The sequence below is a fragment of the Panicum hallii genome, chromosome 6, assembly GCF_002211085.1.
Source record: "Panicum hallii strain FIL2 chromosome 6, PHallii_v3.1, whole genome shotgun sequence".
Taxonomy (NCBI): domain Eukaryota; kingdom Viridiplantae; phylum Streptophyta; class Magnoliopsida; order Poales; family Poaceae; genus Panicum; species Panicum hallii.
Window position 1 is genome coordinate 35,411,037 of NC_038047.1, and position 59,251 is coordinate 35,470,287.

General features: G+C 46.2%; 5 protein-coding genes across 6 annotated transcripts; 4 read left to right on the forward strand and 1 right to left on the reverse strand.

Moving 5' to 3' along the window:
• The first annotated feature begins 4,393 nt into the window (after positions 1-4,393).
• LOC112897408 (aminopeptidase M1-B) lies at positions 4,394-13,703 on the forward strand. The gene is made up of 19 exons (XM_025965699.1): positions 4,394-4,690; positions 4,806-4,951; positions 6,469-6,571; positions 6,773-6,959; positions 7,070-7,163; positions 7,284-7,437; positions 7,528-7,632; positions 7,729-7,845; positions 9,455-9,568; positions 10,046-10,228; positions 10,901-11,189; positions 11,270-11,391; positions 11,478-11,575; positions 11,753-11,930; positions 12,004-12,118; positions 12,216-12,283; positions 12,671-12,748; positions 13,107-13,184; positions 13,284-13,703. The coding sequence occupies exons 1-19, from the start codon at positions 4,481-4,483 to the stop codon at positions 13,467-13,469; spliced, it is 2,625 nt and encodes an 874-aa protein (XP_025821484.1). The 5' UTR covers positions 4,394-4,480; the 3' UTR covers positions 13,470-13,703.
• Positions 13,704-29,745: 16,042 nt separating this feature from the next.
• On the forward strand, positions 29,746-32,766 carry LOC112896178. The gene is made up of 2 exons (XM_025964097.1): positions 29,746-32,319; positions 32,634-32,766. The coding sequence occupies exon 1, from the start codon at positions 29,964-29,966 to the stop codon at positions 31,761-31,763; it is 1,800 nt and encodes a 599-aa protein (XP_025819882.1). The 5' UTR covers positions 29,746-29,963; the 3' UTR covers positions 31,764-32,319; positions 32,634-32,766.
• Positions 32,767-32,952: 186 nt separating this feature from the next.
• Positions 32,953-34,802, reverse strand: LOC112896180 (pre-mRNA cleavage factor Im 25 kDa subunit 1-like). Of its 2 annotated transcripts, none has more exons than XM_025964099.1 (7): positions 34,425-34,802; positions 34,273-34,318; positions 34,032-34,086; positions 33,812-33,903; positions 33,561-33,647; positions 33,358-33,468; positions 32,953-33,275 (listed from the first exon to the last, which is right to left on the reverse strand). In XM_025964099.1, exons 1-7 carry the CDS (start codon positions 34,589-34,591, stop codon positions 33,204-33,206), a joined length of 630 nt encoding a protein of 209 aa, XP_025819884.1. In that variant the 5' UTR covers positions 34,592-34,802; the 3' UTR covers positions 32,953-33,203. The 2 variants fall into 2 exon arrangements, with proteins under 2 accessions (XP_025819884.1, XP_025819883.1); XM_025964098.1 differs by having other exon boundaries at positions 34,032-34,125; positions 34,425-34,800.
• A 5,259-nt stretch (positions 34,803-40,061) lies between these two features.
• On the forward strand, positions 40,062-43,720 carry LOC112898248 (histone-lysine N-methyltransferase, H3 lysine-9 specific SUVH6-like). The gene is made up of 2 exons (XM_025966610.1): positions 40,062-40,079; positions 40,130-43,720. The coding sequence occupies exons 1-2, from the start codon at positions 40,062-40,064 to the stop codon at positions 43,514-43,516; spliced, it is 3,405 nt and encodes a 1,134-aa protein (XP_025822395.1). The 3' UTR covers positions 43,517-43,720.
• An 815-nt stretch (positions 43,721-44,535) lies between these two features.
• Positions 44,536-46,788, forward strand: LOC112897785 (polyubiquitin 11-like). The gene is given in 3 exon segments (XM_025966181.1): positions 44,536-44,753; positions 45,743-46,039; positions 46,041-46,788. Coding segments are annotated over 2 exon segments (696 nt in total). The 5' UTR covers positions 44,536-44,753; the 3' UTR covers positions 46,440-46,788.
• Positions 46,789-59,251: the final 12,463 nt, after the last annotated feature.

The window sequence follows — 59,251 nt, forward strand, 5'->3', positions numbered from 1 at the left end:
GTTCCTGACAAATATCAAACCAAGTGAAAAAATAAAGAAAATTGCCATCCCCAATAATAGATGGTTGTGTCTGGGTTGTTGTGTCAGCTTCAGGACTCGGATTGGTTAATCCTTTTAAATAGAATGTGAGCACAATTGAGAGATAATAAAGTTATATTATACTTATCAAAAGGACTATTAATTAAAAAAGCAACTAAATTACCATGATCAATAACTGATAGTTGTGTTTGCCTTGGTATGTCCACCCGAGGGCTTGGATCGATACTTCCTACCAAATAGAACAAGCGTGCAGTTGAGGCATGTTAACAATATATTAGACTTGTTGAAAAGATGGATAATAAATAATTAAAGAAACTACCATTATCAATATCGGCATCTTCAGTCATGCCATGAATTTCATCAGCTGAAACATTGGCCCTTCCTGCAATGGTTGATTCAAATTTTTCATTTTGACGAGCTAATAGTGAATATCTTTCTCCATGTGTGACATGATGCTTACGAGTTTTGTGTACATGCATATTTGTAAACATGTGTTCCATTCACCTCCGGAATAGTCCAGTCATGGGTCAATATGGATCCACGAGGACCACATCCATCCACATTAAAGGATGTAGAGTCTGGAAGGTAATTTGGATTTTCCATGGCGATAGATTCTTGGTTGAGAGCAATTTTTTTCAACTCTCTATTTCTTTTCTTAGATTCTCTATAGGCCACCTTCCGCCCCCACGTCTTATTATGCAACCTCTGCTGTTCATTTCGAGCTTTCTTCACCGTTGGTGTCATTCTTTTGTACCAGTTACTCTTATCAACAGGGGTAGGAGATACACCATCATTTTGGCCTATGGTATTGATAGGATGATACACACTTAGTGGCCAATTCCTTTTCCACTATGTTCAACTGTTTGTTACAAACAGAATTTAGTTTTCTTGAACGATGATACCTGTGCTGAGATCCATGTAGATATTACTGGATGGCTCTAAAATGCCTCCATTATCTACATAGGGATGCGCTATTTAAGATTACAAGGTGGCTTCATACTAACAATCAACTTAATGACAATACCTGGTAATTGCACGGGCTTGTTTTCATTGTCAACATTACGTGGTTGTGGCTGGTATGATTCGTTCCTATGCAACCAATTATTATTTTTATCGAGATCCACATTCTCACTGTTTAATGCGGCATTTCCCTCTACGGATCATTTTACAACGTATAAGAAACAAAGGGCCATGAAAGGGTATCTCCAAAAACTTTAAACATCACCTTTCTTTTTTTCAGGCTCATGATGTTTCTTATTTATTTCCATCTTTTTCTCGTTTGACATCATTGCGTATGGGGCTCTTTCTCTTTCCCGCTTACGTTCATTAGCATCTTGGATTTGTGGCTGAAACTTATCATGTGATTCCTCAATGCCCTCACTGTCTACACAACGTGTTGTGGACATATCTGTATTATATAAAAACAAGCAACATATTTGTATCATATTGTCGTTCTAAATTCAACACTATAGTACCCATATAAAAATAATTGGATGAATCACCTTATTGTCTTTGCCGGGATTCATGACGTTTCTATTTTTTTATCATTCCTTTGATCGAAAGACATTGACGCATATCGGGCTCGTTCCCTTGCTTGTTTACATTCTTTAGGATCAATGAGTTGCAGCCTTGTATTAGATGCATTCTGGCAACCACTGATGATATTTGTCAGATCTCCTAACAGAGTGCGATCACCACTCGTTTCAAATGTATCCATTTGTGATAGTCAACCTGATCAGTGGAAAAAGGATGAATTAAGCTGCATGAGAGATTTAGCAGCAACCAATCGATAAATATCAATGGAAAAAAATGTTACAAAAAAAAACTATCTTCTCCCTAGGCCAAGAAGCTCATTTGACTCCCATAAGGTTAGCACTGAAGACATGACCGCTTCCATGGGAGCTTGCCGCATTACCTTACTAACTACCAAAATGGTTTTCAATCTTACTAAACAAGCAATAAGCCACTATCATAAGAACCGCCAAGAAAATTTATATGCCACTATTGGGAGGTGGTGTAGATGGATCACCTTCACTGTCAGCTAATGATTTCTGTTTGCTAGGTATAGGGGTATATATTTTTCTACCTATGGCTGTTACGGACACTTAAGTGCTATGGATGCTTTTATAAGCCAGACCTATCAGCAGCAGCGATGCAAGATGAAGGCCAAGGAGGCTTCGAGCAGAAGCCAGCAGGTTTAGGAGATAGAAGTGGTTATTTGTGATCAGGGGTTTTGTCAGCATTAATTGAGGGCAAGTTGTTGGCAAGCCGAAGGAAGTCCATGTAATATATCAGTAAGAAGAAATCAAGTAGTAGAGTTTATCCTATAAGTGAGGGTGAGCTAGGCTCCATCTGCCATTTGACTCCCCATTTTCCATTGATTAAAATGGCAATTCACTGCCACAACATGTCTGTATTGCATTGTAAAAGGGTCATATCAACACAAGTTTTCATTGTAAAAGGGCCATACAAAATCAGTCGGCCCAGAAACCCACTCCCTGTCCGGCTCGTTAGCCTATCCCGCAAAGGCCCATTTTGACCCAAAAACTACACCCCCTCAGTCCCGTTTCCAGGCGGCCACCGTATCCCCCCATCCGCCTCCAAGTGGCAACCGCATCCCCCATACCCGCCGCGTGGGCGCACAGTGGGACGGCGACTGCGCTTCGGCATCCTCCCCTACCACACCCTACCCCTACCCTCCCGCCACCTAACTCGGCCACTCCAAGCCGCGCAGACACGCGGCACAGCGACGGCGCATTAGCGCCGCCGCGTGCCCCCACAAACCCTATCCCTACCGCCCGCCACCATGTCCGAACACATCGGCCTCAAGAACTCCTCCGACCCACCCACAGGGCGCTGCCACGGCAAAAGGGAGGCCATCGGGCCTGTTGCAGAACAGATGGTGGCGGCTCGCTCGCGGCTCCGTGCGTGGCTGGCGGGTGGCGGCAGCGCTGGACTCAGCTGGCGGCCGCGGTCTTCGACACCGGCTGGCGGTGGCGGCGTTCGTGCGATTTGTGGTTTTTGTAATTTTGGGATTTGGGGATTTTGGGACTTTAGGATTTTGTTGCTACCGATACCGAGTTGATTCCCCTCCTTGTTGCTACCGAGTTGATTTTGTTGCTAAGGATGTTGAGGTTAATGCTCACACACTTACTGATTCCCCTCCTCGCGTACGGTGACGACGGCACCCCATGCGGTGGAGGTCCTCATGCCCAGTGCGGTGATGCTGCACACGTGGTGCCGGGGAACACGAGGGAGTGGGGAAGAGGGGAAAATATTGCGCGCTGGTTGAAAGGAGTTCGCCGTGTTTTGTAGGGAATGGCGGAGGGATTTGAATTTCGAAGTGTGCACGTAGATTGGGCAGATGTGGTAGAGATGTCAGTGGATGGGGGCTCGCCCCCCCCCCTCCACCCATTCTGCCGGGAGAGCCACGGGGTGAGTAGGAGCGGGTATCGCATCCGCCCCCGCTCCTAAAACTAAATATTCTTTTTAGTAATACGAGGCGCTGACCACATGAGTACGAGCCGTGATAGGGCGGAGGCGACATAGTGGAGAGCAGCCACTATGTCTTCCTAGGCAAGTCCAATCTTCCTGTCAAGTAGAGCAGCATGCGCCCGGGAGAGACAACGGCTCATTTATGCCTTCATTGCCCATTTGCTAAAGAGGTTTGGGAAAAGATCAGAGTGTGGACTATTGACATGGGAGACCTGTCCAAGATCCAGCGAACACATCGAAGCATGGTGGAATAGCTCACTGAGAGGACTGCCAATTAAGTTGAGAAGACTAAAAGCTGCAGTCCAAATGTACGCCACTTGAAACATTTGGAAGAAGAGAAAGAGAAGAATCTTTGAGCATAGATCTTGTCAACACAGATGTTTGGACTGATCAAGGAAGTTTTTTTAGGAGGGGATAACTTAGTTTCCTAAGCTTATTGTTCGTCGTTTTACTGTTCCTCTTAGTATTTATGATGTAGAACTCTTGTAAGAATTCACATGCTTCTTCTTCCAATCTTTTATTTTTTTTAAAAAAAGCATGCACCCGGGACGAGGGTGAGCGCTGCTGGGGTGGGGGTACATCTGATCAATTGATTGATCGGAGTCAATTTTCGACAAACCACCGGGCGCCACAATTCCTTGTTCAAAAACCTTGATCGCGCGCTCCATGAATCTGAAATTGTATTAAATTCTTCATATTGAAAGGTCCAAATGGCGTTTGATTAGACAATGGGCCCAGCTGTCGGCGGCCGTAATTCCGGGCCCAAGTCAAGCCCAGCACGGCCCGCAGAATATTCTAAGCCTGGCCCGGAAGAAACCCAACTCGCCTCTGCTCGACAAAACTGACACCGTGGTCCCCGCCGCCACCACACCACTGCCCCGCTCATCCCTCGTTCGCCCCGCCGCCGCCGACAAAACCCCCCGACGTACCCTCGCCGCCGCTGGGAATGGCGGACTCGCCGGCGCAGTTCCGGGGCCAGGCGCGCCTCCCGCGCTTCGCCGCCCCGCTCCGCTACGACCTCCGCATCCGCCCCGACCTCGCCGCCTGCAACTTCTCCGGCGCCGCGGCCGTCGCCGTCGCGGTGTCCGCGCCCACCCGCTTCCTCGTCCTCAACGCAGCCGAGCTCGACGTCGACCGCGCCTCCATCCGATTCCAGGCAAGTTACTAGGCCCGCCCGAGCCCGGGTTCCCCTTCTCATCTGCTTCTGCGCTAGGCCGATCGATCGAGTCTCGTCTTGCTGCTATAATCGGGAATGGTTTGGGATGTTGCAGGACTTGGCACCGACAGATGTGACACAGTTCGAGGAGGATGAGATCCTGGTCATCGGATTCGACCGGGAGCTGCCCGTCGGCGAGGGCGTGCTCACCATGGACTTCACCGGGACTCTCAACGATCAGATGAGGGGATTCTACAGGAGGTACGCTGCTTTTTACTAGTTCCTTGTGTATGTGAGGTCGAGATGGACTCCAATTATTGGTAGTTGGCTATGTAGGTTGTTAGTTTGAGCTGCGAAAAACGTGTGTCTGGGCCCAGTCAATACAGGTTCTTCACCAGCACGCCAATTGCATACAGAGCAAGGCATTTGGATGGGTTCAACACGTATTATGTGGATGGTAGTACGGAGCGGAGACCTGTATCTTGGAATCTATAGTATCACCATCATTATGTGGCAATTCGATCATGATTCTACTAACTACCACCTGTTATTTGTTTACCTGAAAATGGTCTTTATTATCCACAAAATGGTCACCAGGATTTAGCCAGGATGCTGATCATGATAACCCTGCCCAACATGTCACCTGTACCATCTGGTAGTCACCAGCACTCTAGGACCTATGCTCCGCCTAGCTTGCTGGCTGGGGTATGCAGCCAGGGATACTTGTTGCCCCTCCTCTCTGGTTACATTCCACTGTCGATAAATGCCGCAAGTATTGTTGACCCAGATCCACAGTCTACTGGATTCGCAGCCAGTGCTGGTTCTTCCAGCGTATATGTATTGTCCGCTCGCTATCTGTGGGTCACCTCCTCCTTGCATGCTTCAAACGTGGGGTAAGGTAAGGCAGATCGCTGTCTAATCCCAGGCTTTTCCTGTAAGCAAGATGCTCTGATCGATGCCAAGGGCAAATCACCCTCTAATCATCGGGCTTCTCCTGCTAAGAAGAGTCTCTGATCTAAACATCTGGGCAAAATTGGCTATCCTGAGTTCTTGCTTGATTTACTTCTAACATGGACTAGGCTACCTTTGTATAAGAGGTGTTATCTTGCTAGCTTGGACACTAGGAAATAAATCATATAGGACTCTCTGACCTTACCTAATACTAACCGACCAGATAACTTGCCTAAATTAACTTGTCTCTTTCCATGGACCATAGCATCGCTGACTGAGTGATTATGATATTGCTGATATATGTAACAAGTCAAATATAAGTAGCCCAAATAGGATGCAGTTAATTTGTGCGTGTTAATCATGCTACCAAGATTTATGATTGTTAAAGTTAGGAGAGAGAACATAACTATCTCCAGAACCTTTATCCATGGCTTATTTTAACCTTTTAAGCAGCATTGTATAAAAAAAACTTGATCAGGGGGAGAGACATTCCCCGTGAGGTAGCTCTTAAAGAGGGGCCCACTAACACTGGAGTGGCCTGGGGCAGCCAAGAAGCACGCTGAAACTGCCTTCACTGACACCATTTTACTCAGTGAGGTGGACCGTGGACACACAACATGTAGCAACCTGGGTTCAAACCAGGGTTGATGGCACCTCCCCTGGGCGCTCAACCACTGTCCTGTTAACACGTCCACTAGACTACACTGTATAATTATTGATATGTCCGGTGCTTGGAGAATACTGTAATGCCAAATGCACATGATCTTACTATTTTTCTGTATAAAATGGCCCCTCCTTTTATTTCTTTCTGGTTGCATTTTTTTTAGCAAATATGTGTGCAATGGGGAGTCAAGAAACATGGCAGTTACACAGTTTGAAGCTGCTGATGCGCGGCGATGCTTTCCATGTTGGGATGACCCTGCATTTAAGGTGATTAACATGCTATTTATATTTCATGAAAAATGTTTTGATATATTCCCAAACGTGAGAATAAACAAGTGAATTCAGTTTATATTGAGTCTTCATACAGGTCAAAACACCCTCCAATGCTACTTCTTTTTAGAGTTTTTAAAATATATGATTTGCTATGTAAAATTACTTATTAATTGTTTTTGCATATGTGATTTTCAGGCTAAGTTCAAGCTAACACTAGAAGTTCCATCTGACCTGGTAGCATTGTCCAACATGCCAGTGGTTAAGGAGACAGTCAGTGGACCTATAAAGACTGTTTATTATGAGGAATCTCCACTTATGTCAACTTACCTTGTGGCTATAGTTGTTGGCTTATTTGATTACATAGAGAGCTCAACATCAGAGGGTAGAAGATTAGTTTTCATTATTCATTTTTTTGAAATATTTTTGAAACTGCTGTCTTAATGTTGTTCTTTCCCTACTTTTACATTTCTTTCAATTTATTATTTTATTTAGGGACCAAAGTTCGTGTGTATACTCAAGTTGGCAAGACTAATCAAGGAAAGTTTGCCCTAGATGTTGCTGTGAAGTCACTGGATCTATATAAAGAGTAAGCTTCAAATTTATATTTCTAAGTATTGCAACCAAATGGGCTGAAGGCTTTTTCTGTATTCTAATTGTAAATGGATGGGCACTGGGATCAGAATCACTAATGGCATTTTCTTCCCAGTTATTTTGCCACTCCTTATCCACTACCTAAGTTGGATATGATTGCTATTCCGGATTTTGCTGCTGGGGCCATGGAGAACTATGGGCTAGTCACTTACCGTGAAACAGCTTTGCTGTATGATGAGCTGCTATCATCAGCATCCAACAAACAACAGGTTGGGGATACATTCAGATCAAATTCATTTATTTTATTGGCTGTTGCACATAGTATATTTTTTTGTGCCCTTAATATTTTCTTTATTTAGGTAGCAATAACTGTTGCACATGAGTTGGCTCACCAATGGTTCGGCAATCTTGTGACCATGGAATGGTGGACTCACTTGTGGCTAAATGAGGGTTTTGCTTCCTGGGTAATAAATTCTGCACCATTGTTGAGCAATTATAATAATACATCCCATTACTTTGTGACCTTAAATTCCTTATTAGTATGTCTTATGTTTCAACAGGTAAGCTATTTAGCAGTAGATTCTTTGTTTCCTGAGTGGAATAACTGGACGCAATTCCTTGATGAGACGACCTCTGGCCTTCGACTGGATGCACTTGCCGAGTCTCATCCTATCGAGGTATTCTTCTTTATAGGCCCAGTTCCAGTTGATAAAAATGATCGCTTTCCATTTACTATTATTTTGTGTAAGGCTAGTTTGCTAGTTGCACAACAGTTGCTTCATGATATTTGTGCTGGAGATATGGAAATACAACAACAACAACAACAACAACTTAGCCTTTTGTCCCAAGCAAGTTGGGGTAGGCTAGAGATGAGACCCACAGAAAACAAGAATAAGAAACACAAAAATACACAAGCCAAAGGAAGGGTTAGGGGTTAAAGAGATATGGAAATACAGACAAGATAAATTTAATGTTACATAGTAGATTGATCAGAAGCACTTATGTTGACATATCCAGCGAGAATCATTACTGCCCTTTGATATTATTAAGGTTCAATAATTCTTGCATTTAGAATATTTTTTGTTTGACCAATCCATTTTAAACGCAGTATACACGTGTGTAACTTGGGCTGTATAGCATATGTAGAACTAGCCAAATAGGGTTGGCCCAACAGGCATGACTTTTGTGCACATGCCTAATAGCAGTGTTCAAAAAGGCGAAGCTAGGAGGTCGCCTAGGTGCGACTATGCGCTAGGCGAGGGGGTCCCGCCTGGCCTAGGGCATAGGCGGACCCCTAGGCGGTGCCAGCTCGTTGGCGCCGGCAGGGGAGGAGGGGTACCGGGGTACCATGTCGCCTTGGGGTGTAGGCGGGCCCTAGGTGGCGATCCGGTGTCCCTACTTGCAGATCCGGCGACCCGGGGGCGAGGCAGAGCAGAGAGGAAGCAGGGGCGGGCGGGCGGAGGAGGAAGAGGAGGCAGGGGCTGGCGGGCGGAGGAGGAAGAGGCCCCTGCAAGCGGGCGGAGGAGGAGGCAGGGGAGACGGGGGCGGGCGGAGGAGGATGAAGAGGAGACGGGCGGGCGGGCGGAGGAGGAAGAGGAGACGGTAGATTAGATCCTAGGGTGAGTGGATAAGGGGGAGGCTGGGAGGTGGGTTGGGCTGTTTTAATGGGCTTTTTCCAAAGTTAGGCCCATCAGCTTCTTATTTTTCTTTTTCTTTTAGAGATACTTGTATGTGTATAACAAAATATATATATGTATATGTGTGTATGTGCTAACGCCTAGAAAAACGCCTTGAAACGCCTAGGCTCGCCTAGGTTCGCTTAGGCTCTAGGCGGTGGGTCTCCGCCCAGATACCGCCTAGCGCTTTTTTGAACATTGCCTAATAGCAATGGAATAGTGCGTCCAGATCTAGGTAACATCTGAGAGTATACCCCAGCTGTTTTTCTCATCTCTCCACTACTGCCGTCTTCTTCAGTGGCGCCGTTTTCATCTCTGGCAGTACCACCACAATATCCTGTGCTATCTTCTTCCCAGACCACCTTCTGTCCCATCTACCATTTTGGATTTGTTTCTGCCTGCTAGATTTGGTGCCCCCCAGTCTTGGAAGAGCTGCCAGCTCCGATGCGAGCTGCTTATTAACTCATTATTTAGAGGAATTGAGCAATGTTCATATATATTGTCCATCATTCCTTATTGTTTTTTACTTCACAGCATTACCATGTCCACATTTGTCTGAGTTGTTGGTGACTTGTATTTACTTAAACCAATTGTTTTCTTGTTTGTTCAGGTTGAAATAAATCATGCCAGTGAAATTGATGCAATTTTTGATTCCATAAGCTATGACAAGGGAGCTTCTGTTATTCGTATGCTACAGAGTTACCTTGGTGCAGAGCGTTTTCAGGTTTGATGCTCTTTCTTTCTTTCTCCTACGAGTTCTATCCTATTCTTGTATCTTTGCTAGTTCCAACATTGGATCTTATCCTTTGCTATATATTTCCTTTTATTATTAACCTGATAACTACAAGACTACTTATCACCATCTATTCTGTGTTGTGCATCTTAACTAATGGTATCCTGACAAATCTGAAAACCAAATTTCTCAAGGGAATCATAATTATCACTCTGATGCTAATGATGAACATGTTAAAATTCTTCCTGGTGCACCTGCTGACCAATAGCTGTGCTAGTTCTATCCTATTTTTGTATCTTTGCTAACATTGGATCTTTATCCTTTGTTATATATTCCTTTTATTTATTAACCGGTGAATTACAAGGCTACTTGTCACTATCTATTCTGTGAAATCTTAACAAATCTGTGTTCCTACTTTTATTCTGCTGGTACTGGTACCAACTTTTTTGCAAATGTTTACTGTTTCAGAAAGCTTTGGCTTCATATATAAAGAAGTATGCTTACTCAAATGCTAAGACTGAAGACTTATGGGCTGTTCTTGAGAAGGAATCTGGGGAGCCCGTTAAGGATTTGATGACCACATGGACTAAGCAACAAGGATATCCTGTTATTTATGCAAAACTTAATGGACATGATTTGGAACTTGAACAGGTTTGTTGACAGATCTTTCACTTTCACATGTCTTCAGTAATATACATGGAGAGATCAATACATGTTATGGATATAGCTTGTTAGTTTTTTTTTTCTATTTTGTTTACTGTGCCTTAGTTGTTGGTGTCCTTTTGTTTTTGGGACCTCTGTTTTCTTGGTTGTAGTTTTTGGGCCATCAAATAGTTTCTTAAGGAGAGAGCATTCAACCTACCCCTAAGCTGAAATTCAGAACAATATTGGCTTCAAACAACTGTATTATGATAAAAAAAAAAAAAACTGGATCAACCTAGGAGGAACTATGCAGTTTTATAATAAAGAATAAATATGCACCCAAGTTTGCCTTATTGTCAATCTCGATGTCTTGGTGTACATCTACACCACAACCGAGCTAGGCTGAGTTGATAATATTGTATGAGGCTAATCTAAGTGTTTGCTTCTCTTTCCCTTATTTTTCAATCGTAAGTATGTAGAGCACACTGTGAAGCCATTAAGGTACATCAGTATTTTCAGTCATTTGACCTTGCAACATTTTTGTTATCTTGGCTGTGATGTAATGTCTCAGAAGGAAGCCAATCTTTATGACATCAGCTAGCGAAATACATCTACTTGTCCACCTTGATATTTTCATTATACTGGAAGGTTGTTGCTAAATTATTTTTTTTTTCCTGACAGGCACAGTTTCTGTCTGACGGATCCTCTGGTACTGGCATGTGGATTGTTCCTATAACATCTTGCTGTGGCTCGTATGATGCACAGAAGAAGTTCTTATTGAAAGGCAAAACTGATAAGATTCATATTAAAGAATTCACTGCCTCTCAAAGTTCTGATGGAGACAAAAACATTTGGATCAAATTGAACATTGATCAAACTGGATTCTACAGAGTGAAGTATGATGATGAACTTGCAGCTGGACTTGTAAATGCCATCAAAGCCAAGAAGCTCTCGTTAATGGATAAGATTGGTATAGATCCCACAAATTTTAGCACTATTGTGTACTTTTTAAGGTTTTTATGCTGACAAGGAGGCGTGTTATTCTTGCAGGTATTGTGGAAGATTCATATGCCCTTTCTGTTGCTCGCAAGCAAACACTGACATCATTGCTGCGACTGCTGAATGCTTATCATGATGAGTCTGATTACACTGTACTTTCACATGTAACCTCTGTAAGTAAATCTTGCACCTCCGGTGGATTATTCTTAAACCTTGTATCTCTAATCGAGTTAGCTACATGTATTGTCTTTGTTTCCAGGTATGCTTAAGCATTTCCAAAATATCAGTTGACTCTACTCCTGACTTGAACAAAGATATCAAGCAGCTTTTGATCAACCTTCTTCAGCCAGCTGCCATGTATGCCAACAATTTCATATTTTACTTGTTTTCACCATCTTTATTTAAGAGTATCCTACTCATGTTTATCCTTGTGGATGTGAAAAGTACTAGCATTGTGTTAATTTCTGTTAATACAAAAATTATTTCTGTTCCCTTGTGACAGTATTAAAAGGCTTCGTATACCTAACATTTCAGAAAATTAGGCTGGGACCCCAAGGATGGAGAGAGCCATCTTGATGTCATGCTTAGATCACTGCTCTTGATTGCCCTGGTCAGACTCGGTCATAATGAAACTATAAATGAAGGAGTTCGGCGTTTCCATATCTTCTTGGAAGACCGCAAAACTTACCTTCTTCCACCAGATACTAGAAAGGTCATAGGCTTTACTGTTTTTCCTTACATACCTTTGCAGAACCCTTTGATGTCTAATATGTTATATTCTTCAGGCTGCATACCTTGCTGTGATGAGGACTGTTAGTACCTCAAACAGATCCGGTTATGATGCTCTCCTCAAAATCTACAGAGAAGCAGCTGAACCACAGGAGAAATCACGTGTCTTAGGTTTGCATACATTTCTTTGACTTTCTAGCTTGTACAGCAACATAGATCTTTATTTATGATATAAGCTATCCTGAAAATGTTGTCTCTTTTTTTCCAGGCTCCCTGTCTTCATCACCAGATAAGGATATTGTTTTGGAGGCATTGAACTTTATGTTTACTGATGAGGTTGACCTCTAAACCATTTCTATTTACCATATCAATATCTTGCAAAATTATTCGAGATAGTTACTGGTTGAAGTAGCTTTTTTACAGAACCAATTGATTAACTGAACCAGGCAGTAATGCTTTGTTTTCCCATGCACTGTAGTATGCTATTATCGTCAGATTAATGGACCCAGTTTGTAGCAATTTTTTTTCTAAAAGTCTTTTCATCAGGCCTAACTAGGCCAGCACTGGTTCGAGTTATTTTTTTTTCTTTGACTTCCAGCTTTTATAGTTGAGCCGTTGGTCCAGTTGTTTTCATGTACAGCTGAATTTTTTTTGGCAAATACACAGGAGAGTGGCACAATTTTATGTATATAACCCGAATCTAATGTGTTGCTTGCTTATTAGGTACGGAATCAAGATTCGTACTATATCCTTGGTGGCATTAGCTTAGAAGGACGTGAAGTTGCATGGACCTGGCTGAAGGTATGTTATAGTTGTAGAACTTCCAAACCACGTTTTTTATGATAATATCTGATAAGGTATGCACATATTTCGGATACATTTAAAGCTTTGCATATGCTCTCTTGAGAAATTGGTGTGGCCTATCATAGATTGTGTGATGCATGTATCAAAGTTCAGTGCTGATTCATGATTAATGAATTAAAGAGACAGGGCCTATTAGAAATCCACTGCATTAGTGAAATTGTTGCGGTTTTGTTCATCTGGCATTTGGCAACGCAATACTGGTTGCATTAGATGGCACTGTAGAAGGTTTTTTTTCAAAGTCTTATTATCTTTGGCCACTCTAATTGAAAACATGCTGGTATGTGCCCAATTACAGACAAACTGGGATCATGTATTGAAGACGTGGAAATCGAGCTCGCTCATATCTGATTTCATCAACTATATTGTTTCACCGGTATAAACTGGAGAACATTTGTCTTTGCTATTCTTCCCACTGTATCATCCAGTTAGTAACGTTACCCATTTTGTTAACGTGTCTGTTGTGCATGGTCAGTTCACCTCTGAGGAGAAAGCTGCTGAGGTTTCCGAGTTCTTTGCCTGCCGCATCAAGCCGTCGTTCCAGAGAGCGCTGAATCAGAGCCTCGAGAGGGTGCGGATCAGCGCGAGGTGGATCGAGAGCATCAGGAGCGAGCCCAGCCTTGGTCAGGCTGTGCAGGAGCTGCTGCAGGGCACAGCGTAAACATGCGCTCCGAATAGCTGTTCCTTAGTGTGATCATCTCATGGGAGTCCGCATGACAGTTCTCTTGGAAATGTTCTTCCGGGCGTGGTTCTGACGGTGGATGGTCGGTTGCTTGTATATGATCTGTTGCGGAAAATTGAAGTGATGGCGTTTGTTGCGAGGAGTGGTTTGCTAAGTCGAGGACTAACAACAGTAATAAAGAAACTGAGCTCGTACAGAACTGATTTATTTTCACATGGCAAAAGGTCACATAAGCACTTTCAACAGATCATACCACGTGATTGGTTTTCACCTCGCACTGAGAAAAAAAAAGGCTTTAAATATGACCATACGTGCTAAGTTGGAGACTAAACCAAATGGAGTAGTTTCATCACAAGGAACATAATTCAGCTGAGCGGCAGGTACCCATGTACGAGTGCATGGAGCATGTGGACTCCGACTAATTGGCCCATACGTGCATATCGAGCTGCATTTGCATTGGCCGTGCAAGGCCACCTTAAACACTTTTACTGCTTCGATCACTGTTTGGTAGGTGCACGCACTTGTTTTCCATGTACCGTGAACCCGTCCGTCCTCCAAACATTTCGTTCAACCCGTCCGTCCTCCATCTCTACGTGCTTGGCGTGTTTGTTCAGAGCAGACAGCCAGTAGCTCGGAACTGGAAAAATTGGGGCAACCATCGTTACCGCGAAAGATCACCATGGCAACAATTGGCAAGGCAAGTAGAGATGGAACAGTGGCAGTCGGATCTCACGCCGTTGCTCGGACCGGACCTGGCTCCATCGTCGGGTGGAGTCGCACCGCCAGGCGCCACGTGCCAACCAGGCACGCCGCTGCTGCCACCGGGGGTAGCCGTAGCATAGCAGCGAGCCAGCGACTAGTGGGAGTTCCTGCAATGTTGGTGCTGAATCTTTGGCTCAAGATCTTCCCAAAGAGCATCTAAGGGAAGAGAGGGTGTCTGAAGCTGAATGTGCTACTACGGCGGACACGGCGTGTTCGGGTGTTGCAGCTGGAATTTCTGACGAAGGTGCCATGACGAGGAAGAAAGTCATGTTTACACCTCGGAAATCAGTGAAGCCTCCCAAATTGATTCAGAAATCTACTCCCTTCTCCAATGAAACAGAGGAGGAGAGTGAACTTGGAAGACACACTACGAATGGCATTGAGGACACTGATGAGTTCAAGAAAGATCCAGCTATGCAGGATCCCATGTCTTCAGACAAGAGCCCCTGGATAAAGGGAAAGGAGGCCGCCACAGTTAGCGACTACTTCGGTCCCAAGAAGAAGGTGAATGTAAAAGGTCAAGCTCATCTTCTGGCCAGTATCGCCGCTGCGTGCGTATTGGTTACCATGGAGAAACCAGATGCCAACAAGGAGGACTCCAACTTGGAAGATGATGCCATTTTCAAGGCACTAGCTGCTCGAGAAGGAAACTTTGAACATGGACCCCAAGATGCAGATGGGGTAATCAGCCAGCGCGCGCTAGGAGCGCTTCCGGCGCGCGATGTCCCGACAGCTGATATATTTCCTTTTTTTGGAAAAAAATTTCTCCGCAACTTTTTGTTTTGAAAAGTTATATAACTTCTAAGTATAAATTTTACGCATAGCTTTTTACACATCTTCTCAGAAATAAATTTGCATCATAACTTTTACGATACACACAACTTTTACATATAATTCTTTTTTAACAACTCTTTGAAAAATAATTTTTAGCACAACTTTTAAGATACGTACAATTTTAATGCATAGTTTTTTCAAATAATTTGTAGAGGATATCTTTTTTTAGCTTTATCGGAAAGATTTCTCGCACAATCTTTTTACGCACAAGTTCATCGTATAACTCCTGAATACAAATCGTCCTCGATATACTTTTTTAGTACGATTTCTATAAAAAGATTGTCAAGAGAACTTCAGCATAATAGAACGTGAAAAGGGAAACCTGAAAAGGAAAAGAAATGATAGCACTTGTAGAACGTGATGGAAAAAAATGACAAAGAGAAGACAACTAAATACCTGGGCGGTCACGTGGTGGCTGGAGACAGCTCGCGGCTGTCGCGTCGCACGCTTCGTGGCGCGTGATAGATTAGCGAATGGTGCGGGTCCGACCGCTCGCTCGTTTTGAAACAAGCGAGCGAGTGCGGAATTGGAATTGCGGATGCGGATGCGGATGCAGATGCCAGGAGCAAAGTCAAGATGGTGTGCAGTAGGTTCTAGTCTATCTGCAGGGCCATTGTGCAAGCCGTGGGGCAGCGTTCGCTGAAGGTCAGGAGGATCGACCTCGCAGCCGATAAACTGATCAGGAAACTGCCAGGATTCACTAAGCTCGGGCCCGTCGTCGGAGACGTTCCCGGAGTTGAGGTCGGCGACGAGTTTCTGTACAGGGTTGAGCTGGCCCTCGTCGGCCTCCACCGCCCGTAGCAGGGAGGCATCGACACCACCAGAGATGAAACCGGCGTGCTGATCGCGATAAGCGTGGTCGCCTCCGGAGGATACCCTGACGAACTGTCTTGCACAGGTGGGCTGATCTACACAGGCTCCGGCGGCAAGGGTGGCGGAGACCAGAATCTTGGGCATGGGAACCTTTGCCTTGTGGAACTGCATCGAGAGGAAGACCCCTGTCCGGGTGATCCATGGCTTCAAGGGTCAGAACAGAGAGGAAGGCAGCCATTCGAGGGCCAAGGAGATCTCGACGTTGACGTACGATGGGCTGTATCGTGTGGTGGACTGCTGGAGAGAAGGCCGGCCAGGTTCGAAGGTGTTCAAGTACAGGCTACAGAGGATTCCTGGGCAACCAGGACTTCCCCTGCGCAGGGCTAAATTCGTGAGGAAGAAGAACAATTTTTTTAAAAGCTCCTGTGCGTCTTAATATTTCAGACAGAAAATTGGGTTGGGCTTGCAAGGACGTTGGCGCCATTGGAATGTAGTATGCTTAGATCACTGCTCTTGTTTGCCCTGCTGAGGCTACGTGATCAAGCTTTATACAGGTTCATGGCATGGCATATCTTATACTCAACTTGGTAAGAATGGTTCTAACAGGTAGAGTAAATGGTTACAATTGGTCGGGCTTGTTTTCTCTTGGTAGATTTTCGGTACATCTCATCCAATCCAAGAAGCATGAAACTTATAGTTTGCATAGAATAAAATTAAAATAATGCTCACGTAGTATAAGATATCCAGAGAACTTGAAGGTTGAACCAAATACATTCTGACTTTGAGTTCAAAAGAAAGGATCTGTTCTATTTATTTGTGGCCAGATTTCATGGAGGAAATTTGCTGAATTTCACACCTTATGACTTGGGAATGAGATTTTTATATATTTTATATATTCGATGAACTAACAAGTGCTCTCTTTGTATGTCCTTTTTTTGTGTACATTTAAGTTTTATATTTTGTTGGCCAAAAAGACGGGCTGCCATATGGGCGACAGCTGCCATGGAAAATTGTCAAACGATATCGCTGTGCTAGCGGCACATCAAATTCCTATCCATGCGGCGCCACCACAAACATTAATTTATAATAAATTAGTATATTTTGCTATCATCATAAAATTGACTAAACTCCGTCGTCATAAACCTGGCTACAATGAAAAACTTTACTTGATCTTGAATGCCTTTAGAAACGCACTATGGTGTGTTTTTTCGTCCAAGAAGAGCAGGATGATGTATACTAGATCAAAAATAGTTAAAAATATTTCTCAACTATATCAGATCTGTCGTACCTGTTACATTGAAGGAAGAATAGATCCGTAAAAACTGCGAGTTAGAGAAGTTTTCTACCAGAAAGTAGCCTTTTTTCTCACCGGGAGAGCCCCACTCACCTGCGCACCTCCTCGATTGGCACGGCACGGCGGCGGACAGAAGATAGGGGCAACAGCGACCGGCGGCGGTAGTGGGCGGCTCGCCTCGGGAAGGGCTCAAACGGATCGCTGATGGTGTGGTCAGGCTGTGTGCGCGAGGAATTGAGCACGGATTAAGCGAGGACGACGAATTCTAGCGAGAAGATGAACTCGGCGCGTGGGGGATGAACTGACACGAAAGTGAACGGATTGACCCAGGGAAATTCTTACCGCCATCCTTGAGCCACCTCCTGGTTGCTTGCTTGGACGTGGACAAGCTGCGAAATTGACGCGTGGAGTACCTTAAATTTGCCCGCGAATTCACCTGGCTGCTCGAGGAAGAAGATATGGACGCGGTGAACTGTAGCATTCTGAATTTACTGAATCTGCGTTTACACCCTCTGAAATAAAAACTTGCGGCCCTCGGTTCTCCAGATTTCATTACCAAAAAATGAAATATCCCAAAATAAAAGTTGTAGTTTTGACAAATGTCTACAACTTTTGTTTCAGGCACATCTTCAAATTCTGCCTCTAACTTGATTAAAAATCACTCTGAACATGTCGGGTTAATCTGAAATTGAGAGTTTCAGTTACTGATCAAACCTGCCATGTTTAGGTCCAAAGATAAACCTCCTGCTAACCTCCGAAGTATAGAGCTAATAACATTTAAACCCCTATTCCTATCTCTCTAAATTTCAAATGCTTAATTATTTTAGCTCCGTTCCTGTTGCAATAGGTTCGTATCGGCCTAAGCTACGAGATAGTGGTGACATCTATTATCATGGTACATATTTTTGAGATTTAATTTAAATATTAATTGAATTAATATATACTTCAATGCATTTTTAAATTTAAATCTAATTATATTTTTTAAATCACATGCGTGTCGTACGTGCATCTATGCTAGTAGTAACAAATATTCTATGGTCTCTATGATAAAAATGCATCGTCACATAATGCCAATTTAGCCGTAAATCATTTTGTTTATTTATTGACCAAGATCATTCAATCTGTATTGTAAACTTTTCAAATCAACTTCCTTAACATCCTTGTTCGAACTAAAACATTTTTCTCATGAAGTCATAATATTTCTTCTTCTTAAGTGGAATATTCAAGAATTCAACTGCCGAAAATTTTTTCTTGAGTGGAACATTTTTTGTCTTCTGCGCAGCATTCTGATGTATTCTTTTTCTTGAGCATAACATTTTTTTTTTACTCGAGCAGGCGTTTTGTATTTGAGTAGAGCATTCACAAATTTGACTGATGAATATATAAAATAAGCCGCTTGGCGTCGAGTAAATCTGAAATTCGAAAGCCATGGAGGACGTAACCCAAGATACCATCACCGGTGCCGTCAACAACCTTACAAAGTTATCAAGAGATGCAATCAATGGAAACAGATTGGCATGGTGGTAAATATACTAATCCATGCATGCATGCACACTCTAGGGTGAAAAATCGGATCAGTCGACTATCATTGGGCGTTGAAGTGCCTATTCGGATCAGTAGGAAAAAAGAAAGAAAAATGAAAAAACAATTTACATGGACCACATATGGGCCACATTTGGGCCGTAGTTAGGCTAATCGCGCTGCTAGCCCGCTACCTTCGCACGCACATGGAGATATAGAGCCTGTGCCATGCTAAAATATGGGTAAGCCTATAAATTTTAAGTATTTATTTGGTTGAATGCTAAAAAATCGGCATGCCTAAATTTATTGATAAATTGGCCATGCATGACTTTCCATTATGATCTCACACTATGGTACAAATATCTAATGAGAACCACGCATGTGCATAACGCCCTCTCCTTTCACATCTTTTTATTTGGCGTTGGTCGTCCCGAGATTGCAAGCATATGTCGATTGGTGCTAGGGAGGATAAGATATATGTTGTGCGAAATCCATGTGTACACGCCATCAAGAAGTTAGTCTATCGCATGCCACTTTTAAAAATAATTGCAGAACTAAGATGTGTTTTGTTTCGACAAAACTAAATATAAACTTAATTGTTCCAATCTAATATGCCATATCTACTTTCCTTGACGCTTCAACGAAACGGGAAAGGAAATGCACACTTTCCTTGGCAGAAATCGCCAAGGCAGTTATAATTTTTTTGGCTGTTTTCAAAATCTGCCATAGAATTATGTTTTTGGCTGTTAACAAGCACCACCAAGATAACATTATGTTTCTTGGTGGTTCAAACTCGGACCGTCCAGGCAATTCGATTCCGGTGTAGTGCTTGTTGGACCTAATCGGACTACTCTAGATGTAGGCGAAACGCGGCAAGAGCTTCCAGCAAGAGCTTTGCCCTGCCGACTCTAGCTAGGGCCAGCCGGGTATTAATAGTTCATCAGAATTCTGCTTTTCTTTGGGTTCATTTTGGGGAAAAAATTCTCTGGACTTCCGATCCAGAGCCACCGTATTGGAGCCCCTCACAATCGATATGTGCAGGCCCACCAACAGAATCCGCGTTCAGGCTCCCGTTTCTCTTGCGGCTCGGTCGTTCTCCAGCCAGCTCGCACATCCGTCCCAAAGGAAACGATGCAGGCTATGCAGGGTAGGTTCCGTGATTTTAGTAGATGCGACGGCGTGGTGTTGGAACAGAAGGCACCAAGGTGCTGCCACCGATCGGATCGCCTCGCTGACTTCGGCGTTCGGCCTCGCCCACGTGATTTACCGATCAGATCGCCCCGGATCGGAGATCCTCCTCCTGTTCTCTTGTGCTTCGACCTCTCCACCGTTTCTAGACTTGGTTTGGCGTCTTGACTCGCGCCGCAACAATGGAGGAAGGAGGCCATGAAAACTCCGTAGCAACCGAGGAGCAGCAGATAACACAGGTAGATGGCACTCCTTTTTACACGTATTGTAATTACAATCGTATTCTAATTACTATCGATCTCATACGGCATATATATGATAGATGACAATGAACAATGATTCCATCACAATGGAACAAGTGGCAGATCCGCACGCATCATCGTTGTCTGTCAACGCAAACACTTAAAGCAATGACAACACGGTATTGTAATAAATTAAATTATATTATAATAATGTATCTTTTATTCTAAGCATATTTTTACAATAGGTTGTTGATAAAGATGGACCACATGTGATCGTTTCTGAAGTCGGAATATCTTTTGCGTCCGAGAACGATGCTTATGAGATGTACAATACCTATGCTGGTACAGTTGGGTTCAGCATTAGAAAGAGTGATATAAAGCGTCGAGCAGATAAAACTATATACAATAGAGTTATAGTTTGTAGCAGCCAAGGACATGCAGAAACAGGATCATCACATGCCACTCCAAGGACGGATTGCAAAGCTCTTATAAAGTTTACTGTCAGCAGAGAGGGAATTTGGACAGTGCAAAAGGTTAAACTTAATCACAATCATACTTTAGCGACACTAAAAAAGAAGCACATGCTGAGATCACAACGACAGGTTATAGATGCAGACAGACACCTGATTGCTCAAATACGGGAAACAGAGATGAAGCCAACTCAAGTTTATCAGTTCATGAAGCAGTTTTACGGTGGTGCTGATAAAGTTCCCTTCTTACAGATGGATTGCAATAATAAGATTGGTTGCGAGCGGAAGAAGTACCTAGAATCCAATGATGCACAAATATTGTTGGAATACTTGAAGAACAAGCAGACAGAGGATCCTGCATTTTTTTATGCCATGAAAATTGATAAGCACGATGGAAGGATAGCTGATTTCTTTTGGGCCGATGGTCAGTCCATCATGGATTACGCATGCTTTGGAGATGCAGTATCGTTTGACACCACATTTCAGACAAATAAGTTTTAAATGCCTTTTGCTCCGCTCCTTGGAACTAACCATCACAAGCAAACAATAATTTTTGGGGCAGCGTTGTTGTTTAATAAAACTATTGAATCATTTATTTGGCTGTTCCAAACCTTTTTGACTGCAATGTCAGGCAAGCATCCAAGCACAATTTTCACTGACCAGATGCAGCCATGGCAGAAGCAATTGCTTATGTATTCCCAAATACATGTCACCGGGCTTTGTTTGTGGCACATCTATCTTAATGCTGCTAAACATCTTGGTCATGTAATTCATAAGCATCCTGAGTTTCTATATACTTTTAAAAGATGTGTCTATGAAGATAGATCAGAGGAGTATTTCACAAAGAAGTGGAATGATTTGTTGACGATATATGGATTGGAAGAGAACTCGTGGATGCTAAATGTATATGATTTGAGAAGAAAGTGGGCTGCTGTTTATCGTAACTCTTTTGCAGCTGATATGACCACAACTCAAAAGAGTGAAGGTATGAATAATATCTTTAAGAAAAGATTTCGTAGAAAATTAGGCCTTTCTGAACTCAAGGTTTCTGCTTCTCTACGTGAAAATGAGTTGGATGAAGATTTTAAATCACTTTCAAAGGTGCCAGTTATTTATGTTCCAGAATTACCATTGTTAAAGTCCGCCTTAGAATCATATACTAGGAGGATGTATTTAGAGTTCGAAACAGAATTTAAAAAATAGCATGAATATTCTTGTAAGTTGCTACAGACTAAGGGGTCAACATCGACATTTACGGTTACGCATATGCATTGAGATTATGGAGCAACAACTGTGTTGAACATTGCAGATATGACCATTACATGCTCTTGCAGAAAGTTTGAATCAATAGGTATGTCTACTCATCAAATTATAATTTCAGTTGTAATACATATTGCTGACCACTAGCTTCCATTTCTTATAGGTATACTGTGCAAGCATGCCTTCAAAGTATTTAATATGAATAATATTTTCATTTTATTATCTCAATATATACTAAACAGATGGACAAAATATGCAAAAAGAGGATATTATGTTGAGAAAAAAGGAAGGCAGAATGAAAACTTGAAAGCACGTGCTGCATGTATCTCTCGAATGGCAATATCTCTTGCATTGAAGTGTTCAACATCAGAACCACTTCTTGATGATTTGGAGAGGGCATTAGAAAATTTGGAATTGATGGCTGATGATTCATTAAACAAGATGTGAGAAAATGAAGTTTCTTTCATTGGTTTGAACGACCATGTTATAGGTACAGAAACTAGTGCAATATCATTTAGAGTTCCTCACGTAGTAAAAGGTCCGAAAAGTAAACTGGCAAAGAATGTTGTTGAAAAGAATACAAGGAAGAAAAAGAAAAGTCGTGAAGAAAAAGGTACTAGTTTATTCCTACATGTATTATTTTTTAGCAGCATCTCATATCTTTTAATAGCTGCAAATATATTTCAGATGTTGTTGAAGAAGAAACAAGGAACATTGGGAACAATAGTGGTGGTAATGTGGCAATACCAAACAGTTCTACCAATAACTTGATCAACTTTCCAACTATTGTGCAAGGAGGATATACAAGTCTTTTGCTTGGTCTTGATCAAGATGCTTCGGCTGCGCGGAAATTACAATTTGACACGGGAGCAAACATACAATTTGACAGCCATGTCACTGAAATTTCCTTATTACTCTAATAAATTCAATACATTGTGTATGGTATAATATACAGCTGTTTTGCATGCCTGCTGTGAACACACTGAGTTCTGTGTGCGTATTTGTTTTGTCAGTAGCTTAATTTGATATTCGCGCGTTGTCTGGAATTTTGCTGATTATTTTGTATGGAACATATGTCTATGATAAGCAACTTCAATGTCATTGTATTCAGTTTTCTTTTCTTCTTTTGTCCAGTATATAATAATGAAATTCTTCTATTCATCGTTGTGTAAGCGTGAGCGTTTCTCTAAAAATTTCTCGCTCCGACCTAATCAAGTACTTACTGCTAAAGAGTGAAGAGAATCCCCAGGTCATCATCAGACACTTGTAGCTCAAGCATAATCTAAGCCTATTTCGAAAGGGAACGATCAGAAAAAGTAAGCAGTCAGTCGTTTTCTGAAAATGAAGTTACAGGGTAAAGCTCCAAGGAAGGTACAGGTGCACCAATTGATCCGTATCATCCTCCCGCTGCAGGCTCCAAGCCAAGCAACGAATCCAATCAGCTGCGGGTTCCTATGCTGCATCATCAAGTATCTCGCACCAGCTTGCTCCGTTCCGATGCTTGCGCCAACCTCTACTGAACTAGCTGCTCTGTATGCGACCGAATCTTCCTGAATAGGCAGTGGCAAACAGCCTGCGCGCTAGCTGAGCAAGGAAGAAAGGGCAGGGAAGAAGGGAGAAGCGGCGAGGGGCAGGGAAGAAGGGAGAAGCCGCGATGGCAGATGGGGATGGGAGAGGCGACCACGCTGATGCTCTTGTCAGGAGAGACGGAAGAGGATCTTGCGGCCACCACGGACGGGTGACGCGCCGGCGGCAAGCAGGGACGGGTGAGCTTGTCGTCGGAAAGGGAGAGGCGGCGAACGCCATGGACGGGTGGGGGCGACGGCGGGACGGATGTGCGAGCCGGCTAGAGAACGACCGAGCCGCAAGAGAAACGGGAGCCTGGACACGGCTTCCGTTGGTGGGCCTGCACATATCGATTGTGAGGGGCTCCAATACGGTGGCTCTGGATCCGGAGTCCAGAGAATTTTTTCCCCTTTTTGTGATGAATCAATGGGATTCATAAACCTCACTTCGGAGTGGCCCTATTAGTTCTTTCTTCTCCCCTCTAATAATGGCGGCTCGATATTTAGGTTTTGTTCCTTATGCCTCAAGTTAAGATGTCAAACAAGCGAAGTGGAGACGACAGCTCGACAGGCTCGGATGGACAACAGAAAGCTCTCAAAAGTAATGGAGGCCTTTGTGATGAACATGACCAGCATGATGTCGCCGCTCCCCTGCGCGGCGCACACCATCTGCACGGCGACCTCTGCGTCCTCACGGTGCACCAGCTGCGACGCAGTGTACCAACGGCACAGGCAAAGCAAGGTGCCAGACTCACTTGATTGTCTCTGGATGTGCCCGAACGGTGGCTGGACGCTGTAGCAAACGAAGCCGACATAGAGGAAGGCGGCTTGAAGTACCCGACCTAGACAGCGGATGAGGTTGGCGTCCGCGAACTTCTTGTGGACGGTCGCCATGGTTGGGTGCCCTAACTTCACCATGGGATAGCAGCAGCCCGCCGTAGTAGACATATAGAATGAAGTAGCCACGGTCTCCACGGTGACGTCCACCTTGGGAGAGCTGTAGGACGACGACTCAACGAGGCCTTCGTCGCCCTGACGCTGTGGAGAGAACATCCGTGGGACAGAGACCGTGTTGTCGTTACCGGCGTGCCGTGGGGAAGGAAGCCTTCGTAGATGAAGGCCGGTGTGTGCAAAGCCGGCCGAAGATGCTCCAGTCGGTGGCGTCCCGTTGGTTGTCGTCGGTGACCTTGTGGATGGGGCTAGTCTTCACCATTGCAAATGGCACTAGATGCGTTACACGCGAAGTTCCTATATTTGTTTGCTATGTGGCCTCTTTCTTATTACGTGTGTCATTTTTTACGTTCGTTTGATGCATTTGGCCGGGAGACCCTTTAGAAACATGGATTAGAACGAAAGGTATGTACTAGTCCTAGAACGGACCAAAGCAGCAACAATGACTGCCATAGTTCTTACTTGTCATGCAATTTTTATTTCAAGAGTACTAGGTTTGGAAGTACAGTTATTTATTTCCTTTTTTCCATAAACCACAATCCTACGGGAGATGCTCGCACATCCTCGAACAGGGTTTCTAAGGAAGCATTATTCTGGTCGAGTTGCCGGATCGTCTTTAGTGACCACAATCTCGCACATATAAGGCAGCTGCACCTTGGTTTCTCACACTCTTTTGATCTAATCTAGCACTAATATTCTCAAACCTTGTGCTAAAGCCTATGGATATGATCACGAAGCACTATGGTGGTTAGGATGTCTTCAATGAGCTTCCTCTAAACTCCAGCAACCTCAAATGGACGAGAGAGGGGGATATAAATAGCCCAACAACTCCAAATAGCCATTGCTCCAACGGCCAGAAAAAGAACCAGTAGTGTCAGATGAACCGACGCTCTATCTAGGTGGGAGTCGGTTCATCCGGTCACCCTCTTTTAGCCACATAGCTGTTGGCCCCTCGCTGCCATGCCAGCTTTTGCATTGCACCGACACCCGTCGGTTCATCCAGCGCTGAAGATTTTTCTCCAAAATCTTATGTCACTTAACATGCTCTCTGGATAATCAAACCATGATTCGTCGGATCATCTGATGCTTGAGGACCAGGTCATCCGATGCTGAAGACTTCTCTTAACTTGATCGTCGTTGCAATTGTGCATTGCACCAATCCATTGTAATTCTAAGCCGTCCGTTCATCCAGTCGACTGATTTCTGCTACACTTTGTCTAAATTTTCTTGGTTGTCTTGACTGCAATTTGGATTGTCTTGTATGTAAATTGAACTCCATCCATAGGATCTAGAAATCGTACAAATATAGTCTCACAAATTTGTTAGTCCCATTGAGCTAATGGGACTATATTTCTTAGATCATAGTCTTATCCTATTACAATCCAGTTCCATCCTTATATATTCTTGCTCAAAATTTATAAAATATGAGACCGATTTTTTTACCTGATCTTTAAATAAACTCTTAGACCCTTTACCACCTCCACCTCTATCTAAAAAATAAGCCATTATGGACTGCAAGGTTAGCTCGTGGTTACGAAGAGCAGCTTCTTTTTTTTTCAATTATACAGTATAAGTCAGATACTTACAACCAGTGGCGGAGCTGCAGGGTGGTCCAGGTGGGCCGCGGCATACCCTAAGGCCCAGCCCACCAAGGACCACCCCAGCCATTCTAGCCCAGGCAGACAGGCCACTGGCCAAGCGCCCCATCCTCTGTTTTTCCTGAGCCCGCAGTCGTGCGACGCAAGAAGCAGAGGAGAAGGCGACCGCGACGCCGCGACGGTGCTGCTCCGCCCTTGGGCTCCAGCCTCCGTCGTCCGTCCTCTACTCCTCCACTCCACCGCCAGCGCCGAAGCTCCGCCGACTGCCGGTAAGCCCCCTCTTCCTCTTCCCTTCCTACTGCCTTCCTCTTCCGATTTCCCTTTCTCTTCTGATCTAAAATTTTCCCCTTGTTAGGGTTAGACGAGTAGGAGGAATTGATAAGAATTGATGGTTATTTTCTTGATGTGCTCAGCCAGGGGAGGTGGATCTTTGTTGTGACAGGAGTGAGGACCACGCTGCAGCCCCAATTCCAAGTTCCCAAGGTTTGTACTGTGAGTGCTAAACCCTAACTTCGATTCCAATAGTTTGATTGCTTAATTTATAACATGATGTGGCCTTTTTTAATTAGTATAACGGCTTGATGGCTGATGCACTATGAATTTTGACATTTGATTGTAGAGTTATTGAATTGTGAAGAGGGATGGAGATATTGCATCTCTTTTTCGAAAGCATGCAGCAAAGAGGCAAAATGTGAATCCTATGCCACCTCCGGAAGCAACTCAAGAACAAGAGAGAGTAATTGAAGAAAATGTGAATTCTATGCCACCTCCACCACCACCACCTCCGGAGGCAACTCAAGAGCAAGTGGAAGAGAGAGTAATTGAAGAAATTGTGAATCCTATGCCACCTCCACCGCCACCACCGCTACCACCATTGGCTCCACCAACTTATGATGTGAGTCGTCTTCCAAATGATCCAGGTAAAAGACAACCCATTGCAAGTTACCATGCTAATGATCATGATGCAATTCGAAGAGCATATATTCTTAGAGGTCCATTTCAGCCATATGCACATAAGTTCCCGAAAAGGTGGATTGGAGATAGAGAACGTCATTTCAATTTTGTGTGGTTTCATAATTTTCCGTGGGTTGAATATAGTGTCAACAAAGATGCTGTGTTTTGCTTTGCATGCTACTTGTTCAAAAATAAAGAAAGTAAGGGAAAGGGGACTGCTGCATTTACTGTGAAAGGTTGGAAAAACTGGAATATAGGAGAGAATGCACTTTTGAAACATGCACGTTCTAAGGCACATAAGGCAGCCCAAGAGAAATACCTTGGTTTTTTGAATCCTGATGCAACAATTGATGATAAAATTGAGAAGTGGAGTGCTGAGGATCGTCATCTCTATAAGAAAAGGCTGACTTATTCACTTCGATGTTTGAAGTTTCTTTTGCATCAAGGATTAGCATTCCGTGGACATGATGAAAGTGCAGAGTCTAGCAATAGAGGTAACTTCATTGAACTTTTGAAATTTGTTGTTGCACATAGTGAAGAGGTGAACAAGTATGTTCTAAACAATGCTCCAAGTAATTGCACTTTGACTAGCCCAATGATACAAAAGCAGATTATTCAGTGTTGTGCCATAGAAACTAGAAAGAAAATAATTGGAGAACTTCGTGAAGAGCCCTTTGCAATTTTAGCAGATGAGTGTAGTGACATATCACATAAAGAACAACTAGCTCTTTGCTTGCGTTATGTTGATGCATTGGGAAGGCCATGTGAGCACTTTCTTGGAGTTGTTCATATAGATGATACTACCTCTTTGTCACTTAAAGATGCAATTGAAGCTTTACTTGTTAGTCATGGCTTGACATTGACACGAATTCGTGGTCAAGGTTATGATGGGGCTAGCAACATGAGAGGAGATATTAAAGGGCTGAAAACATTGATTATGCAAGAGTCACCTTCTGCTTATTATATCCATTGCTTTGCACATCAACTCCAACTAGTTGTTGTTGCTGTTGCCAAGGGAAATAATGACTGTGTTTGGTTTTTTGATCAAGTGTCTCTCTTGCTGAATATTGTTGGAGTCTCTTGTAAGCGTCATGGCATGCTTCGAGATGCTAGGATTGAGAATCTCATGAGAGCACTTGATTGTGGTGAACTTGAAACTGGAAGTGGATTAAATTAAGAGATGGGGTTGGCTAGGCCCGGTGACACTCGGTGGAGCTCTCATTACAAGGCTGTATGCAACATCATTGCTATGTATCCTATAATCCGTGAAGTTCTTTTCACTCTTGGAGAGGATACTACTGTTAGAGCTGATTGGACAAAGATACATACCATGCTTGGTGCATTTGAGTCATTTGACTTTGTTTTTTGTTTACACTTAATGTTTACTATTCTTGGATACACAAATGATTTGTCAGAGTGTTTGCAAAGAAGGGAGCAAGATATTCTTAATGCAATCACACTTGTTAAAGCGGCAAAGAAAAGAATGGAACACTTAAGGAATCATGGTTGGGATCAATTTCTTGATAGGGTCACTTTATTTTGCAACAAGCATGGTGTCCAAGTTCCTGCTATGGAGGGTAATTATGTGCCTTTTGGAAGATCTGTTCGGTTTGTTCATGACCAAAATAATGATGACCACTTTAGAAGAGCAATATATATTGGGGTCATTGATCAAATTAGCATAGAGCTTGCTAGTCGGTTTGATGAAGTTAATATGGAGTTGCTTTCTTGTATGGCAGCTTTTGATCCTTCCAACTCATTTGCTTCATTTGATGCACAGAAGCTACGTAGACTAGCTGAGTTCTATCCTAATGACATATCAAGCACTGACTTGCTAAAACTGGACTTGCAACTTGACAATTTTATTGATGTCCTAAGAGAAGATGATGACTTCAAAGACCTACACAATCTTGTTGATCTCTCAGTTAAGCTTGTTGAAAAAAAAAGATATAAGGTGCATGATGTTGTGTACTTGCTTCTCAAATTGGTATTGCTTTTACCGGTGGCAACAGAAGTGTTGAAAGGGCATTCTCTGCAATGACTTTTGTGAAATCTAAATTCAAACTTTTATGGACTTGAGGAAGCGTAGGCCAAATAAAAAGACATAGTCTTTTGGTATGTGTAAGCTTGTTTATGCATCTTTTGCACTTTCCTAGATCATATTTTGTTCTAATATATGCAACTTTCGCACGTATTGTTGAATGCAAGACTTTATATGCTATTTACCTTGTTTACAAAACTATATATGTATTTTACTGAATTGCATATAAAAATTTTGTTCCGGCGTACCCTATAAAAAATCCTGGCTCCGCCACTGCTTACAACATACGTTCACTTGGCCGTGCGAACTCACCCCGTGAATCGATTAGCTACGTCCAACGCGCACTGGATCGCCAATATCAGTTGCCAAACTGACACCGGTATTAGCATTCAAGCATCCACCACCAGCGTCCATTAACTTTCAAATTAGAAGAGTCATTATAGCCGGTAATTCAGCATCGATTACGGTACAGTAAGCGGCAACTCGCGCAGGAGTTGCAGCCGTGAGAATTCAACTTCGTATGGGAAAGAGAAATGGACGGAACGGGGGGGTTAATGGACCGTTTGGGTCAGGTTCGGTTCAGTTCAGCTGAGATCAGCTAGCCGTTGCGCCGGAGGACCCGACGCGACGCGACGCGAGCTCACGCAGCCCGTGTGACCAGAAAGGACGACCCGAGCCGTGCCGTGCCGTGCCCGACGCCCCCCGCCCGGCCGGGTCGCGTCGCATCACCCTGGCACTTGGCAGGCGCAGGCGCCACCCACCCAGCGCCTCCTCGGTGCACGAGGCGAGACGCTCCGGCCCGGCCCCCCGCTTCTTCCTCTCTCTCCTCGCCCCGAGGTGCTTTGGCCTTGTGCAGCCACTCCGTCGCGGTGGGTTCCCTTTCCGTTTCGATCGGAACGGTGGCTGGCCGGTGGGTTTCCGGCGGTGGTTCTGCGCTCGGGTGGGCGTGGGCGGAGGAGCGTGTCGCAGGCCAGGGGCGGATGGCGGCTACGGGCCCGGCGGCGGCAGGGTGGCCCGAGCGCCTCGGCGACCCCCGCGGCTCTCTTCCTCATCGCCCTCCTCCTCCGCGCGCCGCAGAAGGGCGTCGAGGCGGCGACGCGGGGAAGGCGGAGGCGGAGGCGGCGGGCGACGGTATCCGGAGCACGTCGCGTGGCGGTGCCGTGGCGAGGAGCGGCGTGGTGGCGCTGGCGGGCCCGGACGCGGACGCGGCGGGCGTCGCGGGTGCTTCAGCCGGCGACAGCGCGGCTGGGGTGGTGGATGCGCCGCGGGAGGGAAGCGGAGGCGGCGAGGTGGGGAGCAAGAGGTCGTCCTTCGCCTTGGCGGCGCCGCGCGCGTACACGCCGCCCAAACGGAGGCTGGTCTCCGCCACGCGCCGGTTCCCGCCAGGGTGCGGGAGGGGCGTCGACGCCAGTTCACGGCTCGTGGCCGCGCCCGCGCCCCGCTCCGACGGTGGTTCTGCTGCGTCGCCTAAGTCGGCTCCTCCTCCTCTCTCGATCGGCGAGGCTGGTTCTGTTGTGCTGCCGAAGGTGTCTGCTGCAGTTGTTCACCGTCCGGTTCCGGGCGGCGGTTGTCACGGTCCAGTTGCTGGGGCGCTGAGATCACCAGAGCCTTCCCGCCGGAGTCTCGTTGCTGCTGCAGTTAGTTTGCTGGACAATGATCCACAAGGTGGTGCAGGGAGGGGTGGTGAATTTGGGAGCGGCAAGCAGTTGGTACCAGCCACTCGGTTGCCACCGAAACCGAGGACGATGGTCTCCACCATCCGACGCTTCCCGGTCGGGTGCGGGAGGGTCAAAGCGTCGCAATCTCTCAACAAGTCTGCAGACAAGTGCCTCCGGACAGAGAGCAAGGAGTCTTCCACGGCTAGGGGCTCCTTTGGTCCCAAGAAGAAGGTGGTTGTAAAAGATCCAGCTCATCTTCGGCTGAAGGTTGCCTCTGCATGCACAATGGGCACCATCAATAAACTGGATCAAGTGGTGGCTTCCATGTTGGAAGATGATGGCTTCTTGAAGGCAATAGCTGCTTATGACAGAAAGCTTGAACTGAAGCTCAATGTTTCATCAATTGTTCCTTCTGTGAGGTGCCAAAGGCAATCTGGAACCCAGAATGCGGATGCCAGGTGTAAAGTCAAGATGATGTGCATGAGGTTCCGGTTTATATGCAGGGCTATAGTACAAATTGTGGAACAGAGCTCGCTGAAGATTAGTAGAATTGACCTTGCAGCTGATAAAGTGATCAAGAAATCGCCAGGATTTACCCAACATGAGCCTGTCATTGGAAACGTTCCTGGAGTTGAAGTTGGTGATGAATTCCTGTACAGGGTTGAGCTGGCCCTTGTTGGTCTCCACCGACCGTACCAGGGAGGCATTGACACCACCAGGGATGAAAATGGTGTGCTTGTTGCAATCAGCATTGTTGCTTCTGGATGTTATCCTGATGAGCTATCAAGCTCGGGTGAATTAGTATATACTGGTTCTGGAGGAAAGTATGCTGGTAAGAAGACTGATGAGAATCAACAGCTTAAGAGGGGTAACCTAGCCTTGAAGAACTGCATCCAAATGAAGACTCCTGTCAGGGTGATTCACGGCTTTAAAGGTTTGAGTAGAGAAGAAGGCAGTCATTCAAGGGCCAAAAGAGCTTCAGCTTTCACATATGATGGTCTGTACCATGTTTTGGATTGCTGGAGAGAAGGTCAGGCAGGTTCTAAGGTGTTCAAGTACAAGTTACAAAGGATTCCTGGGCAACCAGAATTGCCCCACAGCAAAACTGCCCGCGGCAGCTAAACTGGTATCATGTGTTGAAGACTTGGCCTACTGGGTTCACCCACATCAGACGTCATTGACTCCATTGTTTTGCTGGTAGACCGGAGAACATATATCCGTGCAGCTCATCCTACCTTGTCACTAAGCTTGTAATGTTACTCTCTGCACAATGTTACCTATTGCGACAGCTGCTGACGCGTCCTAGTTCTTTGTCAGTTGCGAAAGCTGCTGAAGTTTCTGAGTTCCTTACCGCTCACGTGAACCCGATGTTTCCGAGTGCACCAGAGCAGAGCCTTGAGAGGTGCGGTTCAGCACAAGATGGATTGAGAGCAATTTGCATCAGTAACGAGCCTAACCTTGCCCTGACAGTGCACGAACTGCTGCAGCGCAAGGTGTAGAGGCAGCTTGCAACAAATAGTGATCATCTTAAGGGAGTATGCATGGTAGTTCCATTGGACGTGGCTGGTGTTGTAGTGTTGCTCTTTTTGGCAGTATAGCTTGTAACTGACCGTGTAGTGTTGCTGCTGCTTTTGGAATACGCCCAAGGATTGTGTGCTATGTGCCTATGTCCAGGATGGTAAGAACACCAGTAACAAAGCTGTTTTGTAGATGAGTGATTAGTTTTTAATGTAGCTTACGTGAATCGTCTCGTTTCCGTTTATGATTTATGCATCTAGTTTTACATACCCTGCGGCTATTGTAATGGAGTTATGATGACTGTATGCTGTAACCACTGACTTGCTTTGTTGTAGTTTCTTGTTTGCTACAAGTCTCTTGCTGTTCCTCTTGCCGCGACCATATTAAAACCCTCCAGATAGCTTAATATTTCAGAAAATTGTCGGGGATAGCTTGAGTATCTCTGAACTTTACTCCCCATGCAATGTTCTGCAGGCTCACATGAGAACCGGCTATGTATCTGTGTATGTAAGCAGCCTAAAACATGATCACAAATTTATCCAGAACATGGAACGGGAGGATTGTCTAGGCCGATGTTAAAGGGGAGTTGTTCTGTTTCTTTGACAAGTATACAAAACATGCTGGATATTGATGCCTGTTTTTTTTTTTTTGAGGCAACATCGATGCCTGTTTGCTGGCCGTGGTTATCGCTGGGCGTTGCCGTTCACGTGTTCTTGTAACTACAGACCCTTTTTTACCTTCCCAAAGTGTGGCGTGCTTACTTAACTAGTAATTGTACGATCGTTCAAAATAATAATAAATCAAGAAAGTTATTGTACATAGATGGTTCCTTTTTACATGGCAAAAAAAAAACAAAGTTATGCAATACAGATGAACACATTAGCCCCATACCAACAAAGAAAAACGTTACACAACACCGAAAATGATCTGCTAGTGAACAAGCTCCTACGTATTCTGCATAATAAGCATATTGTTCATTGTTCTATGGCTAGCCTAACATGTGAACCGCTCCTGAAGTTCAGAACTCCGGTCTGCACAGACATCTCAGTCACTGATGACGTTCAAGGAGAACTTGGACAGCAGGTTCGGGATCCCAGATATGACCGGGCCATAAACCTGCAAATGAGTGATCGGTAGGATGGGTGTCAAGAGGAAGATCCTAGGTCCTGAACTCCAAAAACCTAAGAACCCAACATACCTGTGCGTTGTTGTGGATCTGGGACAGAGGCACCGCCAGCAGCTTCATATTCCTCGGCACGACGAACTGCCGGGACATCGGCAGCCTGATCAGGAACAGCTTGATGCATTCCTTCACGATGCAACCGGGTTCACACACTCGGATCAGAACAATTGCTTAGGAAGCTAAGCTTCGATACAGTTTGACATGGCGACATTTTGTACCTTTGGGGCGCGGAAGCTTGGGGGCATGTATGGAAATGGGATGGCCTCAAATTCAGATCTCCACCACATCCCAATGCACTCACCAACCTAGTCAGTAACCAACGTGAAAAAGTATCAAACATCTGGATCACCCTATCCTAGCTTTGGCACCAGAGTTGACACACCATGGAACAATTGTGCTAGCTAACTTGCAGGTTTGCAAGAAACTGAACAATGTATTCAAGAAATTCCTCTGCCTGAAGTAAGGTTACCTGCCAGTCATCCTCCTCCTCCTCAGCAATGGCCTCGCCATCATCGAGGACGGACAGCTTGCTCGAGAGCTTGCGCTTGAGCCCTTGGACATCTGAAGATGCAGCCATCAACCCATCATACACACAGGAACAAACCTGTCAAGCTCCATGCCATCCTCATGCACGACCGATCACTTGTGCTAACTCGCAGGTTTGCAGCAGGAGAATTCAGGGCACCTACCTTCCTCGCCGGGCCTGAGACGGCCTCCCGGGAGCACGAAGGAGGAGTTCCGGACCTGCAGCAGCAACACGTGCGGGTGATCGAACAGCTCCACCTGCAACCGAACAACCAAAATTCAGAGCCCGCAGCTCTGCTCGCTCGCCGATGAACGGCGCGCCAACATCGCGCTCGCTGCGGACGATCGAGGCGTGCGCGATTGCTCGGAGACGGGGAATCGGAGAGGTGGGGATCGGGGTCTCACCAGGAGGACGCCATGGACGCTGGTGCGGAGCCCGTTGGCGGCGAAGCTGCACGCGCGCAACGAAAGGGGGAGTGTGAAATCGCCCGACCAAGAGCTAATCAGCACAGAGTCCAAGAACAGAGGAGGTGGCCAGGTAGGTGGCGTGCACTCACTTGGCCTTGAGGCGGAGCGCGCGGTCGGCGGCCGTCTCCAGGCCGCGGGGCGCGGCGGCGGCGTCCTTGGCGCCGAAGTAGTAGCGGCTGAGCGGGTATATCTCCACCCCCTGCTCCCTCGCCGCCGCAGGCGCAGCCGCGGCCACAGCCTCCATCTCGAGCCCCATGAGCTTGAGGTCGGTCTCCACCGGAGCGAGCGGAGCCGCCGGTTATATAGCGCCGCGCGCCGCGAGCCGCGGAAGGGAAGCGAACCGGGTGGAGAGTAGAAAGGTGGGGAGGAGGAGAAGGCGCGAGAGGGGAAGGAGGATTTGGGAAGCTTCTGCACTCCTGCGGCCGCCGCCGGGCCCGGGTTGATTGGGTTCAGGGGAAGAGAGCCAGAGAGGGGAGGGGGGGGGGGGCGGCGGGGAGGTGGGAGAAGCGTCGGGAGCGGGAGGCGCGGCGACGTGGCGGGCGGCGGGCGGGGCGACGTGGCGTGGCGAGGAGGGAGCCAGGTAGGGGACACGGTGGAGGGGCCCGCGCGTGCGCATCCGCCTCGCTTTCGGTCTGGGCCCCGCTCGCTAGTCTCCCGGAGCCTGCTCTCGGCAGTCAACTCGCTTCGGTGACCGCCGGATATTGGTCCGCGGATAGGATGTCTTTGGAGGTTGACAGACAGCAAACCCGTGGAAAGGCCACAAATGTACAAGAAGCATGCAGCATTGCAAATTTGCCATAGGGAAAATAAATTGTCGAACGCTCGCTATTTCCAAATTATAGAGCTCGCTTGAGTTTTTAACACCATATTATAACTACTAATTTATCACATATTACAATGTTTATGGTCTCATAAGCAAATAATATATGCTACTACGTCCATCACCAACGAGAAATACGCAGTAAGATATCTGAACCGGTCTATTCGAATTGCCTGCAGGGTTGTGCGTGCGTACATGCGTTCATAGATGAGCGTGATTTTGATAAGAGGGGTGCGTGTCCATGCGTGTACACGAATCTAGTTATTAATAGATTTATAGAACATCAGTGCTATAATTGTTTTATTATTTTTTAAAATTCTTAGAGTGATTATTGGTCAAATATTAGAAAGTTTCATTTTTGCCTGAGTCTTCCATACAACAAAAGATAGTCATAGTCATATTTACAACTAATTATTTTTGTTATGGTAATCTTATACATGGCGACTAAGGAGCACCTATGATGATCTTGTCAATCTAAAAAGATTTTATACTAGTCTCTCCTACGTATTTATAAGTGTAGGATTTTGTGTGGGTAGTGCAGTGAAATATAGGGATAGGATATGCTTCCTTGATTCCTTGTGTTTTATAGGAGGAATGTGCATGTTTGCTTATAAACGGTTTTTATGGAAGAGAAAAAAAGGCTGAGGAGTGATCGGAGTACCTCTCCGGCCATGGAAACACTCCTCTACTCGTCACAAATGTAGGCTTCCTCGATTCGTAGTCGTCGCGTGGGTGCCTCACGAAAAGGAGGTGGCCTTTGCATCACGTGAGACCGGTTTTCCGATGAGATAAATAATAATTTGTTTATTCGGCGCAAGAGTGATTTGATCGTGTGACGGTGGGTGACTGCGAGGAGGAGTAAGCTACTGTTTGGATCCAAAGTGTAAAAGGGTAAAAGGAAAAAAATTTTACCATTTGCCAAAAGTGGCAAAAGTTTTACCATTAGGGGTGTTTGGATTCAAATGGCAAAAGTTTTGGCAAAAGCTCATTTAAACCTCTTTTCTCCTTTTTGCCATAGGGTGTTTGGGTCCAAATGGAAAAAAAAGAGCAAATTTTTTGCTGTTTCCTTTTGCTATCTGTTTTTGTTGTTTCCTTTTTGCCATAGGGCGTTTGAGTCCAAATGAAAAAAAAGCAAATTTTTTACTATTTACTCTTTTGCTAAAGGATCCAAACAGGTCCTAAGCCGTGCAGGTGCTTCTTCATTTTTGGGCGTCGTGCTTGGGCCTGGGGCCGGGGCGTGCGTGTGGTGCACTGCTGCTCTGTAACAGGCAGTCGCCTTTGACTGTGCCTTTTTCCTTTTTCTTTTCCTGCAACCTACAGCGAGGCGCAGGCGCGTAGCGGACTAGCAGTACAAGGGTACAAAGCGAAAAGAAACAAGGAAGAGGCCAGGCGAGACGTGACGAGAACCTATCCCGTGTTACATCTCTTAATGTGTTAACGGGTTACCAAATTTAATAGCATCCATATTAATGTATAAAAAGTTTATCTAAAAATATAGCATGTAAACATCTACCATCATGCAAAGTTTTAGGTTGAAAAAAAACTTGTCCATGAAGAAATTGCATGATGGTAGATGTTTGCGTACTTTATCTATTTATATTTTTAGATAAATTTTTGATGCATCGATACAGATACTATTAAATTGGTAACATGGTAACACCTAAAGTGGTGGTGAAGTGGTGGTAACAGTTCTCGATACGAGAAGATAAGGCGCGGAGCTCGCACGAAGAAGCACGGGATAGTGGCCTTGTGCCGTCGTGTGTGATATTCCTCCCCGATCCCTTATTTTTCATGATATAGTACCAACGTTGAAAAGACACTAAGCGCCTAGAGCCTAGGAGCGTCTAGATGAGACTAGGCGTTTTTCTAAGCAGTGCCATATACATACGTATATCTTGCCATACACATCATATACCTCTAAAAGAAAAGAAAAATAGAGGATCACTAGCTCGTGAGTCAAAAAATAAGCCCATCAGAGCAGCTCAACAGACCACCTCCCACCTTATCTCCTTCTCTCGTTTCCAACACCGCCGCTCCTACCTCGTCCGCGCCTCTACCGCCCTTCCTCCTCCTCCGTGCCTGCCCCTGCCTCCTCCACCACCGCGCACCCGGTCCTACCTCCTCCACCGCCTTTGCCCGTCCATACCTCGGCCGCCGCCCGTCCCTTGCTTTCTCCTTCTCTTCCAGCGCTCGTCCCCTGCCTCCGCCGCCACCACCGCCACCGCTGCCCGTCCCCTGCCTCCTCCTCCTCCTCTGCCACTGCTGTCTGCTCTGCCTCATCCCCGGATCACCGGATTTGCACGTAGGGACACCGGGTCGCCGTTGAGGGTCCGCCTACACCTCAAGGCGCCACAGTACCCTTCCTCCCCGGCCGGTGCCGACGAGTGCCGCCTAGGGGTTTGCCTATGCCTAGGTGGCCGCCTAGCATCGTCTTTTTGAACATTGCATAGTAGGTAGGGTTATTGATTTATGTTGTAGCTACGAGTACCTTGTTATCGCAATGAAAATTTTCTAACTTAGATACGGGAAATAACAGTGAGCCTGCCAGTCGGCCTTTATTGATATATGGATTGATTGGATCGATGTGCTTTCATTATTATATACTGTAAAAATAAAAACATATCCAACACGTGTTTCATCTATTGACAGGATATACTGTGATAAGGACAAAACACCGAGGCTGCCAATAGATTTTATTGATTTGATTGGAACAATCACATGGCTTGCTATGATATCTCTCTTTCCATCCTACCGTCCTAGTAGGCCGTCTTGCATACTATCTTCTCTTAGGCTGGTGCCAATGGGGCCGGTACCGCCCCCCTATCAGCGCGGCGCAGGTGGGAGGCGGTCGAGTGGGAGAGAGAGGGCGGGATGGATCCCGCCGGGCGGGAGCGGGCGCTATCGTCCCGCTCTCGCCCGCGTTGGCAGGCACGCGGGGGCGGGAGGCGGGCGGGAGCGAGGCGGCGCGGTGGCGTCGGCGGCTGCGCGGGCGAGAGGGGTAGGGCGAGAGTGACGTGACGCGTTTCTATTGGTCCACGCGAGGTTGAAATAATTAAATCTGAAAAAGAAAAACTGACGTGGAGGAGAGAGAAGTGAGAGCTGGTAGTATAACCTGTGTATTGGAGGGGTGGGATGAGAGTGGAGTGAGAGTGGGGGTGAGAACTCACGTGACGGGGAGATATCTCCCCCCACCACTGGACTCACCCTTATTCCATGAATCATGGTCCTGATCATCGTTACCATTCCTGGCAGAGTTGGTTCGCATGCGCTCCTTTTATTTCCACGCCACTCAACCGATGCACCTTCCATACCTCACGAGGTTTTATGTGTTGTCTGCTTGTGACCGAGAGCCACGACGAGCAAGTGCAGCACATGATTGTTCTTCAAACTCTACTGCTCTAGTAACATTATATGCTATGCGACCGCGGTGTACAAGTGATATCCAATACATTAAACGGGGGGGGGGGGGGGTGATCGGTAGATAGCTATAACTGCAAAAATATTGCTTATTACTACTACCCTCATATATATATATTGATGCTCACCGCACGTTAAAAAAATGTGCTGGTTGTTGAATCACACTAAAAAGCAAGGGCGTCTATTCCTCACTCGCGCGAGTGTGAGCCGAGCCATCGTTGTAGGATCCCCGCCCGTCGCTCGTCCCCACCACCGGTCATCTTTTCACCGTCGGATCCACCGTCCGATGCCGCCTCCCGTCCGACCCTGGTCCACCAATTGTCAAACTGCCGCCACTGGCCGGCAGCGTACCGGCATTATCCGCCACCCCGCAACCCACCACCACCGCCGGTCTTCCCTACCACCCCCTCTTCTAAGGTCGCCAGTGGCCACCGATCCCGGCAGCCCCATCCCGAAGGCCCCGAACTTCGGCCGCCGCTGGCTCGACGAGGAAGATGAACAGCGATAAATAGATTCCCCGCTAAAAAGCCCACCCACGTCCATATAGTGAAAAAAATAGTTACTCTGTATATTTATCATCAGGCACCTTTTACCGTCCACTGCTGCTGTGAATTTACCTGGACAATTTAGCGGCCACTCTGCCGCATCGATCACACACCAAACACCGGCTCTCAAAAGCGTGCTACGACCACCACCATGCGGACTCTCATCGACACGCTGCCACGCTGGTGTTCATCTACCGGTACGTATTTCGGAAACAAAGAGCAACGAGCACGTTAGCATCGCGGGCTCAAGAGGCACACGAGACACGAGTCGCGCACCTAGCCGTTGGTCGGACCCCGAGCTCGCACACGTAGGCAGCGCCGTCCCGTACTCCCGTCCTCCCTGCAGCCAGTCCGGCCACACCAGGCGCCGGCACCAGCGTTGCCTGCCAGTCCTCTCGGAGCACTCGTCGCCCCTCGCCTCGCGTCGCCCCCAAAAACCCCAACTGGCTCCGCCCCTCCGCCTCGTCGCTCGCGGCGCCGCGCTCCCCGGCTCCACGACGTCGCCTCCGCCGCCCGCGGTCGACGCCCGACAGGTGAGCGCGTGCGCGTGCTTCCTTCCCCGGCCGCTTCGATTTCTGCACGACGTTTGGGGCGCTTCCTTTCTGTAGACGCTGATTTTGCTTCTGTGGTTTTGGTGCGTGCTCGGGTGGGGGTGGAGTCGCAGCGCCGCCTTGCGGGAGGGGACGATCGCGGGGGTTGGAGCATGGACTTCTACGCGGCGAGGCTCCACGACGACGCCGCGCGAAAGCGGAGGCTGCCGGGGCTGCCCCCGCGCGCCGACGGCCGCCGCGGCCTTCCTCCTCCTCGCCGGCACCCGCTTCCTCCACCTCCGCGCCGGCCTCCTGCTCCTCGTCCACGCGGCGGCGCCGGGGACACGCGGCGCGGTGGTGGCCTGGCGGAGCGCGAGGTCGCGGCGCCGGGCGCGGCCGCGGCTTCCGGAGGGAATGCGGCGGCCGTCACGGGCGAGTCGGTCGGCGACTCTGCTGCCGCTTCTGTGGTGGCGCGGGAGGAGGAGACGGGAGGCGGAGCCGAGGCGGGGAGTAAGAGGCGCTTGCCGCTGGCGCCCACGCCCCCGCCGCCCAAGCGGAGGGCGGTCTCCGCGAGGCGGCAGTTCCCGCCCGGTTGCGGGCGGCACGCGGCTGCTTCGCTCGCCGGCGCCGACGCCGGTTCACAGCTCGGAGATGCTGGTGCCCGCGGCTGTTCTGCTGTACGGGAAAGCAAGGACGGTGCCCTGTTTGGAGCGGCGACTCCCAGTGCTGCAGGTACGAGTGCGCTGGAGAAGGTGTCTGCAGCGGTTGCTGATGGTCCAGTGGCGGGCAGCGGCCATCATGTTCCAGAGGCAGGTGTGGTGAAATCTTCATCAGAGGCTTTGCGCCGGAGTGATGTGGCTGCCCCAGATGGTTCGTTGGATATCGGCTCGCAAGGCGTTCCTTTTGTTTCAGTGGAGGGCAGGGGAAACGGAGCAGGGAGTGCTGAATTGGGGAGGAAGGAGTCAGTGCCAGCTGCGCCTTTGCAAGCAGAGCCGATGGTGTCTTTCGCCAAACGCAGCTTCCCCCCTGGTTGCGGTAAGGATGCAGTGCTATCTGTTCTTGTTGGGCGAGGCATCGGCGAAGTGCGATTGCCGTTGGAATCTGGTGTTGCTGATGGTGATTTGGGTGTGGCTGAGGAGCTGGTCTCTACAGATGGTTGTATTTCCACGGTGCACGGACATGACATGGAGATTGTGCCTCCACAAAGCAATGATACTATTGACGGGACATTACATGATGATGGATTGGAGGAGGGTGAGATTCTTCCCGAGGCTGTGGTTCAAGAATCTCAAGTTTCTACCAGTGATACTCTGCAAAATTCTTCAGCTTGTAGACATGGGTCTTCTGCAGAAATTTGTTCTTCTGAAACTTCTTTGATGCAGTCTTCTAATGATAAGGAAGGTGGGAACACATTGCAGTGTTGGGAGAAGAGGTCATCATGCTTAGTTGAAAAAGAGGTCGAGGTGATGAACGTTGGGAGCTCATGCAGTGGTGTTGTTGAATGTCCGGCTGAAGATTCTTCCAAACAAAATCTGATGCGTACGAGTGTGTCTGAAATTGCTTCGATGAACAGAGCATCGTCTGATCTTGCAGCTGGAGTGTCTGGCAATGTTACTACGATGAGAAGTGTTGCTGCGCATGATTCTACAACTTATAGACGTGGGGCTTCTGTTCCAGAACTTAGTGCTGTGGACGCTTCTATGATGCAGCCTTCTAATGAGAAGACTGGTGGGAACATATTGCAGTGTAAGGAGAAGGGATCATCATGGTTAGTTGCAAAAGATGTCGAGGTGATGAACCAATCTATTAGGAGTTCAAGCAATATTGTTGCTGAATCTTTGGCTAAAGATTCGTCCAAACAAGATATGTTGGACAAGAGAGTGTCTGAAAGTGCTAGGATGAAGGTCATGTTTACACCTCGGAAAGTAGTCAGGCCTACAAAAAATGTTTACAAGGAGGAGACTGAACATGGAAGGGGTGTGATCATAAATAGGATTAAGGATACCGTTGAGCTTACTACAGATCAAGTTATGCAAGTTCAAATGTCTTCAAACAAGTACCTCATGACACAGGAAAAGGAGGCTGCTACAACTAGGGGCTTCTTTGGTCCCAGAAAGAAGGTGAAGGTAAAAGCTCCAGCTCATCTACAGATGAAGATTGCCTCTACGTGTGCATTGGGTAGCGAGGGGAAACTGAACGATGAGGTGGCATCCAACTTGGATGATGATGACGTATTGAAGGCAGTAGTTGTTCATGAAGGAAAGCTTGAACTATACCTCAACAATTCATCAGATCTTCCTTCTGTCAGATGTCAAAAGCAATATGGATCCCAGAATGCAGATGCTAGGAGAAAATTCAAGATGTTGTGCAGGAGGTTTGAGTTTGTATGCCGAACTCTAGTGCAAGCTGTGGAGCAGCATTCACTGAAGATTAGGAGAATTGACCTTGAAGCTGATAAAGTGATAAGACAATTACCAGATTTTATCAAACATGATCCTATTGTGGGACAAGTCCCTGGAGTTGAAGTTGGTGATGAGTTTCTATACAGAGTTCAGCTTGCCATTGTTGGTCTTCATCGTGTATACCAGGGAGGCATTGACACCACTACACATAGAAATGGTGAGCGCATTGCAATAAGCATTGTTGCTTCTGGAGGTTATCCAGATGAGTTGCCTTGCTCAGGTGAATTAATATACACCGGTTCTGGTGGGAAGCCTGCTGGTAACAAGTGTGTTGAGGATCAGAAGCTTGAGCGGGGGAATCTTGCATTGAAAAACTGTATCAAAACAAAAACACCAGTCAGGGTGATTCATGGCTTTAAGGGGCAGAATACTGAGGGAGGAAGTCATTCGAGGGCCAAGCAAATCTCAACATTTACTTATGATGGACTGTATCGGGTGGTGGATTTTTGGATGCATGGTCGGCCGGGTTCAAGGATGTTTAAGTACAAGTTGCGAAAGATTCCTGGGCAGCCAGAACTTCCTATGCACATAGCTAAAGGCATGAGGAAGTCCAAAACGCGTCCAGGCCTGTGCATGGTTGATATATCTCAAGGGAAGGAGGGAACTCCCATCTGTGTCATTAATACAGTTGATGATGTGCAACCGACACCGTTCCGATACATCACTAGAATTAAATATCCATCAGGGCTTACAAAAATACGCCATCAGGGTTGTGACTGCACCAATGGATGCTCAGACTCTGCGAGCTGTGCCTGTGCTGTGAAGAATGGAGGGGAAATCCCATTTAACTTAAATGGTGCAATTGTCAATGAAAAGCCCCTGATATTTGAGTGTGGTCCATTTTGTAAATGCCCTCCTTCATGCCAGAACAGGGTCAGTCAGCATGGTATGAAAATACCACTGGAAGTATTCAGGACAACCAAGACAGGTTGGGGCGTAAGATCCTTAAGGTCCATCTCTTCTGGCTGCTTCATATGTGAGTATGTTGGTGAGCTGCTGTATGGCAAGGAAGCTGACAAGAGAAAGAACAGTGACTACTTGTTTGATATAGGCCTTAACTGTGGTGATGGATTGCAATCAACTGTTTCGGGTCTGAACACTTCTAGCTCTTGCTCTCAGATCATGGAAGATGTGGGCTTCACGGTAGATGCAGCTGAGTACGGAAATATTGGAAGATTCATCAACCATAGCTGTTCACCTAATCTTTACACACAAAATGTTCTTTGGGACCATGATGACAAAAGGATGCCTCATATTATGTTCTTTGCCGCGGAGACAATTCCACCGCTACAGGAGCTCACCTATGACTATAACTACGAAATAGATCATGTCCAGGATGCGAATGGAAGGATAAAATTCAAAGTTTGTCAATGCGGTTCTCCACAATGCTCTGGGAGGCTATACTAAGGCATGGTCAACAGCAAGTCGCATTGTAGTTTTGTGAAGAACAATATCCTAAGGAGTGTGGTTCACTTGTATTTTAAGTCGATGATACATGGATACTAGATACTATGAGATGTTACTGCTAGTAAACAAAAGTTTTAGTCTTAGTTGATGACATGTAGATAAAATGAGACGCTACTGCTGTCTGCTGGTAAAGAAAATCAATAGTTATGCTCAACCTATTGTCTTGCATTTTCATCTTGATGTATTTAGGCACTATGGGATGCTGTTCAATGCTATGGTATGTCCTCTGTCGTATAAAAATCGTGCCCCTTGGACCATTTTTTCTATGGTAGAATGTACAAAGAGTAGAATGAAATTGGCATGTGCTGTGAATATTCCCAAAACTGTGGAGTACTGCAGTTCATAGGGAGGGTCATCTGCCTGACATGATCAATCTTTGTTTTTATCATTAGAGATCATTTGTCTTGTTTATATGCTGACAATGATTTGGTACTACAATCATACGAGACAAGATTTGTGGCGCGCAACTAAAAACTGGATATATGCTTACTCATAACGTCTATGCAAGGGGTATTGTTGTGTAATCCTCGTGCTAGACAGAGGTAACCCTTGATATTTTGAGGAAGAGTGTACCACAATCTGGTAAGACGATCATGACAAAATATCGGGATGATTTCATGTTAGGGTTTGTTTGAATCCCTGGAATTAAAGTTAACTTTAGTCCCATCACATCGAATGTTTATACATCAATTAAAAATATTAAATAAAGTCTAATTACAATACTAATTGCATAAATGGAGGCTAATTCACGAGACGAATATATTAAACCTAATTAATCAGTCATTAGCATATGTACGGTAGCACATCATTATCAAATTATGAACTAATTAGATTTAATAGATTCGTCTCGTAATTAGCCCTATTTATATAATTAATTTATAATTAATAATTCTAATCGGTGTCCAAACGAAACTAAACATGCATCAGTCCGTTCGCGTTCGCATCGGACTCTCCTGCGGCTGGCCTCCTCTCACGCCGTCACACGGCACGGGGATTCGTTTCCGTCCCCACCTCCTCCTCCCCATGCCGCCATAAATTGCCGGGTCACCACCACTCCCCGCCTCGTTCCCCAATCCCATCTTGCTCGCCCCCTCGTGTTGCTCGGACCTCGGAGCAAGCGACCCCATCCCCAAATCGTTCCTCTCGCCAGCCTCGTCGATCCCTTCCCCGCCTCAAGGTACGGCGACCATCCTCCCCCTCCTCCGGATTGATCGCTCCTCTAGTTTCTCTCGCTCCGATCTATTGACGAGTAGATGGTTAGGACGCATGCGGTGGAGTAGTCTTTTCGATCCGGCGTTGTCGCTGTTCGTAGATGGCTGCGAGGTGGAGCTTTTGTGTACAAATGATAGATTATGCTGCTTAGGTTTTTATGCTTGTGTGGTGCGGTTCGTGGGTGGGGTTTTTAGGTCGTTTATCTGAGAATTGTAGGGGTGCTTTTAGCCTGTTCGTAGACGAGACCGTTCTCATGATTTGCAGGGATCGATGCCTAGGGTTAGCTAGATCTGCTCGTGCTTTTCTTTATTCCTGATGATGATGATGCAGTTAACCTTATGACGTTTTGATCGTTTTGTCTTTGTATCTGCTACCCATACGTGCATCGATCTAGTTCGATGGTGATACCTGGGTTTATCCCCCTGATTCCTCTGATTTGGTAGTGGCCTTAGATATAGATCAGAGTAGAATAAGATCTTCTCAACTATCATCTAGGGTTATTCAATTTGAATCTTCGTGTCACATTTATGTTCATAATTAAGCTGATGGATGAATATATCCTTAGTTGTAGGTATAGGCTGCTGCTCTATGATGCTGTAGCTTTTACCACGACATGCATCCTCCTGTTGATTATGATTAGCTAGATATGCATGTGCGCCTAAAAAAATAGATATGCATGGATGAACATAAATACTGGAACTGTTTGATGATTCTTTAGTATACCTGATGATCATGCATGCTCTTGTTACCTGTTTTGATATACTTGGATGATGACATGCTGCTGCTGTTCATTGATTCTATACCTGATGATTAGGCATGATCTTGTTATTTGTTTTGATATATTTGGTTTGATGGTGATGAGCACGCATGACATGATGTTGCTTTTTGCTTGAGACTGTGTTTCATTGGTCTACTGCCATATACTTATCTTGTCATTTGGTTATTCTTCTGCAGATGCAGATCTTCGTTAAGACCCTGACCGGCAAGACCATCACCCTCGAGGTGGAGTCTTCTGACACCATTGACAATGTCAAGGCCAAGATCCAGGACAAGGAGGGCATCCCCCCGGACCAGCAGCGACTCATCTTCGCCGGCAAGCAGCTCGAGGACGGGCGCACCCTTGCTGACTACAACATCCAGAAGGAGAGCACCCTCCACCTGGTGCTCCGTCTCAGGGGAGGCATGCAGATTTTCGTGAAGACCTTGACTGGCAAGACTATCACCCTTGAGGTTGAGTCTTCTGACACCATTGACAACTGACAACGTCAAGGCCAAGATCCAGGACAAGGAGGGCATCCCCCCGGACCAGCAGAGGCTCATATTTGCTGGCAAGCAGCTTGAGGACGGCCGCACCCTTGCTGATTACAACATCCAGAAGGAGAGCACTCTCCACCTGGTGCTCCGCCTGAGGGGTGGGATGCAGATCTTCATCAAGACATTGACTGGCAAGACCATCACTTTGGAGGTTGAGAGTTCCGACACCATTGACAATGTGAAGGCCAAGATCCAGGACAAGGAGGGCATCCCCCCAGACCAGCAGCGTCTGATCTTTGCAGGCAAGCAGCTGGAGGATGGCCGCACCCTTGCCGACTACAATATCCAGAAGGAGTCTACTCTCCACCTGGTCCTCCGTCTCCGCAGTGGTCAGTAAGCCACCGGTCATTGAAGCTGCTGCTGTACCTGGGTCGTCTGGTTGCTTCCATGATGGGTGGTGTCTTTGAAGTATCTTTGTCGTTTGTGTTGAAACTGTGTTTGGTTTGTGAATTGGTTGGGACAAGTGTGTTTACATGAAACAGTAGTGGTGCAGCAGTATGGCTTGAGCATGAATAAGTGATGTTTGATCTTATCTGTGCTCTGTTTGGTAGCATTTTCTTCTGGCTTTGATTATGCCAGCTCTAGCTTATGTTGCCTGAGATCGTATTCGTTAGCTTTTAAGTTCTGTTTGGCTTGTCTGTGCTGTGCAGAACCTTACTTCAGATTTAAGCGTTCTCAGATTCGTAGATTGAATGTCATTACCTTGAACTATGGAGATCCTATTTCACTGGGGGCTGCTATGGTGTTGGGGACTTATCTAGAGATAGATAAAAGTCACTTTTTGTGTATTAATTTTGTGCTTGACTTACCCAAAAAAAATGAAATAATTTTGGATTTTGTGACATCGACACATTCCATTTGCTTATAAGCCGGAACCTGTCCGGGTCTTTAAAAAAATAGTGATTCCGGGGAAGAAAAAAGGGAGTCATTCCGGGCGCTGTTCCCCCTTCTCAAAGCTGTACGCCAAAATCCAAAGGTAATTTGGAGGAATTCTTCGCTTTTGATCTGCTCACTCCCTCTTTTATTTCTCTGCAAAGCTGATTGCCGTGCTAACTCAGAAAACATATGGATAATATGATCATGTTGATCTATTTTCATGACTCGGAAGAACTTTGACGTTTAACTCTAGGGTTGTAATTAAAATTTTTTAGGGCAAACTGGCAGGTGCTCTGCCTTTTTATAAGATAGAAAGGAAATTCTTGGCTTGAGGCCGATCCTAAATGGAAAAATAACAATTTCAGTGAACTGTCACCAACAGTTGGACTGTCATTTACACCATCGTTGATGAGGAAATAGTGGGCGATGTTGCTACGAGATAGTATTAGCAAGAAAAGGATAGCAATATTGCTGTCCCTAGCAGTTCAGTTTTAGAACAAGATGATCTTCCACCTCTGGTGCCTATATCTTCAAAAACAAACACAGTAACATTATTTCCATTCATGAGCATTCCTCTTTAAGATTTACAGAAATGTTTTGTTTCAACTTTACTGTTATGAGTATGCCTCGAGAAATCTTACTTCAAATATTCACTTATTCAGCACATGGACACTGAACAGCCAGGGTTCAAAAGTCCAATATTTTCATTTACACTACAAAAGGTACCAAGCAGTAGCTTATGTACCGTATGTAATGGAGTAATTAACAAATCAAATTGTTTTCAGAACGTGGGATGAAGCAGCACAGACAGAAGAGAATTAGAACACTTCGAGGATGGTCAGCAGGTACTTGAGGTAAACACTTTCCACTTTCCTTTAAGTCATTACTAATAAAGTACAGAACACAGTACATAGAATACAGGAAATCACAGTAGAACTAAGGTACCCAATTTGTTCATATTTACCCAATATGTATCACTTATGAACCCCCTTTAACTTTTACTCAATCTGATTATACTCCACTGTTAAAAGAATATGAGATCTCTATCTATGTTGCAAAACAAACATTATCTGATAGTGATAGTTCTCTCAAGAGTCACAAGTTATGGTCTTAATTTTAAAATTCCATTATTGTCAGTATTGTTAATATTTTACAGAGTCTACAATATCAAATGATTTATGTTTCCCAGCACATCCTAGTGAGTTGTGTACCCACAGTACCACTTGATCAGCCAACAAAATATGAAAGTATTGCAATATTTAATTCTTTATATAGACCATAACAAACTGATTGATCCTTCATGATAGCCAACTATTTAACATGCGCTCAAAATAGGCATCATTCAGTACTAGAAATACTTCTTCTGTACCCGAAATGATTGATGATTGCTTAGACTCAAGATCTAATATCATCGTATTCCCATACTCTTTTGTACTAAGGATCTTGCTGAACTGACACTGAAACCACCTAAGAGTCATTGAAGATGAACACCTCCCACCGATAAATTCCTGAGAACAGCAGGTGTAAGAATTAAGGCTACGAGAGTCATGCTGGATGGTAGAGTGTAAGTATGTATGTACATAATTTTTTGTGCAGCCAAGTTCATAGAAAATCAAAAGCTTTGAAAGAACCCGAAACTTGCACTGGGTTGGCATGAAATTCGCCGGATGCCGAGTTGCCTTTTGTGTCAGTGAGAAGTTTGTCTGTATTGTGTCACTCAGTCACTGGGTTGGCATGAAACTTGCCGTGCTGACTTGTTTCAGTGATACCTTTTGCATTAAGACAGAGGAAAGGCCAGAATAGCCAAGTACAATAATCTTGCACGACCACAGCAGCGACCAACATGGTACTGCTCCTCTACCAAAACAACATTACACAACCAAAACAGCAACATAACAACCAATATAAGTCGCTAATCAAAGCTGGCAATGTACTAACCATACTATCAGCTGGTGAGTTTGCTCATGGTACGACATTCACTACACCAAAACAATTCATTTTCGTCGGCCAGATTTATTTTCGTCGGTCCACGGCAAACCGACGAAAATAAATATATAATTTCGTCGGCTTTGCAGGACCGACGAAATTATACATTATTTTCATCGGCCTGGCAGCGGATTTTCATCGGCCTGGCAGCGGCCGACGAAAATAATGACCTACTTTCGTCGGCCTGACCTAGGCCGACCAAAGTAACTGTATTTTCGTCGGCTTAGTTGGCCGACAAAATTGTACTTGGTATTATCTCTTCAGTAGTTTCGTCGGCTTGACCTAAGCCGATGAAACTAAAGGTATTTTCGTCGGCCCATCCTAGCCGACGAAATTGATCTTATCCTAATTCAGCCGCCGCCGCCCGTTGCCGCCTGTCAATTCTTCACTTCCTTTCACTCCCTGCCTCCTGCCCTGCCGCTGCCCCGCCCGTGCGCCGCCGCCCCGCCTGTCGCCCCGCGCGACCGCGCCTGCTGCCCGCCGCTCGCCCCCACCCCCCCCCCCCCGACCGCGCCGCCCTCCGCCCGCCGCCCCACGCGCCCGTCCTGTTCCCGCGCTCTGCCGCCGCCCCTGCCCGCCGCCTGCCGCGCCCGCCGCCCGCGCCTCCCGCCACCCCGCGCGCCTATGCCGCCCCTTCCCGCGGCCGCCTTCCGCCCCTGCCCGCGGCCGCCGCCCACGCGCCCCCCCTGTTCCTGCCCGTGCCGCCCCTGCCCATGCGGCACGCGCCCCTGCCCGTGCACCCCGCGCCTCCCCCCCCCCCGCCCCTGCCCGTGTCGCCCCGCGCGCCCCTGCCCGTGTGCCCCGCGCCCCCCATGCCCCGTGCGGCCCTGCCCGTGCGCCCCCGCGCGCCCCTGCCCAGGTGCCCCTGCGCCCCCTTGCCCCTGCGCGCGGCAGCTCGCGCCCCGCGGCCGTCCCCGCACGCCCCGCGCCACCGTTCCCGTGCGCCGCTGCCCCTGTGACCGTGCTGCTGGCCCCCACCCGCCCCCGTGCTGCTGCCCACCCCCCCTGCCCCCATGCTGCCGCCACCCACACGTCCAAGCCACCGCCGACGCGCTCCTCTCGGCCGTCCCCTGCTCGAGCTCAAGTATTAACCTGTTGATTGTAGTTGTCTTTTATTAATACTATTAGAAATACGGTTGGTCTTATTTTAACTATATTTGTGATTCTGTTCGTATCAAATTTGTGATTGTTATAAGATTTCTAGTTCATTTCTTAGAAAATATATAGCATTAATGATATCTAAAACTATTTGTGTTAGATATGCTTGATAATTTTTGTTTGCTTAGTATCGTTAAGGAAGTAACATTCTCAATTTCGTTAATGAAGTAGCTAGTTTGAGAAAATGGGAGATGATCAAAGTTGGATGTATGATGGTTGGAGAAGTAACGGAGTGCCTACGCGAGAGTGGATGGTCAGTACACAAGCTTTTGTAGATCATGTGTTTTCATTGTCTCCTGGCGGTGGTTTGGCAAAGTTTCCATGTAACAAGTGTTAGAATTGTTCTCGTCAAGTCCAGATTGATATGGAGCGCCACCTCTGCAAGTTTGGTTTCGTGCCAAATTACGAGAGGTGGTACGAGCATGGGGAGTCACAGAGGTAGGGGGCATACAACCTAGTGGATAGCTTTGCAGAACATGAAGATAGGATGGAGGCAATGATGGATGATTTTGTCGAGCGGGTTGAGAATGCTGCTGAGGTCCCGGAATATTTTGATCTGCTTGCGTCATCAAAATAACCATTACATGGGGCCACTACTTTATCACAGCTTGCTGTTGTGACATGGTTAATGGCTATTAAGTCGAAGTACAACTTTTCAGTAAGTTGTTACAATGATCTTGTTGACTTAATATTGGACATGCTTTCGAAACCTCATAAGTTTCCGAAAGACTTTTACTACTCAAAGAAGCTCTTAGCTGGTTTAGGGATGCTGTATCAGAAAATCCATGTGTGCGAGAATAATTACATGTTATTTTGGAAGAATAATGAAAATCTCAAGTATTGTTCGTTTTGTAAGAAGTGCAAATACAATAAGGTGGTGAACAAAGATGGAAGTATGCAGATAACAAGTGTGCCCGTTAAGGTGTTACGGTACCTACCTTTGAAACCAAGGCTTCAAAGGTTGTACCTATCTCAGAAGACTGCAAAACATATGAGATGGCACAAAGAGGGAATTCGTAATAATACAGGATGTATGACATGCATCCGATGGTACGGCTTGGAAGGCCCTCGATCATTACGATCCAAGTTTTGCGAGAGACCCCCAAAATGTGCGTGTTGGGTTGGCCACTGATGGCTTCACTCTCTTTAACTCAAATGCAGCTCCCTACTCATGTTGGCCAGTGATTACAATTCCATACAATCTTCCACCATCATTATGCATGAAGGATGAGTATGTGTTCTTGACTCTCATTATACCTGGGCCTGACAATCCCGGTAAGCGTTTGAACATGTTCATGCAACCATTGATTGATGAGCTGCATGACTTGTGGAATGGAGTTAGGATATATGACAACAGTAGGAATGAATACTTCAATATGCGGGTAGCATTTCTTTGGTCTATTCGTAATTTCCCTGCATATGGAATGTTCTTGGGGTGGAGCATGCATGGTCGTCTATGTTGTCCGGTATGCATGGGTGATACAGATGCTTTTCGTTTGAAATATGGTGGCAAATTCTGCTTCTTTGATTGTCACCGTTGGTTCTTATCTCATGATCACCCGTTCAGGAGTCAAAGAGATGTCTTTCGCAAGGACACAATCGTTACTAAGGGTCCACCGAAGCGTTTGACCGGTCAGGAGATTGTAGCAACTCATTGTTGGTTAATTGCCCACAAATGATGGGTTTGCAGGTTTCAAGGAGGAGCATAATTGGACTCATATAGCTGCCATTTGGAGCCTTCCTTATGCTACTGCTCTGATCCTTCCACATAATCTAGATGTAATGCATCAAGAGCGCAATGTTGCTAAAAGTATAATTAATATAGTTTTTTGTTGCAAAGACAAGACTAAAGATAATTTGAAAGCTCGGTAAGGCTTAGCTGAAATATATTTTTAGCCAACCCTTAATCTGAGACCCAATCAAGCTGGACATATGGGGAAGCCATGTGCTAACTATTATCTTAAGCCTGCAGAGCAAAAAGAGGTTCTTTTCTGGCTCAAGAACCTAAAACTTCCTGATGGATATGCAGCTAATCTGAAACGGGCGATGAACATTGTAACTGAAAAAATGAATGGTTTGAAGAGTCATGATTACCATATCATCATGGAAAGGTTGTTGCCTGTCATGCTGCGTGGGTACCTCTCTGAAGAAATTTGGACAATGTTGGCTGAGTTAAGTTTTTTCTACAGGTAATTATGTGCAAAAGAAATTAATAAAAATACAATGACAAAACTGAGTAAGAAAATACTTGTCTTAGTATGTAAGATGGAGAAGGTGTTTCCCCCGGGTTTCATGAATGTAATGCAACATTTGTTAGTGTCATTTGCCTTATGAAGCTGAGGTCGGTGGCCCCATACAATATAGGTGGATGTACTTTGTAGAATGAGACTTAAAAATGGTTAAAGCAACCATCGGAAATAAAACACGAGTGGAGGGATGCATTGCCGAGGCATTCTATCTCAAGGAGATCTCATACTACATGAGCACATATTTTGCAGAAGAAAATAACATTAATGCTTATATACCGCACTACCACACCTCGCATGAGACACCGAGGAGTAATCTCAAGTTGTTTTAGTGGACTGGAAAGCCCATGGGTGCTATTTTGGTCTACGAAATGTGCATACAAGAATGGAACACTGTATTGTTGTATATGTACACAAATATGGAGGAGATGGATAAATATTTTGTGTAAGTACCACCATATATCTCATATGTGATTCGCGTTTAGCGATGTACTTGTGCTAAATAAATAATATGTAGGTTGTTTGATCAAGAAGAATGGAGACATGCACGACAACCAATAGCTAAACAGCTTGAAACCTTACGGCGTGAGGGTTTACGTGGTGGTCCCAATTTTGTCACATGGTTTAGAAAACACGTAAGCATTGCTACTCTAAGTACCTAATTTATATAAATCGTTATGAGTTAACAAAATTATAAAACTTGTAGTGCATGAGGGATAGCAGTGTCCATGATGATCTAAGACAGCTTTCATATGGAACCCGACTGCAAGAAGTTATGGTTGTTATGACATAAACGGATTTCGGTTCCGTTCAACCAAGTTTGAAGCAAAAAATCCACATGCTGCCACAACAAATAGTGGAGTTGTAACCACTGCGAGTGCCTCAGATGGTTCTATCACGGAGTATTTCGGTATCATTTAGAATATAGTGGAGTTGAAGTTTGAAGGTTCAAAAGATTTAAGAGTTGTGTTCTTTTATTGTGATTGGTTCAATAATAAATTAGGTTATGGGGTAAAGCACAAAAAAAAACTTGGTTTAATGGAGGTGAACCATAAATTGCGACTTTCAGGTTACAATCCATTTGTCCTTGCACATCAAGTTGAGATGGTGTATTATATGTCGTATCCATGCCGTTCGGAAAGTTTAGAACCATGGTGGATTGTTCAGAAAATATGTCCTCCTGGTTGTTTGCCTATTACTGGAGATGAAGGTTACGATGAAAGTGAGCTTGACCGTACTGTTCCTGAAGCATATCAGGAAGATGAATGTAATGGATCTTTTAAAGTTGATATTAGGATGGCACTTGACAAATTAGATGGTGACACCGGTGATATAATAATTTCTGAGGTCCATAAGAAAAAACGACCACGTCGTGCAACCAAAGTAAAGTTGACAACATATGAAACGAGGCATGGTACTAGTCATGGAGACACCATAGCTGATGAAGATGACCCCGACAAATTTTGACATGTAATGTGATGTAAAAACTAGTTTTTCTTAGTAGTGTAGTATTTGCTAATTGTTGTTATGAAGATTGTTATCTTCTATTTACCATTGCTTTATATGATATTTACTATCCATAATCTGCTTCTTTCAGGATGAGGTCATTTGTGCACTCTTTGAAGGGAAAGAAGGATGTCTCCTCATCTTCAAGGAGTCAAGGAAAAAAGAATGATGGCTCCACATCTTCGCTTAAGTCTTGTCTGTTTAGAGGCAGCAGTTCGCACCTCAGTTGAAGAAGTGCACTTCAGCGATGTCTAGATGAGGCTCAGCAAGTAAGTCATAATTACTTTGCATGTGTAATTTAATTATCAAGCAGGACCACGGGTTACACAAAGATATGGAGCCGATGGGCATCTTCATTTAGCTCATCGAATGGTAGCTGTTTATTATTTCAATTTGATTGTTATGTACTTGTTTGCAATATCATAATTTCTTCTTTGGCAGGAGGCACAAAGTGGGGTGGCCCCAAGCTATATTGAGACATACATTCGAGGCCACCACGGCGCTGATCCTACACAGCCAGAGTTGCTTTGCAGTGAGAATGCCACACAGACTCTGGTTAGTACAATAATTCGATTTCAATTAAGCGATGAAACGAATATTATCTTAATATTGCTTGTTTGAATGGTAGGTGAGATATGGTGATAAAATGGTGGCACGTCATGGGGAGGAGTACGATTGGAGGCGGAGTGATGTGGATGTCGGTGCCTTATACTCAAGCGGGGAGGCAAGAAGCATGGCAAGTTCAGCATGTTGAATGGCGTTATTGACACAAGTGGTGCTTTGAGTGAGGCAAGGTGTTCTCAGTCCTCTCAGAATTCTCGGGGCTACAAAAGGAAAAGTCGATTGCAGGAGGAGATAAGGCAGCAGAGAGAGGTGATGCATAGGTAAGAGGAATGGGCAAGGCAACAGCACGAGTACATGCAAGATTTTTTCGCTCAACAACGACAGCTTCATGTACTATGCAAGTTTGATATTTTTTAAGTCATTGTACACTTTCTCATTGCTATAAGATACCTGATTTATTATCGGTTTTAGGAAATGTTAGCGGCTACCCTTGGATCACAATTTAATTTGCCACCTCTTCCTTTACCTCCTCCACCACCGCCGACTTTTGCACCATACATCCATCTACCATCTCCACAAGTGGTAATTCTTTCGTATAACTAGCAATGCTCACATTTTTTTATACATAAGGACTATATACATTTAACTTTGTCTATAATCAGGGTTCGACGAGTACTCATCCTGGAGGAGTTTCTGGCAGCCCGTCCACGCCAGCATCGACAGTGCGTAACATTTCTGGAGGTGACGGCGGCAGCGGACATAATATTACCCCTTATTGATGTGCTTTTGCGTTTCGTTGACACATATATGTTATTTAGAGTATGGATTTCATGATTGCATGTATTGTATCTATTTTATGATTGTGTGATGATGTATTTTATGATTGTGCTTATGGATGCTCGGTTCGAGGGAGGGAAATTGTCTGGGGAATAGGCTCAAGGTTGGCAAAGTAGGTTGTTAATTAACTGTTATTTATAATTCTGGAAAACTGTTATTCGTAATTCTGGAAAACTATGGAAAGTGCAGCCAGCAGCTATTTTGCCCAGTATTTTCGTCGGTCAGAATACCGATGAAAATACTGGAGCGTATCCAGTATTTTCGTTGGCCTGTAAGCCTCCGAAATAAAATCAGTTTATTTTCGTCAGCCTCAAGGACCGACGAAACAAAATCAGTTTATTTTCGTCGGCCTCAAGGACCGACGAAAAAAACCCTGTTTAGTTTCGTCGGCCAGCTTAGCCGACGAAAATACGTGTTTGTTTTCGTCAGCTTGAGTGGCTGACGAAAATCGTTTATTTTCGTTGATTTTTTTCCGTCGGCCTATTTTCGTCGGCCGACCGACGAAAATATGTGTTTTCGATGGCTTTTGGGCTAATTTCGTCGGTTTCGGGCCGACGAAATTAAGCTGTTTTCTTGTAGTGATTACTGCTTGGAGTCTCGGTAAAGTCCAAGGTCGTCTAGAAACCCGAGGTCATCAAAATCTTTAGCTTCTGGTGCCGTGCCCCAACGATTTGAAACACCTGATGATTCTGCTGTACTGTCACCATCTGAAGGTGGTGGAGCTATTTCTAGAGCAATAGTAGTACTGCTCTTTTCAGTAACAATCCCTAGATTACACCCACTGTTGCACTTCTCCGAGAAGAATTCATGTTCACTTGAAAACTCTTGTCCTCTACCATGATCATGACTGACACTAGCATCTGGCATCTTGTTGTGTACACCAGAGGTAGCATAGCCATCTTCCTCACCCGAGAATCCGGTAACGACATGCTGGTCAACAGTGACATATGCAGCCGGCGCAGCAACCTGGTGAGACAGTGGGTGCACCAGCAGCGTAGACAGCCCTGGGTGAAATAGGGTGGTCACCGGCCATGACAAGATCCCGGAAATAATGCTCCTCACCTTAGCCTGCAGACAAGCATGACCAGAGAACGCCACCTTGGATGGGAACAGAGTTTCTTCACCACCGCTAACCTCCAAAGCAACCTCTGCCTCCAAGCCGGGGATCCTATCCTCCAGGAACTTAATGAGAGAGTGCTCATTGGTTGAAAGCATCCTCTTTTCTTGTGCCATGGTCAAGCTATTAATCACCTCCTTAGCAATTTTCAGCAGAAGCGCAAGTGCGAGGGGGTTCTTTGCTTGAAGAAGATGAGGACTAGGACAAAGATTCATCTTCCCTTGACAATTCTCCCTCACCCAAGTACCATAGGCCTTTGGCATCTTGTTGTGTATACCAGAGGTAGCATAGGCATCTTCCTCACCCAAGTACCTGGTAATGACCTGCTGGACAATGGTGACATATGCAGCCGGCGCAGCAACCTGGTGAGACGGTGGATGCACTAGCGGCGCAGACAGTCCAAGGCGAAATAGGGTGGGCACCGGTGGTGACAAGATCGCGGCAATAACGCGTCTTGCCTTAGCCTGCAGGCTAGCATGATCAGAGGATGCCACCTTGGACAGGGACAGAGTTGCTCCACCACCGCAAACCTCCCAGGCAACCTCTGCCTCCAATCCGGGGATCCTATACTCCAATCCGAGGATCCTATCCTCCAGTAATGTAATGAGAGAGTGCTCATCGGCTGAAAGCATCCTCTTTTTTTGGCTATGGTCAAGCCATTAATCACCTTCTTAGCAATTTCCAGCCGAAGGGTAGGTGCAAGGGTTTCTTTGCTTGAAGAAGAAGAGGACACGGACAAGGAGATTCATCTTCACTTGATAATTCTTGCCCTGTACGATGCTCATGGCTGACATTGGCCTCTGACATCTTGTTGTGTACACTAGAGGTAGCATGGGCATCTCCCTCACTTGAGTGCCTGGTAACGACCTGCTGGTCAACGGTGACATATGCAGCCGACGCAGCAACCTGGTGAGATGGTGGATGCACCAGCGGTGTAGACAGCCCAAGGAAAAATAGGTTGGGCACCGACGGTGATAAGATCGCGGCAATAATCGCCTCGCCTTAGCCTGCAGGCAAGCATGATCAGAGGATGCCACCTTGGACAGGGACAGAGTTGCTCCACCACCGCAAACCTCCCAGGCAACCTCTGCCTCCAATCCGGGGATCCTATCCTCCAGTAACTTAATGAGAGAGTGCTCATCGGCTGAAAGCATCCTCTTTTTTGGCCATGGTCAAGCCATTCATCACCTCCTTAGCAATTTTCAGCCGAAGGGCAAACGCGAGGGGTCCTTTGCTTGAAGAAGATGAAGATAAGGACAAGGAGATTTATCTTCACTTGATAATTCTTGCCCTGTATGATGCTCATGGCTGACATTGGCCTCTGACATCTTGTTGTGTACACTAGAGGTTAGCATGGGCATCTCCCTCACCCGAGTGCCTGGTAACGACTTGCTGGTCAATGGTGAAATATGCAGCCAACGCACCAACCTGGTGAGACGGTGGATGCACCAGCGGTGCAGACAGCCCAAGGCAAAATAGGTTGGGCACCGACGGTGATAAGATCGCGGCAATAATTGCCTCGCCTTAGCCTGCAGGCGAGCATGATCAGAGAATGCCACCTTGGATAGGGACAGAGTTGCTCCACCACCGCAAACCTCCCAGGCAACCTCTGCCTCCAATCCGAGGATCCTATCCTCCAGTAACTTATGAGAGAGTGCTCATCGGCTGAAAGCATCCTTTTTCTTGGCCATGGTCAAGCCATTCATCACCTCCTTAGCAATTTCCAGCCGAAGGGCAAGCGCGAGGGGTTCTTTGCTTGAAGAAGATGAGGATAAGGACAAGGAGATTCATCTTCACTTGATAATTCTTGCCCTGTATGATGCTCATGGCTGACATTGGCTTCTGACATCTTATTGTGTACACCAGAGGTACCATGGGCATCTCCCTCATCCGAGTGCCTGGTAACGACCTGCCGGCCAACGGTGGCATGTGCAGCAGCAGGTGTTGCAACCTGCCCTCCGGGTCGCAGGGTGGCCACCGGCGATAAGTTCGTGGCAACAGCGCGCCTCGCCTTTGCCGGCACACGACCAGAGGGAGCCACCTTGGATAGTAGCGGAGTTGCTCCACCACTCACCCCCGAGGCAGCCTTCAAACCTGGGATCCTATCCTCCGGGTTACTGACCACTTAACGAGAGAGGTCAGGCGACTAATCACCTCCTTAGCAATTTCCAACTGAGGCCACTTAACGAGAGAGGTCAGGCGACTAATCACCTCCTTAGCAATTTCCAACTGAGGCGTAGGTGCGAGTGGTCCTTCTCATGACAGAGGCGGATAGGGACAAGAAGCAGCGTGCTGCAGGCAGGCCCACCGCACCAGAGCCCGCACCATGAACCCCCACCTCAGCGAGGGGCGTGCGGTGGGGTGCTCACTACACGCCCCCACGGCAGCCTCCAAGGCGGGCATCCTATCCAACAGGAACTTGATAAGAGAGAGCTCGGCATCTAAAAGCTCCCTCTTTTCTTGCGCCATGCCGAAGCGGCGGATCAGCTCCTCGGTGACTGCTAGTTGAAGCGCGGGCGTGAGGGGTTCTTTGCTGCCGCTCGAAGAAGACAAGGACGCGGAGCCGCGCGCTGCTTCTCCTGACCATGAAGAAGAGGCCCCTCCTCGACGACTTTCGGAGGCACCTGGGGTGAGGCGGCGGCGCCGGAGTACTTGCCGCCGCCGGCAGCATCAGCGGCCGAGGCGCCACGGATCGGGTGGCAGGGGCGTCAACCTGGAGCCTCCCGCACATCGTCGCCACAGACCTGATGGCGCGCGGCTCCAGCTACCGCGGGGAGCACCATTGGCGCCGACGCCCCCACCCCATGCCGGCGCGACGGAGGGGGAGGGGGAGGAGGGTTTGGGATATTTAAATTTTTG

Coding starts and splice junctions, on each gene's coding strand:
- LOC112897408 (XM_025965699.1), top strand. CDS start 4,481: ATGGCGGACTCGCCGGCGCAGTTCCGGGGCCAGGCGCGCCTCCCGCGC. Junction 4,691..4,805: donor GCGCCTCCATCCGATTCCAG/GCAAGTTACTAG, acceptor GGGATGTTGCAG/GACTTGGCACCGACAGATGT. Junction 7,633..7,728: donor ATGAGGGTTTTGCTTCCTGG/GTAATAAATTCT, acceptor ATGTTTCAACAG/GTAAGCTATTTAGCAGTAGA.
- LOC112896178 (XM_025964097.1), top strand. CDS start 29,964: ATGGCGGCTACGGGCCCGGCGGCGGCAGGGTGGCCCGAGCGCCTCGGC.
- LOC112896180 (XM_025964098.1), bottom strand. CDS start 34,591: ATGGGGCTCGAGATGGAGGCTGTGGCCGCGGCTGCGCCTGCGGCGGCG. Junction 34,319..34,424: donor GCGCTCCGCCTCAAGGCCAA/GTGAGTGCACGC, acceptor GCGCGCGTGCAG/CTTCGCCGCCAACGGGCTCC. Junction 34,126..34,272: donor GCGTCCATGGCGTCCTCCTG/GTGAGACCCCGA, acceptor GTTCGGTTGCAG/GTGGAGCTGTTCGATCACCC.